At 33.5% G+C, this 72089-nt stretch overlaps 4 protein-coding genes across 5 annotated transcripts; 2 read left to right on the forward strand and 2 right to left on the reverse strand.

Moving 5' to 3' along the window:
* Positions 1-994: 994 nt before the first annotated feature.
* Positions 995-2625, reverse strand: LOC107910296 (high mobility group B protein 3). Its single transcript, XM_016838103.2, has 8 exons — positions 2416-2625; positions 2280-2329; positions 2050-2157; positions 1762-1819; positions 1615-1659; positions 1445-1525; positions 1275-1367; positions 995-1180 (listed from the first exon to the last, which is right to left on the reverse strand). Exons 2-8 carry the CDS (start codon positions 2318-2320, stop codon positions 1166-1168), a joined length of 441 nt encoding a protein of 146 aa, XP_016693592.1. The 5' UTR covers positions 2321-2329; positions 2416-2625; the 3' UTR covers positions 995-1165.
* Positions 2626-10176: 7551 nt separating this feature from the next.
* LOC107908002 (uncharacterized) lies at positions 10177-11238 on the forward strand. The gene has a single exon (XM_016835288.1). The coding sequence runs from the start codon at positions 10177-10179 to the stop codon at positions 11236-11238; it is 1062 nt and encodes a 353-aa protein (XP_016690777.1).
* A 7311-nt stretch (positions 11239-18549) lies between these two features.
* LOC107903039 (peptidyl-tRNA hydrolase, chloroplastic) lies at positions 18550-21138 on the forward strand. 2 transcript variants are annotated; one of them, XM_016829107.2, is made up of 5 exons: positions 18550-19016; positions 19127-19211; positions 20535-20593; positions 20710-20760; positions 20837-21138. In XM_016829107.2, exons 1-5 carry the CDS (start codon positions 18936-18938, stop codon positions 20852-20854), a joined length of 294 nt encoding a protein of 97 aa, XP_016684596.1. In that variant the 5' UTR covers positions 18550-18935; the 3' UTR covers positions 20855-21138. The 2 variants fall into 2 exon arrangements, with proteins under 2 accessions (XP_016684596.1, XP_016684593.2); XM_016829104.2 differs by having other exon boundaries at positions 20535-20585.
* Positions 21139-24276: 3138 nt separating this feature from the next.
* On the reverse strand, positions 24277-28454 carry LOC107910297 (probable protein phosphatase 2C 27). Its single transcript, XM_016838104.2, has 4 exons — positions 27351-28454; positions 26969-27163; positions 25618-25823; positions 24277-25146 (listed from the first exon to the last, which is right to left on the reverse strand). Exons 1-4 carry the CDS (start codon positions 27540-27542, stop codon positions 24591-24593), a joined length of 1149 nt encoding a protein of 382 aa, XP_016693593.1. The 5' UTR covers positions 27543-28454; the 3' UTR covers positions 24277-24590.
* Between the last annotated feature and the right edge of the window lie 43635 nt (positions 28455-72089).

Here is a 72089-nt window from a genome sequence, read left to right on the forward strand (position 1 = left end):
TTGGGGTGGTAACGACGGTAGAAATACCAAATTCGAGATGGCTATGATTTAAAAATTTTAAACACTGCTATTCTCAAAAAGTAATTATAAAAACTTCAACACTGCTACTCCACTTGTTTATTTTGACGCAATACATACGAATCGAATACTAATAGTCCGTATCATTAAACAAGTGTGTATTGACAAGCAAGAAACAGAGACTAAATAAAAGCTTTACAGTTCACAAAATTAATAAAATCAACTACACCCGAAGAATTACGGACGTTCAATTGCTAAATTATGGTTTTTTTTTCTACTAGGTAATCTAACAAAAGCCTAACCGAAAGGAAAATATAAAAAAAATTGGAGATTGAACGATAAATATATATTAAACAGAATCGATTACCATAAAATGAGATTAAAATTTAGGAGTAAAATTAGAATGTAGTAAAATGAGATTATTATCATAAAATACTATAATGAAGAAAAGCGTACGATAAATCCATCTTCATTTTTACATATTATTCAATATTAAACAATTATTAACAATACAAATCAATATTAGACTATATATGTAAATTATAAACCAATTAAAATTTAAATTTCAATACAGAAACAATTAAGGTTAATTTAGAAAATAAGAAAACTGGGCAATACAGAACCAAAACTCCAAGTGAAAACAGCATATCAGGCAACAATTAGAAGAAACACAAACAAAATGACCATTGAACCAAGAATTCAACGCAAAACCGAGGAATTGTCCCATAAAATGGTTGGTATCAAATCTTAAGTTCAATCTGTTAACATCTACCCCTACTGCCCCCGAATAAGAACCCAGGAATTATTTCAAATGAATTGTGTTAAAAAGCTGCCACGAGAATAAATGAACCAATAGAACAGCAGCAAAAAAGCAATAGAATATGGGCAGGCAACAAAGCCATACAAAGAGGGACCAAATTCTCTAGAAAAGGATTTACCTATCTTACGCCATTCAACTTCAAATGCAAAGTACATGTAGCAACAAATTACCCATCTACAACTATTAATTTCGAAACGTCAAAAGAAACCAACAGCATCCAGAGTTACATTTTTGCTTAAATGAAATTTGCATTTAAAAAGCATTAACATAAGATGATCAAACACTATCACAGCCTAGTTTGATTATGCTATCCTCCCTGGATTTTTCCTACTCATCATCTTCCTGCATTTACAAAAAAAAAGAGAAACCCGAATCAATAGGGTCCAAACTAAGCCAGAAGATCAGTGACACAAAACTGATACTAATTGCAACTCACGTCTCCACTGCCTTCATCATCATCTTCTTCTTCATCATTCACCTCAGATACAGACTTCTCAGATTCCTCCTCATCTTCTTGGGGACCCTCAGCCTGGAATTAATCCAAAAAGTTTATTAACTTTTAACTCATCAAATTATATGTATAAACAAAAGATAACAGCAAATTACCTGTCTCTTATTGTAGGCTTTCATGTTCTTTTCATACTCGACCTTTCGTTTCTCGGCCTTATCAACATAAGGTCGCTTTTCCTAAAATCATATATTTTACATTAATCAGGATGCATATTTGCATCTATGTTGAAGATTATTTTCAGTGCTGAACGTAGAAAAATACTTACAGCTTCAGAAAGGCTCTTCCATTTATCTCCACCGGCTTTGCCAACCTGAATTTGAATCCAAAAGAGAAATTAAGTAAACAAAATAAAAAAAGGAAAAGGAAAGAAACCTGTAAGAAAATCCAAAAAAAAAAAAATGGTCATACTTACAGCAGCAACGGACTTGTTTTTAGGGTGCTCCTTCTTGTATTGCTCGCGGAACTCCTCCCTTTTATCACGAAATCAACATTAAAAAAGTAGATGAAATATGAATGTAAATAGTAAAATCATACTCGAAGATCAACTTTGCTTTGACCATAACAAGAATCGTTCAATTCACCTCTTCGATTGTGGTTTTTACGAAGAATATAAACGCCAGAGTTTTCCACGAAGCAAACGGAACAAACCAAAAAATTTAAAGAAAACCGACAAATACAGGAGAGATTCATGAATGATTACATGAAAACGAAGAAGGCGCTAGCAGGCCTCTTTGGCTTGTTTGGATCCTTAGCTGCCTTCCCCGATTTCTTTCCAGCTTTCGTGGTTGATTTCTTATTCACGGAGAGCCTATAAACGAACCAAAAAATTAAAAAAAAAAATAAAAGTCAAATAATAGGAAACGTTAATACACATCACGATCTGAGGTCCTAGAACACGCGATCTGAAGAGCCGAAAGGAGAAAAGCTTACTTGGCGCTCTTGGCATCCGACTTGGATTTACCTCCTTTCATGTTTGAATCCTGCAAATGAAATCGCAGATGAGTGAAAAAGCAGATGAAATCGATAGAAAGAAGTGGAAATTCGATAAAAATCGACGGGGAAATACCTGATAGAGGGCTAGGGTTAGAGTTACGGATGAGAGAGGGAGAGAGGAATAGGGGAATAAAAGTGCGATAGAAATAGAGATGTGTTGAGAATAGAGGAGGGTTGAGTTGAGAGGCCGAAACTCGAAAGCGGAGATATTAAGTTTTGGGCAAATTGAAATTCAATTGCACGCGAAATGAGAATTGAGGGGGTTTAGGCGGGATTTGGAATTTTCATGCCACGTCATCGATCTGTGTGCTTTTATGTTATTGGCTGTGTCACTCCTAATCTTTTTGGCTTTCCAGATTCTCACCTCTTTCTTTTGTTGTGCTTCCTCTGTGCTTCTTCTCTCTCTCACCTGATTCGTGATTTAATGGGCCCTTCCCCTGATTCTAGCCCAATCCATTTATTTCAGGGCCTTCATACATGGACCTTAAAATGGCTCAAAAAATTTCCCCAAGTCCATTTTCAGCTCAACTTTACGCCACACCGCCACTCAAATTACTCTATTCATCCAAGATTAAAAACAAAACTTATACTAATCTTTTAATTGAATCGTACGGCTACGTTTACTGTTACTAGGGTTGTAAGCTAGGAATCTTTGAATTCCTTCTTCTTTCAATGCTTGTAATTGACTTGTTGGGCAGTGCAAAGAAGGGTTTCGAAAAGCAGCACTATAGTGGTATACCAGTCGCTATTTCATGGTAGTCGCATTGTCATAGCGATGTGAAAATATTTCACACTAATATTAGTTAAATTTTTCATCTTTTCTTCAAAGTCAAAGACAGCCTAATCAAAAAAATCATCGTATTTGGGATTGCAATCAACTAAAGTAAACTTGATAGAAACTAATGCTCAACTGTGACTTGTTGACAAGTCAAATATTTTGCAACATGCTCGGTAACCTTCCTTTTCATACCGAACCACCAATACAAACCTTTCAAATTACAACACATCTTGTTATCTCCAGGATGCATGGCATAGAAACTGTTGTGAGCCTCTTGAAGTATATCATGCTTCAACTCCTCATCACTAGCCACATAAATCCTCTCTTAGAACATCAAGTGACCATCATTATCGATATCACAGTCATTAGCTCTATTTTCCTCAAATTACCTTCTCATTGCTAACAACTTCACATCAACCAATTGTTTATCTCTAATTTGCTAACAACTTCTAATTTGCTTAACTTGCAATTCAGCCAAAAGACCACCATCATCCACCAACTATAACCGAGCAAACATAGGTCTCAAGTCCACCAACAACTTCTTACTCAAAGCATCAACACCACCGTTTGTCTTACCCAGATAATAATCAATAATATAATCATAATCCTTTAATAGTTCAATCCATCTTCACTATCTCAAGTTCAACTTATTCTGAGTTAAAAGATATTTGGGACTCTTGTAATTAATGTAAATATAACACTTCTTACCATATAGATGGTGTCATCATATCATTAATGCAAATACCACCATCACCAACTCTAAACCATGAGTCAAATAGTTCCACTCATGATTTTTCAATTGCCTTGAAGCATATGTCACTACCTTCCCCTTTTACATCATCATATATCCCAAACCAGTATATGAAGCATCATCGTAAATAATAGTATTTCCCTTAATTCTGGTTGATTCAAAACAAGAGCCTTAGTTAAAATAGCCTTTAATTACTCTAAACTCTCCTGATGCTTCTCATTCCACTCAAATGGCTTACCTTTTTACAACAATTTCTTCAACGGAGTGGCAATCATGGAAAAACCCTTAACAAAGTGACAATAAAATCTAGCTAAAACCTAAGAAACTATTAACCTTGGTAACATTCTTAGGTTCCTTCCACTCGAAGATAGTTCTATCTTCTTAATGTTAACTTTAACACCAACCGTCAAAATAAAATGACCAAGAAAAATCACTTTCGACAACTAGAAATCACATTTACTCAACTCCACAGATAACTTCTTTTCTTAGAGAATCTGTAGAACAACTCGGAGATGTCTATCATTATCATCCTCGGACCTCGAATACGTTGAAATATCATCAATGAACACCACCAAAAATTTATCAACATATTGTTGGAAGATACGATTAATCAAATCTATAAATGCAACTGGAGTTGGGATCTAGCGTCTTTAGTGTAGTGATTATGTCTATGTACTTGAAAATTTTCAAACAAATTAGTTTAATAAAACTCCATCATTATTATTAATATTTTTTTGTTTATTGTCCTCATTGGTTTTTGCACGCGAAACAAAATAAAAGAAAATATTGGCTCATTGATTGCCTAATGTTTAACTAATATTAAGTTGCATTATGTGGATGGATCATAATTCAAGAAGACAACTTGTATTAATAGATAATCTAACACGTACATAGTATAATGGAAATTCAGCAAGTTAATTGAAAGACTAATATGTCATCTATCAATTCCAAATAGGAACATACCTTGTATTTGGTATCGAAGTAGATGACTCCCAAAAGATAAATATATAGATGTGAATGTCTGGATTAGCAGTACATTGGACAGGACCCAAGTAGAGTAAATCCTAAATCTATTTATGGATTTATTCACTTGTGACGTTCATAGTGTAATTTACTTTAATCTTGAATAAGTGACGGACTATGTATGAGTGACTCGTATGATTTGATGTATTAATAGCCTAAGTTTAATTGGTAATAGATTCGAAAGTTGGTATGTTGGGTATTTGACTTCTGCATGACATAACTTCACTTATAATAGTGGAATTCATAGCCTAACAAAGGGTAAATGATATTCTCTCATTGGCATTATATGATAGATGAAAAGTAACGTCGCCACAAGTCATTTGTCTTAAAACGAATGATTTAATTACTACTTGTTCGTAATTGAATTTTCATGAAGGAGGATGTAATAGTTACCACGAGATAAAATAGGATCATATTGGGACAACAAATTTATCCCAAAAATATTAAGAATATCTTATGAGGGTAACACATATATGATAAGGTCATTAGACGGACACTTGATAAAGTAGCTTTTGTAATAGTATATAATAAGGAGATCTTAGTCATGGTACTTTAGTGGAATGACTTCATGACTAAATAATGTTGTAATTAATAGACGGACAGTCTGATTAAATGCCAAAGTTACATATTTTATGTCATTAAATTGGTTAATTTATGAGAGTGCACCACTAATTTTTCCATGTTTTTGTTGAATTTTGTGCAGGGGTGCAATTTGGGGCTAAATAGAAGAAAAAGGAAACAATTGGTCTAGATTGAAGAAAGAAGCAAAGAAGGAGGGCCAAAGCAGAATTTTTCCAAGAATAATTAGCTGAAATTGTTGACTTAGTGGGAGATTATTTTGGGATATTTTTTATATCATGGAATATTTTTCCTTGATTTTCTACACTAGTTGGCTCTTAATTTAGCAAGGCCACTAGTATAAATGATGGGCGTTGAATCCACCAATATAAACCTACACCTAATTTTGCAAATTTAAGCAGTATAGGGAGTAGGGTCGATCCCTCAGAGACTGGGTTTACTGCAAATTGTTGCTCTCTTGACCAGATTTATGTCGGGGCAATTGTCGTGCCCAAGAAATTTGGAGGGAAGGATAAAATCGAAAACCTGGAACCTGAAATAAATAAATAAAATGCGTAAAAAGTAAAAGTTGAAAATAAATAATAAAAAGTAGTTAAATAAATATGAAGAAAAATTAATTAAAATAAGCTCAGCTTTAGGCACTGATTTTTCCTCGTCTTTGAACCGATCCTCGAAATTAGATGAACTCCTCTTTTCCAATAAGCTAGTTATAGCTACCAAGGACGCCTCGGACACCAACTCTCCCTTGTGTAAATTAGTTATGGAACGTCCAATAACTAACCCTTACCGATCAAACAACCACGAAACGTTCGTGATTTAGAACTCCAGTAGCCTTGCGTTCTAGAAGAGCCTAGCTCGAACCAATGTCCTCAACCGCTTGGGACATTTAAATCCGGTTACTACTTCCCTTGACGGAACCAAACAGCTATCTCCACTTGGCACGCCAATGTGTTCACAGAAAACCGATTAGAAACGTTCCTTTTGGAATTCCAACTGTACGTCTAACCACACTAACTCAAACGACGTCTTTTTTGACTTAGTGTTGATCTGACTTTATGAGCTGGCAAAATCATACTCTTAATCCGGAGAAATAATAAGTACTGGAATTTTTAGGAGTTAAATGGCTCGGGTTTGTTACTCACGGGTTTTGACGAGGCTAATTTCGGCCTAAAGCTGAAAATGGGTTTAGTTGGCTAAGGTTTGGGACATGTTGGTATTTGATAAATCAATTAAGGTAAATGGGTGAAAAGGTGGGTGATGTGATTGAGTATGGGGGTTGGAATATATTAAAGTGGGGTGGTTGAAAAAGGGAATTTGAAAAAGGAGTTGTAAATGGTAAGTAGTAACACGCTGGAAGTTTTAGGAATTGAAAGTTAAAGAAACTAAAGTCAATAAATAAATTTGTGAAAAGTTGAAAATAAAGGTGAAATGGATTGTTGGCTACTGGAACTAATAAATTGAAGGAAAACAAACTAAAGAAATAACAAAGGCTACGTGAGAAAGGAGAGAATTGAAAGATAAAAGCTTAATATTTTTGATTGATCAATAAATGAACAATACATGCTCTATTTATACTAGAGGATTTACTAAATTAGGAGCCAACTAGTCATAGAAAATTAAGGAAAAAAAATATTCCATGACAAAAAATATCCCAAAATAATCTCCCCCACTAAGTCAACAAAATTTTTAGCTAATTAATATTGGAAAAATTCTACTTTGGCCCTCCTTCTTTGCTTCTTTCTTTAATTTGGCCCAATTGTTTCCTTTTTCTTCTATTTAGCCCCAAATTGCATTCCTGCACAAAATTCAATAAATATGGCAAAATTAGTGGTGCATTCTCATAAATTAACCAATTTAATTACATTAAATATGTAACTTTAGCATTTAATCAATAAATAGAGGCTACATTGTTCATTTTAATCATCAATCAATTCATAAATCAACTTTCATCTTTGAATTCAATCTTTTCTCCATTTTTTCTCATGTAGCATCTGTTGTTCATAGTTTCTTTTTCTTCAATTCATTAATTCCTAGTTAGCCACCTCCTTAAATCGTTTGCAATTTTTTTTTCAAATTCCCTTTTCATTTCCAGTAGCCAACCATCCATTTTAATATATTACTAAATTTCTAGCCTCCATATTTAATTACGCCACCCACCCTTTCCTCCTATTTTTTTACCTTATCCAATTATGCCCAATACCATCATATCCCAAACCTTAGCCAAATAAACCCATTTTCAACTTTAGGCCGAAATTAGCCTCGTCAAAACCCGTGAGTTACGAACCCGAGCAATTTAACTCCTAAAATTCCAGTACTTATTACTTATCCGGATTAAGAGTATGATTTTGTCAACTCATAAAGTCAGATCAACACTAAGTCAAAAAAGACGTCGTTTGAGTTAGTGTGGTTAGACGTACAGTTGGAATTCCGAAATGAACGTTTCTAATCGGTTTTCTGTGAACACATTGGTGTGCCAAGTGAAGATAGTTGTTTGGTTCCGTCAAGGGAAGTAGTAACCGGATTTAAATGTCCCACACAGTTGAGGACATTGGTTCGAGCTAGGCTCTTCTAGAATGCAAGGCTGCCGAAGTTCTAAATCACGAACGTTTCGTGATTGTTCAATCGGTAAGGGTTAGTTATTGGACGTTCCATAACTAATTTACACAAGGAAGAGTTGGTGTCCGAGGCGTCCTTGGTAGCTATAACTAGCTTATTGGAAAAGAGGAGTTCATCTAATTTCGAGGATCGGTTTAAAGACGAGGAAAAATCAGTGCCTAAAGCTGAGCTTATTCTAATTAATTTTTCTTCAAATTTATTTAACTATTTTTTATTATTATTTCATTTTCAACTTTTACTTTTTACGAGTTTTATTTATTTATTTCAGGTTTCAGGTTTTCGATTTTATCCTCCCCCTAATATCTTGGGCACTACAACTGCCCCGACATAAATATGGTCAAGAGAACAACAATTTGCAGTAAACTCAGTCTCTGAGGGATCGACCCTACTCTTTATACTGCTTAAATTACAAATTAAGCGTAATTTTATATTGGTGGATTTGACAACCATCAATTTTGGCGCCGTTGCTGGGGACTGACAACACTTACAAATGGTTTAAATCATCTTCATGACCAGATCTTTATCCGGAGATCTCGAATACAACTCAGAGATCGAGAAATCAGCACGAGTACGACGAAAAGAGACAGAAGCTCTTAAACGTGCAAGTAAAGCAGAAGTTGAGCTAGGACAAGGGATCTTAGAATCCGACGTCGAAAGGTTGAGCCAAGCAATTCATACAGAGGCAATTCGACATGGGAAACGAGTCGAAGTGGTCGAACCTGAGACCGAACCATTTTTTGAAACAAAAGAAGCAGAATTCGTTGAACTAGAAAAGATGGCGAACCGAACCATTCGTCAACTAGTAGCTGCTCCCAACGAGCAAACACCGTTATGCATCAACAATCCAGCTAGAAAAACCCTGTTCGAGTTGAAGTCAGGCCTTATTCACTTTTTGTCCACTTTTCGAGGCTTGAAAAACGAAAATCCACATACCCACTTGAGAGAATTCCACTTGGTCTGCTCAAGCATGAAACCACAGGGAGTAACCGAAGATGAAATCAAACTTCGGGCCTTTCCTTTTTCTTTAGTTGATACAGCAAGAGAATGATTATTTTACTTACCACTTGGTTCTATTACAACGTGGGATGACTTATCTCGTGTTTTTCTTGACAGATTTTTCCCAACATCGCGAACAGCTGAACTTAGGAGAGACATAGTGGGAATTCGCCAAATGGAGAGTGAATCTCTCTACAACTATTAGGAGCGATACAAAAAACTGTGTGCAAGTTGTCCCCAACACGGTTTGACCGAACAATCACTTCTTCAGTATTTCTACGAGGGTTTGCTCCTCATGGAAATGAAAATGATTGATGCAGCTAGTGGGGGCGCTTGTCAATATGACTCCTCAAAGGGCAAGAGAACTGATATCTACCATGGCGGCAAATTCTCAACAATATCGGCCGAATTCAGAACCCATAAGACGGGTTAATGGGGTAAACATTTTATCCTTAGAAGATAAGTTGGAGAAGCTTACTAATATTGTTCAATCTATGCTTACAGAAAAGAAGAATCTGACCCAACTGTGTGGAATTTGTACTACATCTGAACATCCGATGGATTTGTGCCCAATCCTTAATGAAAATTCAATGGCACATGTCGATGCTGTCGGAGGTTTTCCGGGGCCTCCACAAAGATGCTATGATCCTTTCTCCAACACCTACAATCCCAGGTAGAAGGATCATCCCAACTTGAATTACGGAGCTAATCCCCGATATAATCCGTCATACCAACCGAGACCTCTGCAACCACCACAACGGCCACCCAAGCCGAGCACATCTCTAGAAGCTATTATGGAGAGACTTGTTGTCGATGCTGCAAAATACCAATAAAGGACAAACGCATCAATACAAGAGTTAACTAATCAAGTTAGTAAACTCTCGATGACAGTTAATCGTTTGGAGTTTCAAGGTAAATTACCTTTCCAGACAAAGCTGAATCCTCGGCAGAATGCAAGTGCAATAACTCTTCATAGCGAAAAAGTTCTGGAAATAGTTCCAGACAAAAGTCATGGGCAAGACAACGAACGGGAAAAGTAGATCTTTGATCCAAAAGCCAAACCGAAATCAGAAATTTAGAAACCAGTTGTGATGCCACCTCTTTTTCCAGAGGGGCTCCTAAAGGATAAGAAAGAGAATGAGGAAAAAGAAATCCTCGAAACATTCAGGAAGGTGGAGGTAAATATCCCTTTGATCGACGCTATCAAAAAAATCCCTCGTTATGTAAAATTCCTCAAGGAACTATGTACTAGCAAAAGGAGGTTAATAGGTAACGAAAGAGTAAATGTAGGAGAAAATGTCTCCGCAGTACTGCAAAAGAAAGTTCCGCCCAAATGCAAGGACCAAGGTATGTTTGTTATTTCCTGTGAGATAGGTAATGTAGGCATTAAGAAAGCCATGTGTGATTTAGGGGCTTCCATTAATGTTATGCCTTATCCTATTTATAAGTTGATTAACGCGGGTCCTTTGAAAAAAACAGGAGTAATTATCCAGTTGGAGGACAGGTCAGTCATATATCCCAAAAGGTTACTTGAAGACGTCCTTGTTAAAGTTAACGAATTAGTTTTCCCTGTAGATTTCTACATTATTAATATGGAAGACGATAACTCAACTAATTCATTTGACATTTTGCTTGGAAGGCCATTTCTAAGTACCGCAAGCGCAAAAATTAACGTTCAGAGCGGAACACTGACAATGGAGTTTGACGGTGAAATCGTGAAATTCAATATCCACAAAGCTATGGGTCATCCTAACTCACTATCAAATATTTATAGCATTGATATTATAGATTGTTTAACTCAATCCTATCCTGAATATCATGACTTTAATGAGTTGGAAACTATCCTTTACAAAAGCATTGACATTGATGTTTTAAGTCATCTCGAGGAATTATCAATTATTGGAGATCCGTTGCGAGAATTTGTCAAACACTTGAAGACGCAACCATCGTTGACGAATCGAGGTAACCAATTTGAAATATTACCTTCCCAAACTAAAATCTTGCCTTCGATTTTGCAGCCATCAACCTTGGAGCTTGAAGCATTACCAGACCACATTAAGTACATCTTTTTGGGAAAGAAAGACACTTTACCAGTGATAGTGTCAAACATGAAACAAAGAGAGATGGTCAAAGACGTCTTAATCCACCCATGATGGAAGTAGTAAAGAAGGAGATCCAAAAACTATTAGATTCTGGAATGATATACCCGATCTTCGATAGTGATTGGGTTAGCCCGATTCATGTCGTGCCCAAGAAAACTGGCGTGACAGTGGTGAAAAACTCATCAGGAGAGCTAGATCCTACCTGAGTCCAGAATGGATGGAGGGTTTGCATCGATTATAGGAAGTTGAATGCAGCTACCCAAAAAGACCATTTTCCACTTCCCTTCATCGATCAAATGCTCAAGCGATTAGCTGTGGAAATTCAAAGCGAAAAAACCCGGAAGTGCTTTAAGGAGAATGGTCAACGACTGAAACCCTTTTACGAGAATTTTAAACACACAGTTGAGGAGATTATTCTCGAGGAGCCTAGAGCTTGAATAACAGGTCGTCGAGCTTAACGACGTTAAAGAAAGTGCTGTTGGGAGGCAACTCAAATTTTCTTTTCCTTTATGCAAATAAAATTTTTGGTAAAATGGAAAATGAAAATACATGTCAAGGATTAGTTCTGTCTAAGGAAAGACTTGGTACTTAAGAATGTCCATTGTGACTCACCTCTCTTTCCTGGGAACTTACTTGGTGCATTTATCACGACTGTTTTACCAAATCTCGTAATCTTGGTTTTTAATAATTTATTTCTCAAGTTTATAGCTTAGCTAATAAATTTGAAAAAAAAAACATTTTAATTTTCCTATTATTATTATTATTTATTTTTACTATTTTATTTTATTTTCATTTTTATTTTTGCAGGAAACATTCCAAGACAAAATTAAATTCCACTTGTCAACCCACAAAATTCTTTTTATTCAGCTAAGGCCCACTCTACCTACGAGACCACCCTCCACGACGTTGAAATGCATAGGGAGTTTCTTTTTCTCTCTTTCTCCTACTTATCTTTACTTTTATTCTTTAAATTACATTGGGACAATGTAAAATAAGTAGAGGGGAGGGAAATATAAATTGGTTCTAATTTGCTTATCTGTCATCGCTATTTTTGCATGTTTTCGGTAAAAGGTAAAATTTTTCTTTTGATGGTACACTTATGGTTTGACCTATTTAGCTATTTAATTTTTACACATGAAACTTTTTAATAACCTAGACTTAGTGGGTAAGAAATTTTTGGGAATTATGAGTTTGCTTGACTGCTTACCTTTTATCATATGTCAAATCTTTTCAACAACAAAAAGAACAAAAAAATAAAAAATAAAAAAAAATAAAAAAAATACTCCTCTGATACGAATGTTAAGAGTGAAAAATTGGGGCTGTACATCGGGCTGAGTAACCGGAACGTGGTGCTTGGGTTGTCATCACATCTCGCGTAAAAAGGTTCGTGTGGCTGTCCAATTTCTTTGCACTCACTCCGTTAACAAGTTATCATGAGTAGGGCGAAATAACCCGGTTAGAGACGTCAGAATTGAGTAACCGGAACATGGTGCTTGGGTTGTCATTATGTCTCGTGTAAAAAAATTCGAAAATGTCCTAAGTACAAATAATAAAATAAAATGAAGGGTAAGTCTATCTCTGAAATATATTTACTTACTCCTTAGGCTAGGTTATTTGAAATATTAATGTGCTAGGATTAAATTGCTGAATTGTGCAAACCATGGGGGTCAAGTCCTCTTTTGGAGAAAACTTTGCCTTTTGCAAATTCATACAAAATGCTCGAGGACTAGCATAAGCTAAGTAGGGGGGATTTGATTAAATGTCAAAGTTACATATTTTATGTCATTAAATTGGTTAATTTATGAGAGTGCACCACTAATTTTTCCATGTTTTTGTTGAATTTTGTGTAGGGGTGCAATTTGGCGCTAAATAGAAGAAAAAGAAAACAATTGGGCTAGATTGAAGAAAGAAGCAAAGAAGGAGGGCCAAAGCAGAATTTTTCCAAGAATAATTAGCTGAAATTGTTGACTTAGTGGGAGATTATTTTGAGATATTTTTTATATCATGGAATATTTTTCCTTGATTTTCTACACTAGTTGGCTCTTAATTTAGTAAGACCACTAGTAAAAAATGAGGCTATATTGTTCATTTTAATCATCAATCAATTCATAAATCAACTTTCATATTTGAATTCAATCTTTTCTCCATTTTTTCTCACGTAGCATCTGTTGTTCATAGTTTCTTTTTCTTCAATTCATTAATTCCTAGTTAGCCACCTCCTTAAATCGTTTGCAATTTTTTTTTTCAAATTCCCTTTTCATTTCCAGTAGCCAACCATCCATTTTAATATATTACTAAATTTCTAGCCTCCATATTTAATTATGCCACCCATCCTTTCCATCTATTTTTTTACCTTATCCAATTATGCCCAATACCATCATGTCCCAAACCTTAGCCAAATAAACCCATTTTCAGCTTTAGGCCGAAATTAGCCTCGTCAAAACCCGTGAGTTACGAACCCGAGCAATTTAACTCCTAGAATTCCAGTACTTATTACTTCTCCAGATTAAGAGTATGATTTTGTCAACTCATAAAGTCAGATCAACACTAAGTCAAAAAAGACGTCGTTTGAGTTAGTGTGGTTAGACGTATAGTTGGAATTCCGAAAGGAACGTTTCTAATCGGTTTTCTGTGAACACATTGGCATGCCAAGTGAAGATAGCTGTTTGGTTCCGTCAAGGGAAGTAGTAACCGGATTTAAATGCCCCACGCAGTTGAGGACATTGGTTCGAGCTAGGCTCTTATAGAACGCAAGACTGCCGGAGTTCTAAATCACGAACGTTTCGTGGTTGTTCGATCGGTAAGGGTTAGTTATTGGACGTTCCATAACTAATTTACACAAGGAAGAGTTGGTTTCCGAGGCGTCCTTGGTAGCTATAACTAGCTTATTGGAAAAGAGGAGTTCATCTAATTTCGAGGATCGGTTTAAAGATGAGGAAAAATCAGTGCCTAAAGTGAGCTTATTCTAATTAATTTTTCTTCAAATTTATTTAACTGTTTTTTATTATTATTTCATTTTCAACTTTTACTTTTTACGAGTTTTATTTATTTATTTCAGGTTTCAGGTTTTCGATTTTATCCTCCCCCTAATATCTTGGGCACGACAACTGCCCCGACATAAATCTGGTCAAGAGAACAACAATTTGCAGTAAACCCAGTCTCTGAGGGATCAACCCTACTCCCTATACTGCTTAAATTGCAAATTAGACGTAGGTTTATATTGGTGGATTCGACAATCATCACAGTCAGAACTTAATTGCAAACTATTTGAGTCCTAATTATATATATCCAATCGATCTCTCCGCTAGCTTGGCTTAACCTTGATGGTTTGCATTAATTGATGAAATGGAAAAAGTGAAACGACGAATTAGAGAAATAGATCTCATGTATCACTATCCGCAGTGAATGCTTTTTCTCACTATGGACAAGAGATGACTTGAGAATTAATTTATTTATTTGACTTATTATTTAATTAAATTATGATTAAATAAATAAAGTTTGAAGCGAAAATTAAATTAAGTCATCGAAGTTTCATAAGAACAAGTAAATTGAATTTATTTACTCATAGATAGTAATACAGTAAGTCATCATGATTATAATGAAATTTGAATTGGGTTGAAGGAATAGTTTCATCAATTTAATTAATTATTTTAATCAATTAATTAAATGAATAAATAAGATTTTGGGCATAGGAGATATATTAATCGGGATTGAATAAATTATATAAGTTAGTTTTAAGACTAGATAACACATATAATTAACCCGATACATGACAAGGCTCGATTTAAAGGGAGGGGTGGAAAACCCTAGTCTAAGAGAAGGTCATTCCGCCCCTTATAGTACACTCCATTTAGGAGTAGTGTTTCCTATTAAAATATAATTATTCATATATTTTTATTCTACTGATACTCTTGCTATTTCTCTATAAATAGAGACTAAAGGTTGGGTCAAACAGACTCCTCTTATATGTTGACATTCTGTCAAAATATAGAAAAGTTATTTATGAAATAAATTATGTGTTTTAACGGAATTCGTCTTTTAATTTTTAGCCCACGAAGTTTCACTCAAGTTTTCATCAATTTGCTAATAAAGCCCACACTCTAGCGAACCAAGGTCGAGGATAGCAAAGAAGATTGAATGATTGAAAGGTAAGAACAATTTAATCCGAAAACACAAGTATAGTTATTGTTATAAATATCACAACCAGTTAATTTTGAAGAAAATTTTAAAAAATTCCATTGTTATACATTCATTTGAAAACTCAGTTTTGTGGTCCATAGGCTAGAATGGTTGGAGCTTTCGGGTAAGAGTTTGTACTTAGGTGATTATGTTTAAAATGATAGTTACGATATTTTTTATTTACTCAAGCTAAGTTTTGGTTTTTAATTGACTTGGCATGCTTGTGAGATGAGTTTTGTTAATGAATTGAAGAGATTAAAGAATGACTTGATTTTGCATCTAAATTTTACTGAGTTGAGTGAAATTGATGTTTTGTTGAAAAAGAAATTGTTTACGTATCGGTTTGCGTGGATGTGGATTGTTGGATTAAGTAATGCGTGTTTCTTAATATATTTGCCACTCAAATTTTGATTTCCTTACGAATTAGCCCATCCTTCAAATTCTGCTTTTCTTAATACTATTAATGAATTATAAAATCAACCCAATACCTATTCTTTAAAGCCTCTCCATTTAATTTCCTAAAATCACTCAACTTTATTCATTTCGGTACAAAATTAACTTTTCCAGTACTAAAAAACTTTGTGTCCTTACAAATAATATTTAAATTATTATATTAATAGTAAATATCCAAAATGATAATATTTCGATATTTAAATTAATATAATCTATATTATTATTTAAGTTTTTAACTGAGTGATGTAACAAGTCAACTAGATACCAACCTGGTTGAAAGATAACTATTTTTTTTTTACAAAATAACAATTATAAATAGGATAATATTTTTATCTTTTTGTATTTATATATAAAATATTTTTTATAAAATATAATTATGGTGCAGTTTTAACTTGGGATATTATGAGCTCTAAAGCATCAACTTAATAATTTCCACTAAAATATCATTTTATCTTTATATTTTTTTTTACATATTTTTTAAGAAGTCATAATCTAGTATTACATTAATCATATATATATTATGAATCTTAAAATATTATACTAATCATGCAGTATTATTCGTATTAACGTTTTTATACTATTAGAATATCCATATTAATATAAAATTGTTTTCAATAAAATATTAATAATACCATTTAAAATAATTAGTAGTGTTAAAATTTATTATTAAAACAATAATATTGCAATATTAAATAATATTTTTATTAACATTAACAATCTATTATTTAAAATATGACTACTATATTTATAAATATATAAATATGTATTTTAATAATATTGAAAAATATTTTTAGAAACTAAGATTAAAAATATTAAAAATATAATAATATTAAATTAATTATTAATATAATAAAAATTGACTTAATTTAAATTAATTTTTATTTAAAAATCATTTTACTTATTTTTTTTTCAAAATTTGTCTTCCCTAAAGGCAGATTGGTTTCTGAAAATGTTTTTTTTCTTTTCTATTTTTACTTTTTTTTAAATAATATTCATTTTCTACTTTTTAAAAATTGAAAAACGCGTTTAGTTCTGAAAATAAAATAAAATAAAATAAAATAAAGTTTGGTACTTATCTCCCTATAGTAGAAACATGATAATTAAAATAAAAGGTAAATTGCACGGTTGGTCACCCAACTTTCATAAATTTTTATTTTAAGCATTAAAAATAAAAAAATTGTAATTTAGTCACCATCGTTACATACTTTTATCATTTTTAGTCACTATGGTTACATATAAGGGTGGAGCCAAGAAATCTAGATTGTGGAATCAAGTTTTTTTAAAAATTAAAATGTTTATAAACTAATCCGTAATATTAATCGTGGAAAAACTAATGTATTTGGTTAAATGTACGACTATTACAAAACTATTAAAACAATAATGGAAAGAAAATGTACATAAAATAAAATTGAATAACACGTACTTTTTTTATAATTATCCACAACACTTTCTAATATGTTAAAATCGTTGAATTATCTTCTCTTTGTTAATGTTGTTAAAAATATCTTTCTCAACATATGTAATCAAACAATTATTCATCCATTGATCTCCAATTTGATTCATCAAACGAGTTTTCACAAATTTCATTGTAAAGAAAAACACTCTTTCCACACTTGTTATAGTAACTAGCAAATTTAGTGCAAGCTAATATTTAGAACAAAAAATCTACGCTTTAAATTTAAAGGTTTTCATGAAGCCAACTTGTAACTAGTAATTTTCTTTCACAAAAATAAAAATCACTTAATCATGTGAATGCAACATGTCAATTTTCAAACACAAGATTCACAACTTTAGGAATAAAAAATGTTAAATTTATAATTAATATTCAATAAATTTAAGACTATAGATACAACCAGTCGTGATTTTTTCAATAATTTTTATTATTACCCAGTTAATATGTTTGAAAACTCATGCAAAATAAATATCTCAAAATCATTTAATAAATAAAAAAACTAAATATTACATAAAAAAATCCTAATTTATCTAAAGAAAACCCACGGTTCTAATTTTCTAAGGGTTAGCCACAATTCTAATTTTGTGGAGATTAATCAATAAAATTTGAAAAGAAAAGATGAGTTGTTACTAAATTAAGGAGTTCCAGTTAAAAGTATTGAGTGATTGATTACCTCTCTAGCTAAATTCAAGAGAGTGTGTGAGAAAAAAAAGTGGTAAGTGTTGAAGGAAAATAAAAAGGAATAGAGATTTTTAGGTTTTAGTAGTGGAGTGAAATTCATTTATCTATACTATTAATAAAACTCCTAATTAAATTGGTGTCACCTTCAACCGGGGTGCCAACTCAGTTAGCAAGTTATGGGAATGTCCTTCCGTGATTAAAATAAGTAATATTATTCAAGGGTATTTTAATCTTTTCACTTTAAAAAAATGCATTTAGTGGGATTTAAACCCACACCAATTATATTAGTAAAACCTCCAATTTACAATTGAACTAAAGCTTTATTTTGATATTTTGATATATTTTAAATTTATCATATACACTTTATTACCTCTATCAGTTGTATATCTATAAACTATGTTATTAATAAAACCCCTGACTGAGTTGGTTTCATGGGTTAATCGGGTACCAACTCAGTTAGGAAATTACAAAAATGCCATTCCGTAATAAAAATAAGTCATATTATTCGAGGGCATTTTACTCTTTTCATTTTAACAAAAATCGAAAAGCTATGCACACGGTGAGATTTAAACCTTTATCAATTGGATTAATAAAACTTTAACAGCATGTTTGGTTGGCATGAATAGCCATTCCATTCCTTGCCTATTCCGCGCGCTACAGTGATTACACCCCTATTACACTGTTTGGTTCACCGTTTACTATTCCACCGTTTTGCTATTACTTGTTTATTCCCTCAGCACCTGTAATAGGTATTCAGGGGTGGGGGTAAGGAATTGGTATTCACCGTTTACTGATTTCTTCTCCCTAAAATTTTGAGACCAAAATATCCTACTTTCTTCTACCCAAAAAGTTTGCTCCAGATTTCATATCCCCAGATCTCATCCTTCCTTCAAAATTTCTGCCGCTACCAAAAGAACCATGACTCAATTCCGTAATTTTTCCACGAAAATTTCAAATTCTTCTCTCGCCAATACGGCGGAAGATGCCCAGGTGTCGCTGCCCGAGCCCAGGCCGCAGTCTCTGCCTCGCAAGCCGTGGCTCATCGTCAGTCTCGGTAATCCCGGTAAGAAATTCAATGGCACCCGCCACAACGTATTAATACGTCCTCGTTTTAATTTTTTAACGAATTTAATGTTCTTTTAATGATTTTTTTGTTTCATTTTTTACCAACAGGTGGTTTTTATGATGGTAGACGCTATAGCTAAGGCTAAAGGGATTTCTATTAACACAGTTAACTTTAAAGCTCAGATTGGAAAAGGTACTTTTTAAAAAAAAAGTTCAATCTTCGAATGACTTTCACTATTGTTAAATTCAAGAACTTCAATATGCTTTGATGTATTGCATGCCTGTTGAAAATATAATAGCCATGGAACTTTGCTGGAATGGGTTATTGTTTCTTCATAAATTTATCATTTAGACATGATAGAGTCCCAAATTTCTAATTCTAGACTAGTATATTGCTTTGATATTAAGTTGATTCTACTTCTTCCAATTTTGAATAACTGTATGTAGTGTATTTGAAGGGTATATTTCGTAATGGGTACTTAATTATCTATCCATACTAATATAATGTCTTTGACTGAGTTGGTCTCACTTGTTAAACAGATTGTTTTATTGTTTTATTGTTTTATGGTTTTGGTGATTGAAGGGTATATTTTGCAATTGAAACTTCTAACTGATTGTTTTATGGTTTTGGTGATGAGATGTGCTGTAAAACACTAATAATTATATATTCTTTGATGTTCATAATCTACCACTAGCCTCCCACATGTCATTAACGAACCTAAGGGAGACATTACCTGCCTGAGGCATCTTGAGAGTGTTTGTAACTTGTATGCCACTCATACCTTAAAAAGTTTTAACTGCAATTGTTTGCAACTTTATTCTTGATTTTGAATGCTTTAGATGAAGATACTGTTTTACATTGTAACCTTGAAGAGTGCATTTAGATTACTCATTGGGAAAAGATCCTCCCTTCTACTACAAAAATAATGGAAGTTTCAACTACTTTGTTTAAAGGGAGTAATTTACCCTCAATTAAAATTATGGCCGAAATTTTAATGATTTTTAAGATATATAAAATTTAACTAAAAAATATCAACCTTAGATTTAGTTGAAAGTGGATTAGTGACCCTTGGATAATGGAAACTAATTAGATTAAACAGTAAAACAAACAAGAGTGTATTGGATAATGGAAACTGATTAGATTAGAATCCCACCTAAGTTTATCTTTGATTTGGATGATGGCAGACAATAGCAGCTGCAATTCTTAGTGACTTCACAATTTTCATATTTTTTGAGAAACTTATTTAATACGTGGCATAAACTATCCAAAACCTTCTATACTTCATCTTCTTCCATATTAGTTTAAGCATCAAGATTGGTATTTCCTTATGCATAAAGATAATAAAACATAAGTTCTAGCCTGATAGATGGAAAATAAAAAGTAAAAGTTTATTCATTTCAATGAAAATTGTAGGTAAATTACAAATGAATTCATGTTCTAAAATTTTCTTAGGCAACTCAGAATGTCCCATTATGCAATATTTAATTTGAGATAGTTACTTTTTCGGATTTATAGGAAATGTTCCTGTCATGCTTGCCAAACCGCAAACGTTTATGAACTCAAGTGGTGAGTCTGTAAGTGAGCTATCTCAAAGGGCCTATATAATGTTTTAGAGAGACTAAGATTCTCACCTGATTGAAATTACTATAGTTCTAATATCCATTGGATGGTTTCACTTTACATATTGAAGGTTGGGGCCATTGTATCATATTACAAGATTCCATTAAAGCAAGTTCTGGTGGTAATTTTCTTCCTTTATTATGACTTAATGGTAATCTTTTCCCTCCCCCCTCCGCACTTACAGTTCCCTTCTACAGATTTTTGTGCATCCTTGATCCCAACCCACCGCATGAAAAAGTTCCAGATTTGAAGCTTAGAGATTTCTATTTTGTACTTTATATAATTGTTTTTTGATTTGTTGTCTTGCATGAAGTGATCTACTACACTTTCAATGGAGAGAATATTTGCTTAAAGTGTAGGACACAAATGATTAAATTGTGTTGTTTAAGATTCGAGAATCAAGAGGTCTTAGTCTCCCAATTGACTTCCTTGAGCTAGTTTGATAAGCATGCAAGTCGTATTGTTTCTTGATGATTAATGTGTTGTTTTTTAAGGATAATTGAATTCTCAAACACTAGTAAACTGTTTTAATCGAGAATTATTATTTTTTCTGTTTTAACTATTATTTTTCATTTATTATTCAAGTTTTAATTTAATTTTTATGGATTGATGTAATAGATTTGTTTTAATTTAATTGTCTAAAATTCAGTACAATATTCAGAAGATAATAGTAATGGTTATTGAATTTATGTTTATTAAAAATTAATCAATAATTGAGTTGAAGTAAACCGGTGAAATGCTTACAAATAAATATTCTTTTAAGTTTGGATTCAATCTTTAAAATTGCATATAAAAATACCAAAAGATGAGAACACCGTTATATAAATATTTAATTATTTTATTAAAATAATTAACTTAGAAACAAATATTATATTTTGTTCATGTAAATAATTCTTAAATTTGAATCTAGATAATTATTTTAAATTTTATTAAATCATATATTTTAATTAAAATATATTTAATATTAATTATTTCAAATTATATTTTATAGTATCATATATTATGATTTTAGTAAATTCATATAAGAATATTGATTATTAGAATTTTATTAAATTATATATTTTAATTAAAATATATTTAATAATTATTATTTTAATTTATATTTTACAGTATCATATATTATGATTTGAGTAAATTCATATAAGAATATTAATTATTAAGAATTTTATTAAATTATATATTTTAATTAAAATATATTTAATAATAATTATGTTTAAATATGAGTAAATTATTTATTATTGATATTAATAATCTTATTAAAATTTAAATAAAATAATTTACCAAAACAAATTTCTGCTAATTATTAAGAATTTTATTAAATTATATATTTTAATTAAAATATATTAAATAATAATTATGTTTAAATATGATTAAATTATTTATTTTTGATAATAAATAATCTTATTAAAATTTAAATAACAATAACAATAATCATTTACCAAAACAAATTTATGCTAAGGGTATTCTGGTCATTTTAGTTTTCTCCATTATGCTATTACACCTCTATTACATTCAACCAAACACAGTTTTACTATTACGCCTCTATTCCATTACATTCAACCAAACAGTTGATTTGCTATTACACATCTATTCCATTACACCTCTAATCCAATACACCTCTAATCCAATACACCTCTAATCCAATACAGCGAACCAAACGTGCCCTAAATTGACCACTCAATCAAAACTTTATTTTGATTTTTTAAAAATATGCACAATTTATTACCTTCACCACTTGTATATATTAATAATGTTATTAATTGAGTGGTAACACAAGTTAACTTGACACTAACTCACAATTGGTGATAAAACCATGGTAAATAATTGTAGTGCATTTAGTATTGTTTATCCGATGTATTTATGTGTTTAAATTTTATTTTACTCATAATTTAATCTAATTTTTTTATTTTAATATCATCCATCTTTCATATGTTGTTATGATTAATTATTTTCAAACTATATGTTACATTGTTTATTATATGTTTTTAAACACATATCTATATTCTAAATTTGTGATTTCACACGCATACGCATGTGATAAGATTTCTAATTTTCATATAAAGTAATTTATTTTATAAAATAATTCATTTTCAAAAATTTCAATGAGCCATTTTCAAATTTTTTGTAGGTCAATTCACCAATTATATAAATTTTTTGGGGATCAATTGACCCCACAATCTTGTATGTGGCTCCGTCCATGGTTACATACTTTTATCATTTTAGTAATCCATCGTTAATTTGCCATTAAATATACTCATTTTTATCACCAAATTTTAGTAAGTTTTTGTTTTGGTCATTTATTTTCTTTTTTAGAATTAATTTTATTTTATTCTAAAAAACTTGGGTTTATAGGGAATTAAGTTATTCAACTGCGGAGATAAAACCCTAGTTTTTCACTTGTAACTCAATTTCATGTAAAAACTTAGGTTTTATCAAACTTTTAAGAATCGGATCGAGGTCAAATTGCTCAGACCTCGATTCGTCGATCTGACTAGTTTAAACAAATTCAATTAAATAAATTATTAAAAATTAATAAAGTAAAAAATATTAAAAATTGATTGAACTGATCTGATTCAGATAACCATGATTTTTTCTATATAAAAACTTAAACTCCATCTATTTTCCTATTAGTAAAAAACTAAAATTAATTTAAAAAAAGGTAAAATGGTTTTTACTAAAAATCCAAGTTTTGTCTACAAAAAGCTTTCCATCTTATTTTAAAAAGAAAAACTAAAATTAATTCTAAAATAGGAAAACGAAGAAAAGTAAATTAATTTTTCTAGTAAAAACTAAAGATTTTTCTTTCTTATAAAAGCTTGGTAATTTCTTGTAAAACTCTAGGTTTTTTCTTTTATTGAGAGAAAAACTAAAATTAATCTAAAAAGAGAAAAATAATAAAAAAAACCAAAAAGATAAAATGGTTTTTCTATCCTGAATTTCCTGTGTAAAATCTTGAGTTTTTCCCTTTATTGAAAACAAACTAAATTAATTCTTTAAAAGTTAAAAAGATAAAATGAGTGTCCAAAATGAAAATTTACTAAAATTGGGTAATTAAAATGAATTTATCTAATGACAAGTTAACGATGAGTGACTAAAATGATAAACATATATAACGACAGTGACTAAAATGATTAAAGTATGTAATGACAATGTCTAAATTACAAATTTTTTATTTTATTTTCGGTGCCTAAAATGAAAACTTAGGAAAATTGTGTGACTAATTGTGTAATTTAAACTAAAATAAAAATTATTGAAATAATTTTTTTTAAAAGTTTATACGAGTTTCAACCAAACGAGCACATCTAAAGTTAAAAATATTTGTTTTCCAAACTTTTTCAATTTTATAGAACATTTTTAATTAAAACAATAAAAAATATTTTCTATTTTAACATATTTTCGACTTCCAAGTACGTTACTTTAATGTTGTCCATTTTCAAAAGAAAACAAAAATAGCTTTTGTTTCCTAAAAACTGTTGACTAATAAATCATTTTTCATTCAGCAAAGTACTAAAAGTGAATCATTATTCGCTAAGAAAGAACCACACCCATAAAAAATCATATTCTTTTTGTTCACATTGCACATAATTTGCATTTGCTGCAGCGCTTCAATAACCAATAATATATATAAAACCAATGGTGAATTTATAGCAATTATTTGATTCACTGAAAACTGCTACGACATATCTCAAGGTTCAGTTTATCTACACAGGATAGGATAGGAGTAAGCAGATGAAGGAAAAAAAAAAGAAAAGAAAAGGAAAAACTGGTTGACCATCGACTCCTGCCAATCCGTACAACATGAGTTATCTCAGATGTACAGGATTTAGAAACTCATAAAGAATCACATGATAAGCATGTCCTTGAAGGAGGATTGAATGTTAGCCTGCAGCCTGCCAATTTTACCCTCCAATGCCTTCATGTACAACCTCTTTTCATCTATCCACTGTTTCATCAGTTACTATCCAGCACACCCTTTAGAAAATTCAGCCCTTCCGCTGATATGCTCCTCCGAACACGGAACTGTGGTATTTCTATTCGAGGTGGAGGGTCAGTGGAGAAACAAACCACAATTACTGTTAAATTATCACAAGTGTTGCGTTTCAGTGCCTCCCTCACAAGCTCTCTTGAACATCTTTCAGGATCATTATGAACCATCAGCTCCTTCCTTGCCATAGTCACTGCACACTGGCTACTCATAACATCCCACAGCCCATCACATCCCATTATCAAGAATTCATCCTCCTCACTTAACTCTGTCTCTTGCAGCTCTGGCTCTGCACTTAAAGGACAGGCAGATCCTTTTGGCCCCTTCATGTGCCAATCTCCAAGTGCTCGTGCCACAGACAGTTGACCATTCAGGTAACCATCATAAATGACACCCCCAAGTTTCTCAATTCTTCGTCTTTCACTTGTGCAGTTAGGTTTGTGGTCTTTGGACATTTCAATTGCTCTACCTCGCCTTCCCAACACAGCTCGACAATCCCCAGCATTTGCAATTATCAAGGTCCTACAAAGTGGATGTAAAATACTTTTGAGTTCAGATTTGACCATGCATAATGTCAAATACACCAGGGGACTAACATATCATGCTGATGCTAAAAGTAGAGACAGAAACATAAGTTGTCCTCTACCTCTATATTTTTTTTACTAAGCAATTACAATTTCATTATAAATGGCTTTCATACTTATCCTCAAATGATGAACTCTATATTAAGTTTCTAAGATGAATGAAAACCCCATTCAATTTAACATCGTACAAGTTTCAATTTACTTGAAAATCTTCTACAGAATTGCTCGCGATGTTAGAGAAGAAAACTCTTCAAATCATTAGCTTTCTGTCTTCCTGTTTCTATATTTTCCTTACATCTCACTTTTTGAACAAAATTAATAAACCATGTCCATAAAAAGGCTGCTAGAAGTGGGTTTAAGGAAACAATACCAACAAGGAATTACTATTGCAGATCTGTGGTTCACTTACCTTCCAAAAATAAGTGCAATTAATGCAGTGGTGCCGGAGGATATATCAAGAGAGCTGGCGTCTGCAAATGAATAATCAGCTTTCAGAAAAGCACTCTTGATTGCCTTCTCCACACAAATTGGAAAATGGGAGTCTTCAACTATGAACTTAAGGATATTCTTCCTGATAAATAAGGCTGCATCAGTTCCTCCATGACCATCAAAAACCTGTCCACATGCATTGGCAAGAATTAGTTGATGAGTAAGGCCAACTATGATTCCAAGGCCACCTTTCAGTTGTACATGTAATAGAACTGACATCTGCAGACACCTTAAACTTAGCCATGGTATAAGGAGGCAGAAGATCGAAGGAAGAAAAATACTATAAAGTAATATCCATTTGGGGAAAAGGATTGCGTATGTTAAAAAACTTATAGTATTGCTAATGGAAGATCTGGCTGCAGTTTACAATATCAGAGATGATAACTATATTATCCATACTCTTCATTTTCCCTATAGTCTGTGCCCAACACATTTGGACATGGAGGTATGATCCTCCAAATATATAGAAAAGCTTTAAAAAAAATAAGTATACCCATTCTGGACACATACCCATACGATATACTGACGAGTCTGGGTGACATAAGAAACTAATGAGCATGGTTCCTATGTCTCTCCTCCCCCCTCCCCCTCCTTTTGGCCTGCACAAAATCTCTAGATTCCCTTTCTCTGAATGGGATGCACTCCAAACACCATTGCTAAATCTCCTCAATACTAACAATGGTAAAAGTACCACAAAGGCCCTTACATTAGGAGTGAGATTGCATTTTGCCCCCTCTACTAAGAAAAATGAGCAAATTAGTCTTTGTACATTAGATGAAAGCGCAAATTTATCCTTTTCTGTTAAAAGTTTCATCTATTTGTACCATTAAAAACTGGCACGCCTGACGGAATAACTAGACACTGACATGTGAAGTGCCAAGTGTACATCATGCTGACGTACAAAAACCAATTTTTAACAGTAGAAATAGATGAAATTTTTTATAGAAGGACCAATTTACTATTTGATCTAACGTACAGAGACTAGTTTGCCCATTTTTTGAGTAGAGGCAAAATGCAATCTGACTCCTACTACAGGGGCCTCCATGGTGCTTTTACCTACTAACCACACAAAGGTAAAATAAGCATAAGCTACATCAATGAGGAAACAAGGTTTTCACTGACTAGCAACCATACGAGATGGACAAGCGGAAGGAAGTGCATAAATCAGATACTATATAAATTAAACAAAGTTATCTATTTGATACAATGACTAAGATGGTTCACTAAAAGATTAGTCAGGTCATAGATGGTAGACTGCAACATGATCATACCCCATAGAAAGCTCCAGGAGAAGGAAACTCGGCAGTTGTCCCCAAATGTCCGATAAGATCATCTATGCAAATGTGTTCATCCTCCATATACTGTTTGGGTCCTATTTCAGCACAACTTCCTGATCGCAATACTGGCAAAAACTCGTTCTTTTCATCAGAAGATGATTTGTGGACTATAATACCAATATCCAATTCCTGAAGAAAAAAGAAGTGTGTGAAAAATGGGAAAGGAAAGATCATCGAATCTAGCGGCTACATATTAAACTATTGGAGTGAAATTGCTAATATGATGTTATCTTCAGCTACTTCTGAATTAATGATCCAACAGCACATCAAATGAAATCAATTAAAAATCTTGCTCAAGATTAGAGATGAAACATACCAGATTAGCCTCGGCAATCAACTTGGCTGAGCCCATGGAATGGCGCATAACTGAGAGGTGGCGGGGAGGTTTACCAAGGGGGATTCGTTTTACATTATCCAAATTTTCATTGTCCATGTCTGATAAATTATCCTTACTATAACTATCTTCTACGATTTCACATGGAGTTGAAAAATCCATATCTGCTGCCATATTCCTTACTCAACCATAGATTAAAGATCTCAACAACCCTCTCTAAAATTCTTGGAGTAATATCTCAAAACACAACCAAATCCAGAAGCAACTTGTCAGAAATCTTCCAAACAAAGCTTGGAGCCAATCTTAAGTTATTACCAGACAGATAAAATTACTCAAAGCAATCAAATGCCTCGACGAAATTCCAACCTAAAGGAATCTTATACTTTGTGCATTAGGGTTCCTTGGCAACAATTCAAAAATCTGAGGAAACCAATTCGTTGGGTAAAGATGTAAAAATTCTAAAATATGTAGAACCGGGGTCAACTTCCAGATCAAACGAACCTAACCCAGACGGTATCAGAAAAAGAAAAACTCAAAACTTTATACGATGACTAAGTCTTCAATTACCTCCGAATCAAGCTATCCAACAGCCCATCTAAATTATGGGTTTTTTATAATCACTTGAAGCAATTGACGGAATCTCTCCAAAAAGAACCCCAGATCAGAACTCGATTAATTTACCAAAAATAGATGAAACCAACAACAGCATCACGATATTCATTGAAGGAGAAGAAGAAATGAAGAAGAATTGCACCAATAAAAGGAAAGAAACAATAAAGGTCCAACCAAGGATAGGGGAAAACTGTAAAGAAAATAAGCGAAATTCTCACAAATGGTAAATATGACGATTCTTTGTGCTTTGCCTTTGCCTTTGCCTTTGCCCTTTTTTTTAGTAATTTTTTCTGGGTGAGTTGATCCAAGAGAGAGAGAAAGAGAGAGAGAAGGCAATGGGCGTTGAAAAGAGAGAAATGGGGGAATGGAAAACAAAGGTAAAAACTTGGTGTAGCTGTTGGTTCTTTGTTGCTAATGCTATGTGGTTGGTCACCGGCGATTCCAGGTAATCCGGTGGATCTTCTAAGCTGTCGCGGGCCGAAGATGGCGTTTGTATTGTGGCTTTTAATAATTGGTGGTAACACTTGGTTGACCGGATGGTATTTTTATTTTCGTTAGTTGCGGCCCCAACTTCCTAGCCGTTGGATCTATCTGTCTTGCTTTTCTTATTTCCTTTTAACGGTTTGAGAGATGAGATGAGACGTTAGGCTCGTTAACGTCCGTTAAGAAGACGTGGCAGGTTGTGATTGGAAGGAAGTTTAGGGTAAGTAAGAAGCAGTAGAAGTAATACAACTACAACACTTCACTGCATCCATCTCTCTTTCGGTCTAAAATTGAACACTGTTCACTTCTGTCTAAAATAATAACACAAAATAAAAACAGTGTTCACTGTTCACATTCTTGCATCCATCACTTATCACCCCTTCATTTATTTTTACTAATATTTTTATAATATATTAATATTTTATTAAATTAAGCATTAATGATTATTTCAATTACAGATTATTTTAAGTTATTGTGACAGCCCAAAATTGACCCTAGTCGGGAAGTGGTTTCGGGACCACAAAACCGAGTCATAAAAATAATTGATTTCCATATTCTATGCTTATTATGTGTGTACATGAGTATGTGGAAGTTTCATTCTCCAATTTTGCCAATTGCATGAGAAATTATTAAATAGGGATCGATATGAGACATGGTGAAAATATGATAGGCTAATTTAAAATGGTCTATGAATGCATGTTGTGAAAATGATGGGTTTGCATGTCAAATTATCCAAAATTTGAGCTAGTGGTTGGCCATGCTATGGGTGGAAACATGTTGGGAACATGTTGGCCTAGTGAGGTATGTAGGAAAAAAATAAAATAAGGAGTATGGGTAATAAAGAAAGGAAAAACAAAAAATGAGTGGTTGTTTCCCCCCATTGCCGTGAGCTAAAGAAAAGAAAGGAGAAAATTTTGTTCATCCTTTTTCATCTTCATTTAGCCGAAACTAGAAAGAAAAACAAAGAAAAAAAATGCTCATCCTTTGGTTCATCCTTGGCCAAAAATTTTAAGGAGGAAGGAAGAAGAAAGGTTGAAGAGGTTCGGCCATGCATGTAGCTAGGCTAAGGTATGTTTGATGATGTTCCATGAGATGCATGCATGTTTTAGTTGTTAGCTTGAGTTCTACCTAGCCCATGGTCTAAATCTTGCTATGTGATGGAAATGACACTCGGCCATGGATGCATCATTCTTGGTTGATGTTTGATGTTGTGGTGATGAGGCATGAAGATGAGTTAAGATTCGGCCTAGGTGGATTTTGTGTTAATGCCATTGCATGCTAAATATGAAGCTTGTTAATGATGCATGTGATGGTGGATTGATGATTCTTGAACCTCCTTTTTAGCATTTTTGAGTGAGCACATATGTGCATTGGTTGCTAGATGGGGAAGAATCGGCTAGCAAGTTGTGTGCTAAGGCCGAATATAACTTTTGCATGTTAATGAGCAATGCATGTGTTAAATTGATGGAAAGGGAGAGGATGCTTTACTAGTGTGTATATGTGTGTATTAGCCAAGTTTTGAACTTGAAACAAAAGGGTGTTTAGTCAATACAAGTGACCATACTTGTAGAATGTATTAAGTGTTGAAATCGGCCCCAAAGTAGACATGCATATTCGGCCAAGGGGGAAAAAATTAGCAAAAAAAATGTTGAGTTTGATTCATGATTCCGTACATATGTGACCTTAATGTCTAATGTATAGATATGGGCTAAGTGCCTTGTGTTCCTCTTTTCGATGCTCAAATGATTAAATCAATTTATTTGTTTAATTAAGCTCAAGAGCAAAAGGGAACTAAATCCGATAAAGGAAAGGAAAAAGTGGTCGAATAGCTATCGGAATCGTTCGACAACACCCGAGGTAAGTTCTTGAGTAAGAGAGCTTAAATTAAGATTTGATTAGATCATGTTTTAAGCAAATCAAAATCATGCTATTTGTGTGTGGCTATTGAGCCGAAATCACAAGAATGATAAGTGTCTTGTGTTTGAGTTTTGCTAACGAAAATGAAACACGAATGTGCCATGATTTATTGTTAAATGTGCATGGTTATTTGAATGTTGTCCGGGCTAAGTCCCGAAGGCTTGTGCTAAGTGACAATACCCGGACTAAGATCCGAAGGCATTTGTGCGAGATACTAATTCCGGGCTAAGCCCGAAGGCATTTGTGCGAGTTACTAAATCTGGGTTAAGTCCCGAAGGCATTTGTGCGAATTACTATAACCGGGCTATGTCCCGAAGGCATTTGAACGAGGAGCTATATCCGGTTAAATTCCGAAGGTACGTGATTTGGGAATGAATGAACTTGCTGTAAAATTCCAGTTAATACTCTCGAAACATCCCAACATTGAGGTATGTTTCGTATGTGCTTGAATTTAGTTGAGCCCTTACAAATAAGTATTCGCTCAGTTGATAAACGAGCTACCGGCCTTTGGCTGAGTTGATCTTTTGTGTATGTACATAAGGGTTGGTAATGTGAAGCAAGTATGATATTGAAAATTTGTGCATATGAAATTATCCGTTTAGCCATATGAATGCTATACTTTTGTTGTGCTGGAATTCCTTGCTCAAAACTTACTAAGCATAAATTGCTTACTCCGTTTCATTGCTCCTCTGTTTTATAGATTGGTTCTCCAGCTATCGGACTCGGGATCTTGAGGTCAAAGTCGCCCACACTATCAAAGCCCCCTTTTTGGTACAATTTTGGTTGAACTTCGAAATGGCATGTATAGGACTACCCGTTTGTTGTGGGTCGTGGACCCTTTGGACTTGTATAAATTTTGGATAGCCATGCGAAAATGGCTTATATGTGTTTGAGTATATTGTTATAATCATTTGGTGTAGATATGCTTGACAAGGATTGGCCATGGGGATGGTTAATCACTTTCATAAATTGTGCTATTTATGCAAAAAGGGCTAGTTGAATCATGGAAACCATGAAATAGGTAAAGTCTACCTTAAAGGCAGATGCTGACAGCAGCAGTGATGTAGATTTGGAAAATCACTAAAAATAGTAGGAAGGGAATTAAATAGTGAATAAATTATGTAAACAAACCTTGATGAATCTACTTTCATAGGAAAGTAACAAAACAATCATACGGATAGTATGTTAAGAGATATTCAGGTTCTCGTGAGACAGGGCCAGAACGGTTTCTGGATTTCCTGTTCCGACTTTGGAAATTCATTACAAATTAACCAGAGATAATTAGGAGTCATACCATATATGGATAGATTCCTCTCTGAGTCTAGTTTCTATAGAAACAAACGGCATCAGTATTGGAGCCCTGTACAAGGAGATATCCAAGTCGTAATGCGCAAAGGTCAGGGTAGTCGACCCCTGTAACATGGGAGACTTTGACTAATAAACTGTACTAATTGGCCCGACCAAAAATTCTAGAAAAAAATATGTAGATGGGCATATGAGTCTAGTTTCGGGGAAAAATCACGAAACTGATTTTCGAGTTGTGAAACTCAAGATATGATTTTTAAAGCGACTAGTACGCAGATTGGCAGCGTCTGGGAAATATTTTTATAAGGGGTTTAAAGTCTGTTAACACCTCGTGTTCGACTCCGGTGTCGGTCTCGGGTTCGGGGTGTTACAGTTATGATCCCTCTACTATCTTTAAATTTAAACTTAAAATTTACATATTCTTAGTATAATCAAAATATCTTTTAGATTTATTTTAAATTGATTCATATCATTCTACTAATAATTGATACCTTTAATTATTTTAATTAAAATATTAATATTGAACTTTTTTTCCTTAAAAAATACACATATCAAATTTGCAAAAAAAAAGAAAAAAAAAAGAAAAATGAATTGGTCATACTTAAAATATTTTTAAGTTTTATAAAACTAAAAAATAAGTCTCCAAAATGCCTTAGACAAATGTTTTTAAGGACCCCAAGACCTTTCAAAAATGTTTCTAAGTATTCCTCGTGCACATTTTAGGTTATGTATTGATACTTGTCGGGTAAGTATTGATACCCCCTCAACGAGTATCTAACAACACTATGGATTTCGAAATTGAATCGAATCATCTGGTTGGTTTGAGAATCAGTTGAGCTACCGATTTGGAACAAAAGGTTGGGTCGGTTGACTTGTGACTTGATGATCGATTCAATTTTTTAATATTTTTATGAATTTTTAATGAATTTTAATCAATTCGGTTGGATTAATGGAACTTGTGGTTGGTTCGATTTGACCATCGTTGTAACACCCCGAAAATTTTAATATGACACGTGGCATAATTCCAAGTTTAAATAACGAAAAAATTATGAGGAAAATTTATGGAATGGATCAGATAAGAAATTTTATAAAACGCATTGGATATTGGTGATGGAAATATGTGAAAAGAGTTGTAAAAGTGAAAATATGACAAAAAGGACCAAATTGTAAAATTTGACAAGTATGAGGACTTATGTGCAAAATTACCCAAAAAATGGAAAACATCAATTTTTATGGATTATTTGAAATGAAATGGATTGTGATGTGGTTTGGTGCGATGAAAATCACTTTTGGGACTAAAATTGGAAATTTTAATAATATAGAAACTGAATTGCAATTTTCTCATTTTTATCGAAAAAAGGGTCAAAGTGCAATTTTTACCACTCATAAGGTTATATTAAATATTTATGATGAATTATGACCTTGAATTTGGTCTAAGTATCAATTCTGAGAATAAAATTGTGAAAAAAGGGCAAAAAGAAAATTTTGTCACAAAAGGGTAATTTGGTCAATTTTTGAGACTTTTATGATGGAAGTGATATTTATATATGATATTTGATATCTGAAATTATTTTGGATCATTGGAACCTCGTATTAAGGAAATGATCTCCAAACAGACAAATTCAGACTTAAGTTGTCGGACATGGGCCCAATACCCCACATGTTGATATTTTTGTAGAGGATGAGAACCCCTTTTAGCCCAATTTCCCCCTAAAATAGCAACAACCATTGTTGCCATTTTGTTATTTATTCAATTTCTCTCAAAATTTCCACTACCCACCTTAAGATTTTGTTAAAATCTTCATGTAAACAACCTCCTAAGCTCAATTCCTCAATCAATTTAATCATTTTTAACTTAGGGTTTATGGAGTTTTAGCCAATGAAGTTAAAGCTAGAGTGAGAAAGCTTAATAAGGAAAAAATAACTTCCTATGCCCTTATTAGCTTGATATTTGTTAAAAAATGTTATGAGAAAGCTTGGAAGGAATTTTTATTAATTTTTGAATGTATTTTTATTGTATGGAAATAGGGAAATGTTGATTTATGGAGTTCCAAGCTTGATTGAGGATGAGTTGCAGTTCATGGAAGCATAATTTAGTATTGTAGAGCATTCATTGAGGTAAGTATTATGGATACTCACCTTTCTCCTAAGCTAGTAAGCTTAGGGTTTATGAAATTAATATTATAATTAAGCGTATAATGGTGTTAATATTAGTGTGAAATTCCATGGCATTAAGATATGAAATAAGTCATCAAAATGTAAAGTTCTAATTATGTAGCCATGAAGTGCTTCATTAATTAAAATTATGACATAAGAACTTTGGGATGCCATGAAAGTATTAGTAGACATGTATGAACCATGTCACTAATATGGAAAGATTAAATAAGACTACCATGGAAAACAAAAATGTCAAAATGCAAAGTTTTACCTTAAGTTGACAAGTGTCAATACAAGCTTAAAGTATCAAAATGGTCGTAAGATTTATGGAAATCTCTTAATATACTTATTTTATTTTTAAGTTGATTTATTTAAGATGCACTAAGTATAATTTTGGATCAAAATATTTAAATGTTGGTTAAAATGTGTTATTGAAAATGTCTATGAAGGTTTAATGGTAATTACCCTAGATTTGGTAATTACAATGGCATTGTCGAGACAACACCTTTCTTGTTGTCGCGACAACAAAGGGTTCTCTGCTCCTTTTCTTTCAATAGTGATAGCGTTGTCGCGACAAGGGTTGGAAACAAGAACTTCATAACTGAATCAACAACCTTTTTGTCGTGATAAGGACTGGAAAACATAAACTTCTTAGCTGTATAGTAACATTCTTGTCGCAACAAGGCCTTTCTCATTGTTGCTCCCAGGACTTTTCTTGTATAATTTTCCAAATTCCTTGAGTGTGAAAATGGTCTAATCTACCTTATCAATCTACAACACATCATTCAAATATGTCGAACAATGGTAAAATTGGTTAATGGCATAAAAACTACTATTCAAATGATTTCCAAATGAGGTCTCTATATGGAGATGTAAGTGAAGGCTTTGAATTTCAATAAAACGACATAATGCCATGATTGAAACTACTATTTTATGTTATAGCGGTTGCTAGCACAGTTATTGTTTTTGAACTATAACTAAATTTGAAATATTTCTGAAAACACTAACAAGGCCCTAGTAGCTTAGATAAATAGTTTAGGATATGATTAGCAGACCAATAGGGAATGTTTATTTCTAATTAATAGGAGATGCAGTTTCTGTTGGATCTAGTGCCCTAAGTGTAGCATATTCATTTTTAAATTTATAATTTTTTCAAATAGATTGGTTAATAAAATAATTCATGGATTACAATAATATACTTTGTATAATGTCTTTTATGTGGTTTTTACATACAAAGAAAAATAGAAGCAATATTGGCTCATTGGTTGTTTAATGTTTAAACTACTACTAAACGATATTACGTGGTTGGATTGTAATACAATTTAACATCCTGCCCGATGAAGACCTAGTATTCGGGTGTTGTTTTAGAAGTAAGAATTTTGGATTGAGTTCTGAATAAGTAAAGTGATGGACTCATTTGAGAAACAAAAGTTCAAGAGTACGCCTTTGGGCGAAGTCCTGAAAGTTTGAAATATAGTCCATAGGAATAAGGCTTAAGAGGAAAGTTTTAAGTGTCCAACGTTAGGATTGATTAAGTATAAGTTGCTTTCCAAGCGCGTCTGTGACGCCTTAGTCTGGCGTATTCTGGAGGAATGAAACTTATGGCTAAGTTAAGTACGACGATTCAAAGAATAATGGTAAGAGTGTATAACTCTCTAAATTAGATGTATAGTTATATAGAAAAACGACATGTGAAGAAGTGTTCGCCTAAAAAGGTTGATCTTGGTGTATAGAATAGGCGAACCAAGAATGTTTTGTTTATATAGCCCTCTATAATAGGAATAATTAAAGAATCATAGGGAGGAATCTTTGACTAAGTAGCAGTACTCGCCCAAATGCATTTTTGATGTATAGAATTGGCATACTCTAATATGAAAATAAGTAGACTAGGATTCTTAGTCAGATTAGGATGATAGGTGAAACGAAAGTGATGGTTACGAAAAGGATGATTATGAGGTATGAGGCCACGCTAGAAGGCATAATGCCTCCAGTGACCAATGTGGTCCTATACTAATTGATTTGTTATGAGGTATGAGGTATGACGAAAGTGATGGTTACGAAAGGGATGGTTATGAGGTATGAGGCCACGCCAGAAGGCATAATAACTCCAATAACCAATGTGATGGTTACGAAAAAGGATGGTTAATGAGCTTTTTCTCAAGCAAAATAGAGTTTTTAGCGTGGTTTTTCGTTATTTTTTTATTTTAATATTTTCAAGTAATAAGTGAAAGTATCTCATTTTTGTCTCATTTTTGACCTAAATTGACCAATAGCACCATTGGTAGGCCTAATGTGTGTTTGAGTGCTGTATGGACGTGTTGGAGGTCGAAAATGAGTGAGAACGGCATCTAGGACAAGGGTATTAAGATATCCAACCCCTGGAAACGTGATACCTCCGACAATATAAAAGACCAAGGAGACCCTTAGTGGTATCGCGATATCCACCTTTCAAGGAAGATCCTAAGTTCAACACTACTCGAGATATTGCGATATCCTCTTCTGGGTATCACGATATCACCTTCATCCGGGGGACAAACTTGGACAAAAAGGGCAACCTCTGTCTACCCGGTCTACCAATCACACAAGACCTTGATCTACTATGATTCAGTGTAGCAGATTAAACTAATCATCATATTTTAGGAGCTTGAAAACAAGCATTTTCAGTTGGTTTGAATTATGTTTTCTTAAGTTTTTAATAATATAATAAAATGTGCAAATTGAGTCTTTTATTGACCCTAGGGGCCGAATGAGGCCTAAGGGTGAGCTAACGCACTTTGTAAGTGTACATGAGACCTTTAGAAGGCATATTAAACTGATACTAGTCGCTATATCAAAACACAGGATGACCGATGTCGTAACATAGTGAGTAGAATGGAGAAACCTCAAGACTGCCTTAAATGTTGCGACACAGCCTAAGGGTGTCGCGACATACCCCTGAAGATATCCCAAAAGAAGTATACTTACTACTATGTCACGACACAGGTTTTGGTGTGTCGGGACATCGAATCTGGGACAAAAATCAAATACGAAACAAGGGCATTTTGGTCTGCACAATCAAACTTAAAGCTCGAGAACTTGAGCTAACCTAGGGTTAAGGACAACGACCACCTGAACTCTATAAATAGGCTTCTTTGGCACCTGTTATAAACAACATTCACTTAGCCTAGATTTTATTTAGTAAATTTAGTTTATTTTTTCTTTCTTTTTTAGGTTTTAGAATTTATTTCAGTTGTTCTTCGTGTTCTCAAGAGATCTGAATTGTGGAAAGCATTCAAACTTTGTGGATTTGAGATTAATCTTGATACAATCAGGCTCTTTCATATACTTTATAATCGATTTAATTAGTATGCTTTCTCTTTATATTGATTCTATATTGTCTATGAAAACCATGAGGAACTAATCCCTCTATGGGGGATTAGCGAGTGGAGGTATGATCTATTAACTGTTTTGTAGGGTTACCTAACGGATCAATTGTTTGGGAAAGGAAGAACGTGAACCAAACCCTGGGCCTGACAACCTTGAGAAGTCATCAAGGTGGGAATTAATCCAAAATTGGTATGACCCATCCGTGAACACCTTCACCCCAAGCCAGTTTGGACTGTGAGGTCAGAAAATAAGTAGTCATTGTCGACTCGTTGTGTTAGTGGAAGATCGAAAGATCCTGCTGGGGTAGCGACTAGTTCATTGACGAGGAGCTTGAAATGACAGTTGATGGGGATTACCTATAACACTCCTAACCCCTATCCATCATCGGATTAGGGTCACGGGCATTACTAACACGTCATACAATTAATCAGTCATAATTACACATATATATACTATGCAATGCTAAACTTGGTCTTCCACTGTTTACACTCTTATCACTATTTATCCCTTCTTGAATGTCAAAATTCGAAAACATACAAGACTATTCCAATTATTAACATCAGAGTATTAGTCCATACTCCATTTACGATTATCTTTTTAATTTATCTTCGATGATGTTAGTGGAATGCTCTTAATTTAGGTTTGCTAATCCACCCCAATTCAGAGTAAAAGTTACTCTTACAGCCCCTATTATGAGACCCTAAAAGTAGTTTAAAAATAGGCAGGGACTAATTTGAAACAATTCTGGAAGTTTAGGAAATAATTACAAAAATTTTGATTTCAGAGGTCACACACCCATGTGGCCAGGTCGTGTAACTCTCTAACTTGGGTCACATGCCCATGTGTGTTGCCCGTGTGTGACACTCGCCTGTGTGGCTAGGTCGTGTGCACCTAAAAATACCTTAAAACTCAAGTTTACCATTTCCTACTTACTTGGGCACTAAGCAACTTAATTACCAATCGTTTAACCTATTCAAAACATGATTAGACATGCCCAAAATACACTAAATTCATCACCTAATATGCCTAACCAATGTACCCTCATTGGTACCACATTTTATATGTTCAAATACATCACAACACATCAAACATTCAAGACTTTCATTCATATCACATTTACCATAATTGAACTATCACTTCGCTATTTAAGCTACCAAACTTTAACCTAACACATACCAAATATAAACTAGGCTAACATACCAACATAGCCTCAACCACAATCATATACACATTTAAGCATCATTTCACTAGCAACTAAGATAACCACACCTTATAAACAATATCAACCAAAGACTTCCTAGGTACATGCCATTACAAAGTGAAATATCACCACACTTGAGCTCGGGATTTGTGATTTGATGCTGAGTCGATAATAATTTGAATAGTACTTAGCCTGCGCAAGGAAAACAAAACCGCATGCTGAGTAAAACTCAGTGGTATTTCTATAATCCGAATAACATAAACTTGATATAAGCATTTAAAATGAAAATGCAACAAGTAAGCTATGTTCATTTGTTTCAATTTAATAGTATAATTTTTTCTCATTCCTTATTCACATCTACTAAGATTTTCACATATTCAAATATATAAGTATATATCAATGGCATTTTATTTAACATTGTAATACATCATCTCATGCAATGGCATGATTTATATACTTGATCAATACTTGAATTCATTCAAGTTTCACATCTCAATTCATCATTTCATATCTCATTTGTCATATCATAATCATTTATCATATTTGCCATTTCAATATTTTCTCATCTCATATTCATTTCTCATCTTTTTCATTTCAATATCAATCACATAAATTTTTATTTTACTTTCCCCCTATTAACATGACAAGGACTCGGACGGATACATGGATCCAGCCAACACACCAATTTGGCATCTAGTGCCCTATCGGATAAATCCAAAGTAATAACTGCACCCAGCGCTATATAAATTGACACCTAGTGTCTCATCGGTTAAACTAAAGTATATTGGCACTCAGTGCCTCATCGACTTGAGGTTGAAGTAATCCTTGAACTCTTTCTATTCTATGGCATGCTATCTATATCTGACTCAGCCCGATACAGTTAATAGGGATTCATTTCACTTTTCAATACAACCAATGCCTCAATTTCATGAATGTTTATCATCACATAAAAACATATATTCAATTTGATAATAATCACAATTTTCTTAATACACATATATTCATAATATACAAAATCAATCCATTTCATTTCAATTATGAATTTAATTCAATCCCAAAGTACCAAAGTACTCACCTCAAATGCTTACCATATGCAAACAATTATCTATGCAATAATCTACTATTTAATTTGGATTATAGAAACACAAACCATGATTTCTGAGCTATTCGACGTCGATTTTATCCTTTCCCTTTTTACTCTAGGATTTCGGTACGACGTTAGCTACGGAATAAAAAAATTAAATCACATTAATATTAGCATTTCAATTTCACATTAATTTTAAAATTTCACACTATATTTTGCTTATTCTTCAATTTAGTCCCTAAATCGAGACAAATTTTAGCCTTCACATTTAACTTCATATTTTTATACTAATTTCACTCTAGACCACATTTAGCTTCCTCTTTTCCAATTTGACCCCTAAATTTTAAATTTTTCACAATTTAGTCCTTATTGCTTAAAATCAACAATTAATCCCATAATTTAGTATTTTTCCATTTCTAACTTAAAAAATCTATCAATATAATCCCTAATAAACTATTAAACAATGTCAACATCTAAAATCTTGAACAATACTAAAAATTACAATATGGGTCGGGTAGCCCTAAATACCGGGATTCCAAAAATATAAAAATTACAAAGATAAGGACTAAATTGCACTAATCAATTTGGGTTTGAATTTCAAAACCCCTAGCCGTGCGTTCTCTTCTTTTGTTTCTATCTTTCCTTCGCTTAATTTGCATGCATCCACTTTCCTTTCTTTTATTACAACTTTCATTTTAATTATTATTATAATATATATACATTGATGTTAACATATACATATAATATATACATGCATTTTACTTAGCTCATGGCCGGCCACTTATTTAAAAACATTAATTAAGTGGCATAGTTGTTACTTTAGCCCCTTAAGTGTATTTCAATTTATAATTCAACTTTTAACCCTTACACAATTTAGTCATTGTACCTTAAAAACTCCTAAATTCACAAAATTTACTAATCCAAAAATTAATTAGCTACTAAGCTAGCCTCGTAAATATTCCAGTTTATGGTTACGGAGTCCCGAGAATACAGTTTTGACACCCTTGACTATCGGGTCGTTACATTACCGAAGTAAGCTAATCACCCATAATCAATATTTGATTCATTCTCCTTTTTTATCTCTTGAAGTTTATTTTTTTATGATATTTTGTTTTATTATTTTAAAAACCTTAAAAATCCTTTATTTTATGTTTTCATACTATAACTAATTTAAAGTACTAATTAGATATTTTAATGTTTAGGTTAGAATTGATCTAGCACTCGCCTCACTTGGGTATGATCCTTGGAGTACTCACCTACTCCATTGTAAAACTATATTATAATTTGACCCGTATACTTGCGGATACCGCCTCGTACTTCTATATTTTATTGTAGTATTCACACTCTGGACGTTAGTACGTCCAGAGGCGGTCCCACACTTAAGTCATTGTTTGTTCTTAAGCAACATGGACAAAAACAAGAAATAAAAATGACAACCATTGACCAAATATGATACAAATATTGAATTCGGAGCAAATGACTTAGGCATTTTACATTCACTTACAAATTTAACATGATGAATAATTGATTTACCACTTTTGACCACAAACATCTAAGTTCAGTATGTTACAAAGTATACAAGCATAAAAGGTCTTACCTGTAGGGATCCATCAATAAATCATATGAGTACTTTGATTATCCGAGCAGAATACAAATAGCCGTTTATGCGTAAGTTTAGTATGATGTCCATTCATGTATAAGGATATTTAGGTCACATAAGTATTTTTGACTTGTAACATTCTGAGGCTTAGGACAGTTATGGAATTCAAAGATAGTAAGCATCAGGAGGGTTCCAAACACGAAAATAGTTTGGCACATGATATTGGTCCCTATTCTTCTCCTTTAGTGACCCTGACCCTCTCACCTTCGTTGTCTCTCTATATATAAGAAGTCATAACATGACATAGTAACTACGACTAGCCTTACGAGTTTTTGTGCACTAATGAACAAGTTTTTCTTTCTTTTTTGGCTTTGTGACTTTTCTCATTTTTAATACATCTCACTCATGAATGCTTTTTTGCTGGTACAATTGATTGCTTAATACCTATTTACAATGTAACATATATAACTTAGTAGTCTAATAAAAAAAATTAAAATCACCTACCATTATGCCAAATTTATTTGTAAACACAGGCAACCTATGTACATGCTCTTAAAAATCACTTTTATTTCTACAAGCTCAAGCACGCAAAATACAAGAAAAATCAAAGAAAAATGTAGAAACAAATAAACAAGTTTTCTATGTTACCCCTCACAGTTTAGTTGACACATTGTCTTCAATGTGTAGCCCATAAATATAAGAAAAGAAGTTACTCGATTGATCATTACCACTCTTATTGCTAATGGTGGGTGCTTCTTCCTTTGATCGTGTTAAGCTCGAATTGTTTGTGTCTCCTTCGTGTTGGGTTCCTAAATAAAAAACCTAAACAAGACATAACTAAAAATATACTATTAATCCTAATCTTATAGTGTTTGAATCAAAATTATCCAATAATTAATACAAGTCTTTGAAAACGAAAATAAAAATGTTCAATCCTCCTCCTCATCCCACTGTGGTGCTCGCATAATTTACATCGTAGCTTTTCCCTTTCCTTTAACATGTGTTTGGTGAGAGCTCCCACCCATTGAAGGCGTATGGCTAGTTGGGCTTTGTATGACAGACCCGTTTAATATAGGAAATTGTGGCTGGAATGCCACTTCATATTCGTCCTCTATTCCAGGGTACTCTTGAGCACCACCTTCCTCCTCAAGGTTATCCCCTTCATCCTGATGAGTCAGAGTCGACCTAAACATGTTTGGAGGATAATTCAGAGTGTGTAACCCATTCATTTTTATAAATTCTTAGAGTATTGAGCCTGTTTTCTGCATCCATCTTATCATTCTGTCGAGTTTTGCTTTTATGTTTTCGTGAGCTCCCTTCCTATCCTTCAATTGATCTTTCTGTTTGAGCAATGCCGGCACATCCATTTTCTCCTTCCTCATTTGATTCCATTCTTTAATTTGCTTTCGCTGAAACTCAATGTACTGGGTATATATTTGTCTCTAATGATACTTCTTGTTGGCTTTATAAATTGTTTGTTTTCACTCATTGGCACTTTTTCCTGGTGATATAGTAGTGTTACAAGATGGGGGAAGAAGAGTCCGGCTTTCTAGCTTTTGACACACTATTTCATTTCTCGAAAGATCCGGTGCTCTACACAGATCTGTTTACGCTACAGAATACTATATAACAAAACATCTCGAAAGGAGTTAACGTTAGAAACATTCAACGCGGGTACAATTCTAGTGCCAATGAATTGCATCCACATCTTAGCAACAAGAAACATAATGACTTGATTGAAATTCGTTGGAAGCTATGTGTTTGGCGTGTAGTTCCAACTACTCCAGCCTTGTGTTAAATATTTTATAACATCTTCCATGTTAATATTTTGAAATTTGTCTAAATTAATACTATCAATAAAATCTTTTTCATAAAATGGGATGTTATAAAATTTGCAAATATCATTAAGGGAGTTTGGAACGTCTTCCTTTTGTACTTCAACATCAGTTATGACTGCATTATAACCTCGTTTAATCACTTGATCCTTAAGGGACACATAAAATTCTTGAACCACATGTATGATTGCATTATTCATGGGAGTAACACAGAAATGCTCCCATTATTAATGAACCAAAGTCTAGATTTCTTTACAGTGGACCATGAAGAGTTCAAACCCTCATTCCTAGATTATTAATGGTTTCCCTTATGACTCAATAAAATATTTTTCCATGTTAATATTATGAAATCGAGATGAGTTCAAAATCCTCAATGTTTTTTGAACCATAGTTCTGTTGTTCTTTCTAGGAGGCATTTTATAACCGAAATTTCTAACAAGGATGTAAACAAATAGTGAATAATATATCATTAATATGAAGAAAGGATTACTTAACCTCAGTGTCTTGTTAAATACTTTCATTGCTCCTCCAAGGACTTGATGAAGACTCCAAATAAAGCTTTAAAAATTATAATGAGAGGTTGGTGTGTTTTAGGGTTTAAGAGGGAAATGGGTTTTAAGGTTTATAGAAGAGGTTAATGGTTTAAAAGGGTTTAGAGTATAAGTTTCATGTGTTTTTAGGTTTTACAAAAAGGTTTTAAGTGTTAAAAGTTGGGTAAATTAAGGGTTAAAATTGTGGGTTGCGCAATAGGGCTGGGTTGACTTTGCATAAAATTGCAGGGATGTCACGACATTGGGATTCCGTGTCGTGACATCCCTAGCAAATTGCTCATGTCGCCACATCGGGGTTCGATGTCGTGACACACTCTGCAATTTTGAAATTCTAAGAAATTGTCTTATATGTCACGACACAAGTTAGTGATGTTGTGATATCAGGTTGATTTTTGAAATGCTTCGTTACTGCCTACGATGTTGTGACATGGAATTGTCTGTTTCGCAATATTGATCTTGTTTTCCAAAATTGTTGACCTTCAGAGTGCTTCAAGTGTTTGTCAAAACTATCTTTGATCTACCTATATTGTTTTAATGAATTAATTAGCGAAATATACAATATGTAGAATTAGTAAGAGTCATACGTAAGGATGTTCGGTTTTACTGCTTGACTCGTCTGTCACCTCAGTCAATATACGTCAATGGGCTCCTTGTAGTTTGATTATATCTGTATTGGTTCAACACCCATCATTCCATTTGACTCGTCTATGATTGTCTCTTTCTCTAAACTCGCCTTTCTGGCCTACTTGGACAACTAATAGTTCTTTTCGCAAATCATAGCTGTTACTTTTTTAAGAAGCTACGTAACCACTCAACCACTTTAGCCTGCGCTTAGCATTCTTGCTTCGTAAAAAGGTTGGAAAATCTAGTTCATACTTTTCGTTTATTATATCTTTGCTCATCTCATCGATCCAGAATAGGTTTTCAGGTTTACTTAAGGTGATGATTGGCACAGATGTTGGCAAAGGGGTTAGCCAGGGATTTTGCACTAAGTCTCCTAGATTCCAACTCTGCAGACTTTTAAATTAATCCATTTATGGCCTTTTGAATTCCTCTATTTTTTTACAGATAGCTTTCTTGCATAGCTCCTGTAGTGTCCAAACATTCCGCGATGCCTTTAGCTCAAGGCCTATGCTCATTAGTTGTCCAACTTGATCGAGTGTTGCTATATGATTATAGGTCCTTTGTATATATATACTTTTCCAATTCTGTTCAGCACCTGGAAAATTCCTAGGCTGCCAAATCTCTTGGGTGCCTAGTTTAGGACTAAGGTCATGCAATGGGTAGTCAATTCAAGTTCATCAGCTGGGACTACTAGTATCTCTTTATTTTGCTCTGGGAATTCTTGAATCGATAGACACTCTTCTACTAGATCAACCATAATTACTATTGTCTCTATTGGTTGGTTTGTGGTATACTATTCTTGTGTTTCGGCTTTATTGGCAAAACCTAAGGTTTTTGGGACAATGAGTTCCATTCTAATCTAATTCTTCGGTTCACTGACCATTTTCTCCACTAGCTCTATATCTTCTTTTTCTGTAGTTGTGTTTAATTTTTCTGGATATTCTTCTATCTGTTGAGATGGATAATAGTCTGGGAGTTCTCATTTTTCATAAGCGTATATAGTGACATTCTCTTCTTTGCTCAACTATAGACATAGCACCTCTTGGTACCTTTCTGATGGTATATCGATGTGGTCATTATCGTCTTAGAAAAGAACTGGGGTTTCTCCCTAGAGTTGACTTAATTCAAGCATTAGTAGTCGTTGGTTCTCATGTATCTTTCAATCTTCTTAGACTCATTCGTAAATGTCTTCGTCATAATTGAAGTCTTCATTGAACCACAGATAATCAAAGTTATCCATGGCTTTGTACTAACTGATTATTTGGTTGATGGTGTCTAGGGTTCCTAAAAAAATGTTATAAATGTTAATTAAAAAAACAAATTGAAATTCGTAGTTATAACCTACAAATTTCCTAACTATTCTTTTTAAAGTGAAAAAATTAAAATCGATCTAGTGACATTGCCTCCCCGGCAATGGCGCGAACAATTTGACCGCCTCTGGATGTACTAACATCTAGAGTATGGATACTATAATAAAATATAGAAGTACAAGGCAGTATCTGCAAGCATACGGGTCGAGTTGTAATATAGTTTTACAACGGAGTAGGTGAGTACTCCATGTATCTTACCCAAGGGAGGCGAGTGCTAAATCAATTCTAACCTAAACATTAAAAGATCTAATTTGTACTTTATATTAGTTATAGTACGAAAACATAAAATAAATAATTTTTAGGGTTTTTATAATAATAAAACAAAATATCATAAGAGAAATAAACTGTAAGAGATAGAAAAGGAGAATGAATCAATTCTTGATTATGGGTGATTAGCTTGCTTCGGTAATCCCCATCAACTGCCGTTTTGGGTTCCTCGTCAATCAACTAGGTTTTAACTGGTAGGATCTTTCGATTTTCCACTAAAATAATGAGTCAGCAAAGACTACTTATCTTTTGATCTTCCACTGGCTTGGGGTAAAGGTGTTCACGGATGGGTCATAAAAATTTTGGGGTAATTCCCACATTGATGACTTTTCGGGGTTGTCAGGCCTAGGGTTCATTTCACGTTCTCCCTTTTCCAAATAGCTGATCCGTTGGGTAATCTTACAAAGCAGTTAATAGATCATATCTTCACTCGCTAATTCCCTGTAGAGGGATTAATTATTCATGGTTTTCATAGACAATATAAAATCAATATAAAGAGAAAGCATACTAATTAAATCAATAGTATAGAGTATATGAAAAAGCCTAATTGTATTGAGATTAATCACAAATCCACAATGTTTGAATGCTTTCCATAATTCAGATCTCTTGAGAACAACGAAGAACAAATGATATAAATTCTAAAACCTAAAAATGAAAGAAAAACTAAACTAAATTTACTAAATAAAATTTAGGCTAAGTGAACACTATCTATAACATGTGCTAAATGAGCCTATTTATAGAGTTCAAGTGGTCGTCGTCCTCAACCCTAGGTTAGTTGACGTTCTCGAGCTTTAAGTTTGATTGTGTAGACCAAAACGCCCCTATTTTGTATTTGATGTCCGTCCCAGAGTCGATGTCGTAACACACCAGGACTTGTGTCGTGACATAGCAATTAGTATACTCCTTTTGGGATATCTTCAGGGGTATGTCACGAGACCCTCAGGCTGTGTCGCGACATTGAAGGCAGTCTTGAAGGTTCTCTATTCTGTTCTCTATGTTGTGACATTAGTCATCTCGTGTTTTGACGTAGTGACTAGTATCAATTTAATATGTCTTCTATAGGTCTCTTGTACACTCACATAGTGCCTTAGCTCACCCTTAGGCCTCATTCGGCTTTTAGTTTCAATAAAAGACTCAATTTGCAAATTTTATTAACTTATTAAAAACTTAAGAAAACATAATTCAAACCTACTAAAAATGCTTGTTTCAAGCTCCTAATGTGTGATAATTAGTTTAATCTGCTACACTGAATCACGGTAGATCAGGCCCGTGTAGGGGAATTTTTGGCATCGAAAAGTCATCAGAATACCCTTCAAAATAACCAAAAATTACTGAGGAGGAAAAAGACACATTTAAATTTGTTTTAAGTTTAGTTTTCTCTAATTTTCTCTGCACCTTTTCTAGGGTTTTTATCTTTTCTCTTCTTCTAACTTAGATTAGACTTTACTTTTTGCATTTACTTCTTATTTTTGTTGTTAGTTAACACTGTAGACATGGTATTTGCATTTCTAGTCCCTGTACTTTGCTTTCAAAACTCCCTAAGCTTTAGTTTAATGTATTTCAATTTATTTTACTTTAAATCTATTAAAGATTGTTCCTTTTATGTTTCTTGCATTAGATTTTCTTGTTAGATGCTTTTGGTTTCATGATATGACCTTTACAGGGGTTGGTTGATAGAGATATGAATAAACTAAAATCTTTGGAACAAGGACTAAATCATAACAAATTGGACTAATTTGAATTGAACTAAGAACTTAGGTAGTGACGCCCTAAGGGAATTTGAAGATTAAGTGAGACCAATAGGTAGTCTTGTCGCGCACCTGTTTGTTAGTCCTGGATTAATCGACGGGATCGAGAGATAAACTGGACCAAATTCATTTAAGTCGGTAAAATTAAGATTGAGAGATAAAATGGAGTGACTTAGTAATTTAAGTGATTTATGTCTCGAGCCTGAGATTTGGTGAACCACATCGAAGTCAACCAACCCTATTAGATATTTGCTAGATAGTCTCTTAGTTTTACATTTCTTGCAATTTAGTCCTTAGGATAGTTAATTTAGAAATTAGTGTTATAAATCTTTGTTTATGCTTTGTCGTACTATAGAAATTAGTGAGTAGCTAGCTAGACTCCTTTCTTGCATGTATTTTTGAATAGAAATCATGAAATAGCTGACTCCTTTGGGTTTGATTCTTAGAATATTTCAGTGTTTCATTGTAACACTATAATTACAACTGACACTGTACGCTTGTAGTAAAACCAGACTTTAAAAATAGTTTCATAAATTTAGTGTTTTGATGTGCTTGTATGCGCTGTTTTTGGGGAAGACGATGTAAGATTGAGTCGTTTTTAGTGTGCACTTGTAGGTAGAGATAAGCAACCAAAGTAAGGTTTATAGATACAACCTTATTTTTTTGTGTTTATTTTATTTTAAGAGTTAATTGACTTTCTTGAATCTCTCGTGCTTGTAGGAACATTGTATGACTCGAATTGGTAACGGTGTCTTGCCATTTGAGCTAGAACTGGAATGTATCATCACACACACAAGAAGGGCGCAACATTTGAGAGAAGTACCATTTGCACCAAGGGAGAAACCTTTCGAAAATGCACAAGAAGAAACTTGACAACCACTATATCCACCTATGGAGAAAAGAACTTTGTGCGACTATGCAATGCCTAATTTAGATGCTGTTCGAGGTAGCATTAATCGGCTGATTATTAATTCTAATAATTCAAAATTAAATAAAAAAAATCTAAATGATCCAATTGAACCTTCAATTTTGAGGGTCAATGAATGAGGATCAACATCTTAAGCGATTTTTAACCATTTATGATACTTTCAAGTATAACGGGGTATCCGGTGACGCTATTTGTCTTCGGTTATTCCCTTTTTCTAGATTTGCAGCTGGTAGATTCAATCAACACTTCAGTTGAGCTAGCGAGCAAATTTTTGGCAAAATATTTCCCACCAAGCAAGACCATGAAACTTCAGATGGGAATTACAAATTTTCAACAATTGGAAGGAGAGTTATTATACGAGGCTTGTGGGTGCTTCAAATTGATGTTGCGCAAGTGTTCATACAATGGTTTACAAGATTTGTTGCAACTTAAAGTCTTCTATAATGGAATTGACGAGAATTTATGCTCTAGCCTTGATGAAGCATCTGCCGGAGCCTTCATGTCATCTCATTGAAGATATAGCGATGAACTCTTATTTGTGGTCAGCTAAGCGGTTCACATATTGAGCTAAACAAGTGACACCAAATGCTGTTAATGACGAGGATAAGTATCAACAAGTTTAGAGATGAGTGCGACTAAGACGCAAGTTCAACACCAGCACAATCTAACACATTTTAATGTAGGGCAAAACATGGAAAGCAACCATATAGAGGTGAATTATATGGGGAATAGAGGATATAACCCTTACTCCAATACCTATAACCTTGAGTGGCATGACCACCCTAACCTTAGGTGGGGAGGAAACCAAGTCGGTTCGTCAAATCAAGTGAACCAAAACGTTAACCCTCTAAAACCTAATGCACCATATTAACCTCAAATACCTTTTAAGGCACCCCAAGATCAAGTAGGAAAACCAACCTATAGTAGTGATCCTCCATTGTCGATTAGGGTGAGTAAAGTAGAGGAAGGTTTGCATGTAGTGCGAGCTGATGTGCCTAAATCTATAGCCAAGTGGACCAAGTTTTGCAACTGTTACAAAACAATTTAGCCTCTAGCATACCCAAAAATACCGAACCTAATCCAAAAAGAGAATGAAATGAGCACGCCAATGCGATTAACCTTAGATATGTAGTTGTGGTTAAGGAACCTATTCGACTAAATTGTGGGGAGAGGAAAGTGAGTGAGAAGGATGAGAACATCCATACTCCTAGTGTTGGAGATGAGATTTTAGAGAAAGAAAGACTAGAGAGTGAACCTACACAAGTCGAAACCGAGGATAGGCCTGTTCCACCACTTAGCCCAAGGCCCATACCTTTCCCGAGCGGGTTAGAAGATAAGAAGAAGGACAATGAAGAGTTTATAAACTTTCTCAATATGTTTAAAACCTTGAATGTGAACCTCCTATTATTATAACTTCTTGAGAAAATGACTAAATATGCCAAGTTCCTTAGGAAAGCTATGTCCCATCGGAGGAAAATGGGGAGAGGAGAACAAATTACACTTAAAAAAGTATGTAGCACGGTAGTGTCTAGAAGAGTTCCCCCTAAAATAAAGGATCCCAATAGCTTTACCATTCCCATTGAGATAGGTAGAGTGAGCTTCAGAAAGACCTTGTGTAACCTAGAAGCCAGTATTAACCTCATGCCATTTTTAATTTATAGGAGGTTAGATTTGGGAGAGCTTAAGGACACATAAGTCACTTTACAATTAGATGATCGTTCCTTAGAGTCCCAAGGGAGTCCTTGACGATGTGTTAGTGAGGGTTAGGCAATTCATTTTTCCCGTTGACTTTATTGTGCTTGACTTCAGAGAGATCTAGAAATTTTGATACTCTTAGGGAGAATATTATTAGCCACATCTAGGGCCACCATAAACGTTGGATGGGGTGAATTGATTATGGATATCGAAGGAGAAATTGATGTTCTCAAGTGTGTCAAGCCCGAGTCTAGGTCTAAGGAAGTGCAACCATCACAAGAGTATAAGTGCCAAGTGATTGAGATGAAAGGTTATCATGTTAAAAAATTTGCAACTTTCATGGAATGGTGTGAATTTTCAGGTGTTTATATGCCACATAAAAGGATCAGGAAACGAATGAGGATAAGAAAGAAGATACGACTTTCAAGAGGACTTGAATGTGTGCTGAAAAAAAGATAAGTTCTAGTGTCGAGGACACTAATGAAACACCATTTCAGTGGTGTTATTAACCGTCCAAAGTTTGATTTTTGATTCACCGTCTATGGTGATTGAACAAATTTTATAAATAATTAGATGTTTTGAGCTTAGACTCCATTTATTTCTTTAATTTAGATTAGGACTTTAAATTATGTTAGTTTAATTTGAGACTTAATAGGTTGGATTTTTGAGGTTTGAGATAAAAATTGATGATTTTATCGTGTTTTTGGGAATTAGTTCAGTGAAATCACGATACCTAAGGGGGATATTGTAATTTCTTGAACAGTTTGGTGAGGGACTAAAAATCCTTTGGGTATCGCGATATCGGGTCTCTAGTATCATGATACCTTTGGAATTTTAAAACTAAAAACTTTTGCTTTACACAGTGGTATCGCGATACCCAACCCTCGATATCGCGATACCTCAAACAGAGTCGAATGAGAGGGGTTTAAGAATAGGGGATATCGTGATATCGAACATTGGGTATCGCGATATTCAAGTTGGGTAAGGCAATACCTGAGTCAGGTATCACGGTCCGCGCATTTTGGGAGTCTTTTTAAGTCTTCCAACCCTGTAAATATTCATTATTTTCAAAATCTTTAAACCCCAAACCCCCAATACATCCCCACTGTCTTTTTATTTTCTTTTAAAGTCTCTCAAACCTCCCCTGAATTCTCTTAAACTGTTGTTCGATCTTTTATTTTTCTTGTAGGTTTAATTACCTCCTTACGTTGGATCAGCAGAGAAACGTCGCCTCAATCCTCTTTGACAACAACCAATCACTTCGGTTCAAATTTTCTTTCCCTTAGTATTTTTGAAATTTTTTTATTTTCATTTTGTTTTAATTATCGATTATAGTTGTTGTTTGATTGTTGGTTAGTAGTTAGTTTCAATTATCTGTATTTCAATTGCTTTTTAAGGGAAAGAGAATTTTCAAAATGCCACCAAGAGCCTCTAAATGGATTCGCACACAATTTGAACCTTTTCATTTATCGTGATATGATGAGGAAAAATTTTTTCTGAACAAGTGGAAAAATATTTTCAATCGATCCAAAGTCGATCGTTCATTTATGAACGTGGTTTCGACTTAGTCGCCTCAGATTGTCACGAAATTTGAGACCTGGTTCGCCACCATTGGTGGAATCAATTCGTAGTTCTACCAACTATACCTGTAGTAATACTCGTAGTTCTAGATTTTTAGCTAATTTATAATGTGCAAAAGATGATCGAGTATACGTAAGCATAAGTGGATAGACATTGCCTTGAACGTATTTGCGACCATTATGGCATTCATTTTTATCAAAGGGACAATATTCAAAACATGGATCTCGATCGTTTAGATATGGATACTATTTTTAAATTTTTAACCAAGGACCTAGGTGTATGGAAACGTGGTAGAGGTACTGAATTTTCACTTTCCTTTATACAAGAAATTATGCTCCCCATATCTAAGATGTGGATGCAATTCATTTGCACACGTATTAGCCTTTTTCTCAACACTAACATTATTAACGTTTTTTGTCCTATACTTCTTTCTCCATTTTGTAGTGTAAGCTTATTTTCTTAAGACACTGGATTAATCAAGAGATGAAAAAGTGTGCGGCAGGAGGTAAAGTGGGATCTATTTTCCTCACCTGATTACGGATCTATGCTATAAGACGAAGGTGATTATGGACCCAATGGAGTAATCACACCAACTGGTTCGTAGCATACTTGGTGACTCGATGCTTCATCAGTTCCAAGCTCTTCACCGAGAATAAATCAAAGATTGGAACCAATAATAGAAGCATAAGACGAACATGCCACCTATTCGTCCAAAAAAAACATTTATTAGATCCGCATTTGATAGTATTGAAAAAACTTGAAAGGTTGTTTAGGGAGATCTGATACACTAACCGCAGACTAGATGCAATGCAAATTTTCACTGATGTATTCATGGAGAGCCAAAGGAAAGACCCTGTTCAGTGGTCGATGAGGTCCAATGACAAAAATATGGAGGAGGAAGCCGACAAGCAAGGGAACGAAGAGGAAAAATGTGATGATGACGAAGCTACGAAAGATGATGATGCAACACCATACCATGATGACTTCTAGGATTTATTTGCATCTGAGCAACCAGCCACGGGAGGCCCCGTCATCAGGGAATCGACCGACCAACCTGAACTACCTTACAAGAAGTTACTCGTGCAAGGCAAAGGTAAAGGAATTGCGAGACCGAGCGAGGGTCTATAAGGATGATTTAGATTAATTACATGCATTTGCATTGTCCCAAGCCCGAGATTTGGTGAACCATATCAGATTCACTTAGTAATTTATCTAAGTCGGTAAAATTGAGATCGAGAGATAAAATGAAGCCACTTTGTAATTTAAGCGATTTCTGTCCCAAGCCCGAGATTTGGTGAACCACATCAAAGTTAACCAACCCCTATTAGTTATTTACTGGATAGTCCCTTAGTTTTATATTTTTTCAATTTAGTCTTTAGGATAGTTAATTTAGAAAGTAGTGTTGAAAATCTCTATTTATGCTTTTTCATATTATAGAAAATAGTGAGTAGCTTGCTAGACTCCTTTCTTGCATGTATTTTTGAATAGAAATCATTAAATCGTCGACTGCTTTGGGTTCAATTCTTGGAATACTTTGGTGTTTCATTGTAACACTATAAATATTACAACCGACATTGTACACTTGCAGTAAAACCAAACTTTAAAAATTGTTTCATAAATTCAGTGTTTTAATACGCACTCGTGCAGTCGGTCACCAGGGCTACGCCAAAGGGAGCTGCGCATTGGCTATTATGCATAGAGAGGAAAGGAAAATGGCGTGTCTGAGTCTGTGCTGAAGTTCATTGAGTAGTATCCCAAAGTATATCCTCTCATTGGCATTACATGATAGATGAAAAGTAAACATGACCACGAGTCGTTCGTCTTTGTGATGGATGACTTAATTTCTATTTGATAGTAATTGAGTTTTCATGAAGGATATATAATGATTACCATGAGATAAAATAGACTAATATTGGGAGAGAGAATTTATCCCAAAGAGATTAAGGATATCTTATGACCGTAACATACTTATGACAAGGTCATTGGATGAATACTGATCGAGTTGCTTTAGTAATGATATGTCGTTAGGGAGAGCTTAGTGAAAATATTATAGTGGAATGACTTCGTGACTAAATGAGGCTATAATTAAGTGGCGGTATGCTAAAACTTAATTATAAATCATTTGAGCCCTTGTTACACATGTCCAATTGATCCCTCCGCTAGCTCGTTGAAACTGGAAATAAATTGTTTGTTGAATTAAATGAACAAAAATAGATAGAAATGGTAAAGTGAGAGAAATGAAAAACATTAAAAAATGAACGTGATTTTCTCACTAAATGAAAATGACTTGGAAAATTAATTTATGGTTTTTCGAACTATTATTTAATTAAATAATTAAAGTTAGAAAATTGAATTAAAATAATCCATTGAATGTAGAAATATTTAATATGTTTTCTCATAGATTCTTTTACAGTAAAGATGCCATGATTTTAACGAAATTAGAATTGGGTTGAGAAAAATATTTAATTGGGAAATTCATTAATTAATTTAAATTAACTTATGATGTTTAATTTGGATAATATAAAAATATGTATTGCGTTGGATCAAATTATAAAGTGTTGGGTTAAAAATCTAGGGAGCACTTATAATTGGAGCCGATGCGAGAGAAGCCCAAAAACCCCTCATGTTAATACTTTGGATGAAAAACCCTAATATATTTAACTAGGGTTCTACCCCTCTCTTTCCTAGTTTAACTAAGATTTTATTTTTTATTGAAATAGACTTATACTAATTCAACAAGAGTTTCACTTTTTCTCCCTATAAGTAGATGGCATTGGTAGGGCTAAACATAAAACTTTGAGATATTGTTGCTAATAGCCTAAAATTAGTAAGAATTTATTTTCTAAGTATAAATTTTATTTTTGGGAATAACAATTTTACAAATTTTTATTGAAGAGAGATTTGTTTTCCTACTAAAAGTTAAGTAAATAATTTTTGGTTCTATGTTTTATTAGAATTCGTTTGGGCCCACACTTGAAGCAGTTCATGGTATGAGAGTAGCTTAGAAGGCCGTTCGGTTGAAAATCGTAAACGACAAGTATTTGTCTAGACAAAAACACAATTGTGATTTCGGTAAAGGGTTTATTGTTATAAATATCACAAACCGGCTAAATTTTCAAAATTTTAATTTTTTGTTGTGCAAGAAAATTATTTTTGAACCAAATTTTTTTCAATAATTGGTATCAGTGCCAGGTTATTCTATGTTTATAGTATGCACTGATGCCGTAAATTCTCTCTTCTTCATATGTGATTAATTTTCATAAGATGTGACATTTTTTTAATTATCAACATGTTTAGGGATATGTATGTGAATGAATGTATGCTATTATTTTATTATATATGAGAAAGTAATTCTTGCAAAGTTATGATTCCTAGAAAATTGAAGTAATTATTATTAATTATCGGGTATGTATAATTAGATCGTGGACTATCCTCTCAAGCAAGATTTATTTTATTATTTTAGAATAAATTATGTAAGCTGAAAACGGACATAGAACCTATGTAACTTATATTTTTCAGCAGAACATGGAGAATCGTGATGTATCCAGCTTGATTGAGATGACGCAAACTCATTCCAACTAAACTGACAGTAGACCAATGGTGGTCTATGATTTGCCACATTTTGTTGTGGCAAATTAGGTATTTTTCGATACTGAATGAGCTTTTTTTTTTCTTTTTAGAAAGTAAGTAATGCTTTTGTTAAGTTTATATTCCAAGCATTTAGTTTGTAAATTGAGTAATTAGGAGTGTTTTATGATCTTTTAAGCTTATTCGGGCTTAAGGGAGGACTAACATTTTCATTGAGTGTGCAGGATGTCGATTTAGGCCAAAGAGTTAGTGGATTTCTCCTTATGTTGCAATAAACTACTTGGATGTCGCAACAAGCTACTTGGATGTCGCAACACGGCTTCTAGAATACCTTAGGAGCATACTTCCGACCATGTCGCGACACACACCAGGGGATTTTGTGACACACTCTTGAATGAGCACCAAAGGAACATGCAGCCGTGATACAACTATGACAAGGCCACTAAAGACAACAAGGATGTTTTGGTCTGTATAGCTCTAATTAATGATGTTTAGTCACTTGTATAAGGTCTAAGTGAGTCATCTAACATGACTTTTGTAAAAAAGACTACTCAGAACTCAAAAAGGAACTTCTTCCCTTTCGTTTAAGTTTTCAATTCGTAGATTAAGGTTTTTACTTTGGAAATTTTGTTTTTAGTATTTTTTAGTTCTTGTTTAGTTTTTTATTTTCTTAATTTGGATTATGAATCTCTTAACTGTTGCTACGAATTTCCAGTTGCAAACTTCATCAATATTCAGAATATTTTTTCTTTTCTCTCTATTTTATCTTGTAGTATTTTATTCATGTTTCAATTCAAGTTCAATATTATTTTAATTAGATTAATGAGTAACTAAAATATGAGGGAGAGTAACGAGCGAATGTGGGAATAGTTAACAATTGTTTAGGGTTTCTTGTTGAATCAGTTGACCCAGGTTGAGAGAGATTAAACCCTAGGCCTAACAACCCTAGAAAGTCATTTAGGTAGATGAGGTCGAGGGAGTAGTCTACCGAGCATAGCTTGTCCCAGTCTAAACTATGAGGTTGAGAGATAAATAGTTCTTGTCGACTAGTTAGGCTAGTTAGAGGCCGAGAGGTAATAACTAGGTTAACTACTAGTTGATTGCATAGAACCCTAAGTCAGAAGTTATCAATGAAAATTGAAGCGAGTTAGTCTACTATTTTTATCCTTGAGAGATTTACAATCACTTATTTCTATTATTTAATGTTCTTTACATGTTTTATTTTCATTCATATATTCATATGATTTATCGAAATATGGTATTAATTCATCATTGTTTAGACTTGTTATTGTAGGGATTAATCACTAGTTTAATCAAGGCTCCATTGGGTATGATCTTAGGAATACTTCCCTGTTCGTTGTAACTTCTATATTACAACCTGACTCGTATATTTATGGACACTACCTAATTCCACATCTTTAGTTGTAGTATTCACACTCTCGATGTTAGCACGTTGGGCATCAGTCAAGTTGTTGGCGCTGTTGCTGGAGAGGTTGCGACATTAGATTAGTCTTTAGTTTCTGTATCTTAATAGGAGAAGTAGGAAGTCTTAGAACTATAGATACGATTTCAATTTTCATTAAGTTATTGTCATATTTACTGACTTATTTTTCTTTTTCTCTATGGATTGCAGTGTATGACTCGGAGTAAGGCACCCTTATAGAGCCAACATCAGATCCTAAGAAAATCATCAATCATAAAAGTAGACAGTAACAACAACAATAAAAAATGCAAAATTACCCACCTGTTGTAACTAACTCACACATGATTACCCATTATACGAATAACCACTAGAGAAACAACCACCACCACAACCACCTTTGTCGATAGAGCCACCCATGGCTCGCGAAGAACTTACACTATGAGATTATGCGTTACCAAAATTAGATATTGTGCGAGGTAGTATCGAAAGGTCGAAAATAAATGTGAACAACTTTGAGATTAAGCTGACCATGACAAAGATGATTCAAAATAATCTGCAGTTCAAAGGGACAATGATAGAGGATCCCAACCAGCATTTAAAACGATTGCTTCAGCTTTGAGATACTTTTAAATTTAATGGGGTCACCGATGACGCTATTCATCTTCGGTTGCTCCCCTTATCCTTTGTTGATAATGCTTTTTCTTGGCTAGATTCGCAGGCTCTAGGTTGAATTACAACATGGGACGAGTTTGTGGAAATTTTTTTTGTACAAAATTATCCCTATCAGTAAAACTATTCACTTAAGGTGATATATCGAAAACTTTAAGCAAATTGAAGGAGAAAATGTACACAAGACTTAGGAACGCTTTAAACTGCTATTGCGAAAATGTCCTCATGATGGTATGCAAGAATGGTTGAAAATGCAGATATTCTACAATAGCTGTAAGATCCCGTTTTTAGTAGTGTCGAAAATAGTGGTTTTGGGACCATAAATCTTACACGTGACTTCATAAATATTATTATCTAATATTTACAAGTCAAATATAGTTTTATATTAAATTTTGATTTGATAATTTTTGCTAATTGAGCTAATAGTCCCTAAACTTAAGTGGTTTTTAAAAAATGAGATTTTGAGACCTCATTTCTGCAAATTGAGCCCATAAATATTTTTATTAAATATTTAGAAGTTACTGATTAAGTGGTATATTAAAGTTTGGTCCATAACGTTTTTATAGTTAAATTAGTAAAAATGGTCTAAATCATAGAGTTTGTAAAAGTTAATCGATACTGATTATTATTTAAAACACATGATTAATGGTTGTTTAAGTGTTTAAATAGAAAATTCACCATTTTTTAATTATAATTGGTGGTAGATGAGTAATTTTAAATGTTTAAGTTAAAATTTTTAATTAAAATAATATTAAAAATAAACTAAGCATAAAATAAGAAAAGAAAAACCTTACCGTCTTTTTAATTTCTTCTCTCCCACCGAATAAGCCACCATTGAAGAAGAATTTGAAATCTTCAAACAACTTTTATATTCTTCCTTTGCATGGTATGTATATTTTAATCCGTTTTTAGTAATTTTATATTTTTGAGATAGTTGTAACTTAACTAGCTAGCCTAGAGACTAATTTTTAAAATTGTTAAATGTTTAAAATTTTACCATGGATGAATTTTTGATGTTTTTGATGTTTAATGATAAATTATTAATCTTGATAGTTAGATAAGACTATTTTGTAAAGTGATATTGGTTAGTTTTAAGTTTAAGGACTAAATTAATAAAATAATAACTTTAGGATCAAATTCTTGTGAAATTTAAATAATTATGGGCTGTATTTGAATAAATAAAAATTCGACTAGCTGGGTTTTGGGCTTAATTGTGATAATTGTGTAAGTTTTGGGTTTAGGGACTAGAATGAATAAAAGTTAAAAGTTTAGGGTAAAAGTGTAAAAGTTTAATAAAGGGTCAAATATGTGAATATAAATGTTTTAAGGTATTTGAATTGGGTAATTGAACTATATTATTATATTAGATCAAGAAACAGATCAGTAGGTTAACAATCACGGGAAAGGAAAAGTCTTTGAATAGTTGTCATCGAAGTGTTGAGAACTACTGCTTTTTGGTAAGTTCGTATTAGAGGATCTTATGTTTATTAATGTTGAAATCATAGTTGTATATAATTTTTTGTGTATATGTGTTTGATAAACATGGTTGATAAAGGTAAGTTGAAAGATGTGATGGTGAATGAATGATCTTGTATCTAAATGCACTTTTAATTGTTGTTTTGGTATGTTTATGTTAATAGGCAACTTGGAATGTTTTGTGCTTTGTTGAAATGGTCAATTTAGTTGTGGTAAGTTATGACTTAGGATTAGATATATGTGCATTACATAATTTGTCATTTGGTGTCTAGAATTTGGATGATAATTGAATGAGTTTACCTTGTGGTATTTGTTATTGGCTAAATGGTTGTTGTTTATGTTTGAAATTTTGGTGCCAATGAGGGCAAATTGGTCAGGCAAATAGGTTGATTGTGAATTGGTATATTTTTTTCTTGTTTTGGTACATTTTGAATAAGTTTGATAGTTGGTTAATGTATAGCTTGGAGTCTAAGTTTTCGAAAGTGAAATGACTTGTGTTTGAATGTGTTTTTTGGCACACATGGCCTGGACACGGTCTTCATGGTCGTGTCATGCTACCGTGTGGGACACACGGCCTGGGACATGATCTGCTACACAACCATTTGGCATTTTTTATTTTTGGTGCAGGTTTGTCTACACGGTCTTAGAGAGTTACAAGGCCTGGAGACATGGCTGTGTGAGCCTAAGTTACATGGCCATAAGCTTTTACACAGTTTGGCCACACAACCATGTTCTTAAGCCACACGGGCTGAGGTTTGTCACATGACCATGTGACCCATGTTGTCACTTTTTACTTAAAATATTTTAAAAGTTCCATTTTAATTTAGAATTGTTTTTAGTTTGTTTTAAATATTCCGTAAGCTCGATTTAGTCCCTGATTTGATTGAATAGCATGGAAATGATTACATATGAATTATTTTGGTTATGCTTGATTAAATTATGAATAATGTTAAAGTTTTATAGCTATAATACCTTATAGCTTGGACCGGTTACCGGGCTAGACCGACGGTGTCCACAGGTGCACGGGTTAATTTGTAATATAATTAGTACAATGAAACACTTGGAAGTATTCTGAGGATCGTGCCCAAGGGAGGATGGAATAAATCTATGAAAATCTTTTTTTTTACACTAATAAGTCTAATTAGTAGTAAGTAATTCCTATATTACGATAAACCATAAAATATATTAAGGGAAGAATTTAAATGACTAAAATAAATAATCAAGAAAGAAAATAACAAACTACTAAAATCAATAAGCCAATCAGAAAGATTAACTCGTTTTAGGGTTTCTAAGTAACTTTGAATTAAGGTTTTAGGGTGGATTAGCTACCGATTAACTAATTATTACCTCTTGGCCTTTAATTAACATATCGATTGATTGATACTCGCTTATCTCCTGACCTCACTTTCTTAACCAGGATAAATTATGATTTACTCGATTCAACTTATCTCTCGATCTCGTCTAGCCTATTATAACTTTCTAGGGTTGTCAATCCTAGTGGTTTAAGAACACATAATTTATACCAACTAACCCTATTGGGAAAACCCTAAATCCTCTGTTAACCACATCCCATCCACTTGTTAATCTCCCCTAAAAGATTTAGCCACTCATGTTATTTATAATCTTAACCTCAATTGAACAAATCATGTGAAGAACACAATTGAATCAGAAGAGAAGAGAGATTTTAATAATCGTGGATTTGATATAAAATGGAGAATAAAGTAGAAAATCATTTGATTGAAATAAATAAATAAATCGAATGCAAAGAAAAGATAATCTGAAATACTTCGATTGAAATAAATAAACTCTTGGATTGAAACTGATTCTAAGATGAAAAACAACTAAATTATGAAAAGCTGAAAGAAAATTAATCTAATCCTGCTCCTAAACTACTAAGGTTTTTTAGTGCATGTAGGACGACTTCGTTACATCAAACCCCTAATGTCTTAATTATAGAAGTGTTGGTAGCCTAAATTAGGTCATCAATATGTCCTAGGTCTTTGTATAAGGTTGATTGCTTGAACAAAAATAACCTCAATATTCTTGGGTATCACGTTGACCTGTGGCATTGTAACACCCTAGCCAACCCGATCACTGAATCCGGATGTGAAGTGCTACAAATGGGTTTTTTTGGACTAAATATCAAATTGTAAGCTTGAAAATTTCAAGTTAGACTTTATTAAATAATGACTAATTCTTTACAACCGCACCCTTAAATTTTAAAAAATAAGTTTACTATTCCAACTTAAACTCTATGGGGTCTTATATAACTACAACATGGACATCTCGAGGTGAAGTTTAAAAAGGTACTCCATTTCTATATGCATGACACCTTACTAACATTGTTTCTTATTTCAACACTATCTAGCTTGGCCCCTCCCCGAGTCCCTTATCCTATGAATCCTGTAAACACAAGCCAAAACTTTGTTAAGTTCAAAGAACTTAGTTAGTTCCTTTACTGTAGTATACTAAAATTGTCCCCATCTTGTAAGGGTTTCAAATAGAAAAAAACTAAACAAAAAAAATCCTTGTTTTGTGTTGGTGACCCTAGTTTGCTTAAGGTGTTAGACTTTAGTTCCACGTCCACCTATCTTTACTGGTGGTGTGATCACTAGACGAATTTTACCAAGTCGACTTATAACCCTTTTGACTACCTATGATGGGTCTTAGCTGATTTAACATTCATGCGGATTCCCACACTGTTTTTCTCAATTTGCTTTTTGTATTCTTTCTCCTCTCAACTTCTTCAATGGTTAACTTTTTTGATTTCATCCTAGCTTGTTAACATGCCATAGTTTCAGTGCACACACTGATATTCTACCCATGAGGTCTATCCACTCTTAAGGTCCACTAAAAAGGTCCACGCGCATTGGTGTCCTTATATGGGTTCTTCTTTATTGTTTTTTCCCAACCCTAAGGTTACAATGTTTGGATTACTTTCTTGTACTCTGCCCTAATCACGGTATCTTTCTTTGAGGGGAAACATGCTTGTTTACTCTGGATTGCTTTTGCTTGCATTACCCAATGAGCCGTCATCTGGGTAACCATTTGAGTTCATGATTCCTCTCGCTTTCCAGTTCCCTACGGAACTAGCCATTTGGCTAATACTTCCACACTAATTTTCCCTTAAAGAGGAATAATCTTGACAGACATATTTGTCTCTTGATGTTTCATTTTTTGGTAACTCTCTCTAGTATTGGGTTCTAACTAAGCCCTCATTTCCTTGTTGACTATTCGACGTACTTTCTATCAACCACTAACATATAGGGTTCCTTTAGCACCCTTTGGAGATTGTGATGGCGGATCCTTATCTGCGATCTTCAGCTAAACCTTATTTCATTTGCTTGTACACTAGACACCACTAGTGTGTTAACTCCCGTAGCGACTTCTTGCTGGGTTACCACCCATATGCCCTATTGGCTTTCACCATTATTCTTATAACAATATTTTCTCGCTTTTATTATGTTTCTCATTCATTGGTGGATTCCTTCAGCCCGGTTGGCTAACTATTTTTTGTCTATAATTCCATTTTGCCTCTAACTCTTCTTCCTTGTTTTCAAAAGTTCCCACTATTGCCGTCCTAATTTACCACTTGTGTTTATAGTCCCAATAGACCCCACAAGCTACCATAGCTGAGCTATGATCTTACTCGTTAGGTTCCATGTTTAATGTCCTAACGGACTCTAATGGATACCATAGCCGAGCTATGGACTTACACCTTGTAATCCCCATGTTTATTGTCCTAATGAATTACCCTATTTTTACTGTCCCGATGGACTATATCGGTTGCCATAACCGAGCTATGGTCTTACACCTTAAACTTCTGTTAGGTGTCACCTTAGAGGACCTTACTGCCATTGCGGTGTCCCCCTATAGAGTTTGGTGACTGCTATCGTGGTGTTATCCTATGGAACCTAGTAACCGTCAATATCGTTTTATCATATATCCACCTTGAAGCTTGAACACTGAAGTGTCCCCCCTACAAGGCCCAAAGCTTCACACATCGTGACTTGTTCCTAGTAATCCCGGATGACAGAATCTTAACAGAATTCCATTTTCCTTTTTCCCTATTCCTTCATCCATTCCTCCATACACTATCCTAACCTTGATTCTTGAACACTGCAATGTCCCCTTGGCGAGGCGCGGAGCTTCGCACATCACTGTTACACTCAGCACCCCAGGGAGATACACTCGATCGAATAAAACCTTTGGCTAACAATTCTTGCAACTGTGCTTTAAGTTCTTTCAACTTAGCTGGTGCCATTCGATACGGTACTGTTGATATTGGAGCAGACTCAGGCATCATATCAATTACAAATTCAACTTTACATTCTGGCGGGAAACCCAGTAACTCTTCTAGAAACACATCTGTAAACTCATTCACAATCAGTACCTGATCAGGTTTCGACCCTGAATCTTGAGTATCAAGTAGATAGTCCAAAAAAGCCTTACAACCTTTACGAATCAATTTCTGTGCCAAAATAGTTGAAATAACTCCGGTAACACTGTTTTAGCTATTTGACTCAATTGAAATCATTTCACTCGTCTGACATTTCAAATCAATTTGTTCCAGTCTACAATTTACCACAGCTTTATGTAACGTCAACCAATCCATTCCCAAAATGATATCAAATTTGCGAAAGGGTAACAACATCCAATTAGCAGGAAAGTCACAGCTTTAAATTCTCAACTGACATTTATGACATATTAAATTAACTAACTCACTTTGACCTAGTGGATTAGTAACTCGAACATCAAACTTGGTTAACTTAATAGGTAAATTCTTATCCATTACTGATGTCATGCAAATATACGAGTGATTTGGCCCAGGTCAATTGGTGCATACACAGTAACATCAAAGAGATAGAATGTACCAGCAATAACATCTAGTGTGGTAGCTTCCTTTCTAGCTCGGATAGCATATGCTCGTGCAGGTGCAATAGCTTCAGACCTAATAGCTATATCTTTAGTCCCATTGCGATTTGCTATCGTATTACTACTCTGGCTAGGACGTCTACTATTTTGAGGTGTAGACAACTATTTATCTTTCTTTTATTCATTATCTACCACTAGTCTAGGGCAATTTTGCACAAAGTGATCTGTCAAACCACATTTGTAGCATGCACCTGTTCTAGTCCTAAATTCACCAGCATGTGGTTTTCCACAATGTTCAGACACTAGCTTTGGAGTATTATGAACACTCCCAACACTATCAACAGGCTTACCCTAAAATTTTAAATCATGTCGTATCGATTTACTTTAACCTGAAAACCGAGATGGTGAAGTGGGACGATTAAAATCTTCTTTTGTTTTCTTTGACAGTGGTGAAAAAAATGACTTAGAAAAGCTTCTTTTACTAAATTCCCGACCCTTCATTTCTCTCTGTTTCTTGTGATTATAAACTTCTACCATCTTTAGAGCTCGATCAGATAAAATAATAAACTCTCCTATTTCTATCCCTTCAATCATCATTTTAATTTCATCATTTAATCCATCTTTGAAATGAATGAACATTTCTTCCTCATTTGGCACAATTTCACGAGCATACTTGCTGAGATGTACAAAATCTCTTTCATAGCTATTGATTTGTTTCTCTACTTTAACTCAAGAAATTCTTTCTTTTTTCAATCCAGGTATCGTTTACTAACATACGTATTTTTAAATTGCTGTTAACGTTGACCACCAACTGCAAGCTTCGTCTTTAAGTAAAGATACAACACATCTAAGATAATTATTAGGAGAACAAGCCATTTCGTCGAAAACTCGCTGAATATTTTCGAGCCAATACTCAGCTTTAGCCGGATCATCTTCTGTTCTACCCTGAAACTCTTCAGCACCATATTTTCTGACTTTATCAATGGGAATACTTCGACTCGTTTTAGTTGTTTGAGGAGGTGGAGGTAACATAGGAAGTGCAGTAGGGGGTAGAGGTTGTTGTGCCACAGGAGTGGTTCGTAGAAATTTCGTGAACCACTGATTCATTAAACCGAAGAAAACATTTTTGACTTCATTTTCAGACATTTGTGGAATCAATAAACTACGACTTGCTTCTTGTTCATTAGTCAGAACATTACTATTTACTTCATCAGTGTTAGCACAACCATATTCTACCGACATCTTTTAAATCTATAAGAAAAATAGGGGTTAGATCGGATCAATTATTATCACACTATCACATGTTTAAATGACATGTAATTTTTAGACTTTAAGACGCTACATTCAGTCCGAGAATCGACTAAACTGTAGCTATAATACCACTAAATGTAACACCCTGAACCTGTCTTTGCTATCAGATTAAGGTTACGGAGTATTACGACACATATTGAAACATTTAACATCATTAAACCATTCATATATTAATTTAAATATCAATAATCAAAACTAAGTATTATTCATAGCATAAATACATTTATGGGCCTAAAATCAAGTTTAAGGGGCCCTAAAAATAGTTTAAAAACAACCAGGGACTAATTTGAATCAAAACGAAAAAATATGAAAAATTTTGAAAATTTTGGATATAGGGGTCACATAGCTGTGAGAAAAAGACCAGCCTGTGTGGCCTTAAACATGGCCATGTGGCTACCCCACACGCCTGTGTGGCTACTCCGCACGCTCGTGTGCTTAGGCCATGTAACTAACTGTGACCATGTGAAAAATCATGCACCTAAAATTAATAAGGCACATGGCTGTGTGGCAGCTTGTGTCCCAGGCCGTGTGCACCTTAAAAAGCTTCCAAAACAGGGTAAACTTTCATCCAAAATTTAGGTACCAAGCCAAATCAAAATCAACCATTTCCAAACTTTAAAAACACATTCAAACAAGACTAAACATTCCAAAACATTCAACCTAAGTGTCTAACCAATGTGTCCTCATTGACACCACAATTCAATTATCAACCTCAATTCACACGTCACACAAAACTAATTTGCATTCAAGTTCATATATAAAACTCATGCCAAACTTACAATTTCTTTTTATTCATTCAAATTTATTCATACCATGATTCAAACACTTACATAAGGTTTATATCAAATGAACAAAACAACTTTATATGAACATATTCACACCAAGATTAAAGGCACGTACACCTGTAAGCTAATACCAAACTTAAAAAATAACATTTGTAATAAGTATCCAAACATATACAAACACACCTATTACATGCTATATAGCCCAAAATAAATGTATTAAAATGTAAGAGCCCAATTCTAGGCCTAGTCGGAATAGTGGTTTCGAGACCATAAATCCGACGAGGAAAAATATTATTATCATTATATTTTAATGGTCTACAATTTCACGAAAAAATTTTGTAAAAATTTTGTTCGAAAATTTCGACGTTTGGGCACTCAATTTTGTCGGAATAGTGCCGATTCCACCATATCTTAAATGTGAAAGGGGTTGCTAAGTGCTGATTCCTCGAATCATTGGTGCTTGCTAAGTGCTGATCCCACCGTATCTTAAATGTGAAAGGGGTTGCTAGGTGCTGATTCCCCTAATCATTGGTGGTTTCTAAGTGCTAATTCCACCATATCTTTGAATGTGAAAGGGGTTGCTAAGTGCTGATTCCCTGAATCACTGGTGGTTGCTATGTGCTGAATCCATCGATAATGGGTAACATTCAGAGTGTTCAACAGGGTAATTGGAAAGGTGAATATATATATAAGGTGGACAAGATTACGTGAGGAATATTGGTTTTGATACTAAATCAACCCATGTGTAAGATGGAAGGAAATATCAAATCTACAAAAGAGCAAATTTAAATACAAAACAGTTTTGAACAACAGCAGTTGGAAAAATTTTAAAAATCACCATAAATGGTGGAAAATGAACCAGAGGTTGAATAATATATGAAATTTAAGCTAAAGGAGTCTATTTTGATATGAAAGAAACTAAGAAAACAAAAGAGTTTTATATTTTGGGATATTTTAATTTTATTGAGACAGAGTTGAATTGATTTTGAAATCCCCTGTTCCAAATTTGGAAAATCACCAAAAATTGTAAAAAAACAATTATGGATTGAAATTTACATGATTAAATTCATTAATAAGTCTATTTTCAAGAGAAGCAAACAAAAACATTTTTTGAATTTTTTACAGAGAGTTAAGTAAATTTTAGTAAGGAGAGGTCAGAACTATCGGGCAGTGAAACAGGGGAAAGTTTAAAGAATAAACTGTACTAATTGACTAAACCAAAAATTATGAAAATTTTATGGTAGAAATACATACAAGTATAGTTTTGGAGAAAATTTATGGAACTTAATTTGGAGCCCTGTAGATCCAGATAAAAATAAATTAGTTACCATGATGCAGACAAATAGCTTGCTGGAAATTGAACAAACAATGAAATTTATGTGTGATTAAAATTATGTTACTAGGTAATCATGTGAGAAATTTATTTATTTGTGATATGTTTACTTACTAAGCTATATGATTACTCTTCTTTATTTTCCCTTGAATATAGTGACATCAATCAGCTCGAAAATTGGACGAAGTCAAAACATCATCCACACTATCATTATCTTTTGGGTATTTTGCAACCAACACTTTTGAAACATGGCATGTATAGATGACTTAATGTAATGTGGTATAAGTATGTATATAAAATATTGTTCAGTTTAAAATGTTGGTGTTTATCATTGGATAAATTGTGTTTGAACATATAAATGTATTTGGTTGAAATATTGAAGTCGTTTGAAATTGTGTTTGAAAATTTGCAGGGGGTTTTATGTAAAAATAAGCAGAGATGCTGCCGAAATTTATAAAAAAAAATATTTAGTGACAATGTATCGCAATTAGAACAATTACAAGTGTCTGAGTTCTAGTAATACCTCGTACTCTGTTCCGGCAAGGAACACGGGTAAGGGGTGTTACATAAAATCTACCAAAATGTATTTGGATAGTGTGATCTTCAAGTTGATTCGATTGCCCGACTCTACAAAACGTTATCTTCAAAGAACGGGAAAGAACGCGAGTAAGCTTCACTAGAGCTTAGTAAGTTTAACAGTTGAAACAATAAACTTACCGTATAAATATATTAATCATAATAATTGTTTGCAAATGATAATCTTGTAAACGAGAATCATTCAACAGGTGAGTCTTTATGTCTATAGACATATTGTATAGTTTGATCGATCATACTAGATCATTCAATATCAACTCACTTTATACCTTCAAAGGATATAAATGAACGATATAAATGAACTACCTGATGAACAATATAAATGAAAACGGATACATGGTTAACCATCTAGAACACACCAGAACGCTCAAAAGAGCTTAACCAACCGAGAACACACCTGGGCACCAAGTGCCAAGCCCGTAGGTTGTACATCTGCCCTCAATAACACACCAGAATCATTGTAAATATAACACGATAGTCCACAACAAATGCTAGACTTTGTTATATTCAGTGAATAGAAACATGTCAACAATCATCATCTCATCACAAGTCAAAAACCGTACTGCGTGCATTAAAACCTATTGGCATGCCAATTGTATCCTATCCTATATTCATCCAGACTCGATAAATCATTGTATTAATAATAAATAAATCATTTACTATCTCAACTCACAAAAATTATAACAGTTCAGTTATATCTAAAATATCCAATAAACACAACACGACATTTCAAATTAATTAAACTAAATCGTACGAACTTACCCGGGCTAAACTGTAGTGATAGTAAAAGTTCAGAGACTAATCAACAACTTTCCCTTTTCCTCGGTTATCTACTTGTTCTTGATCTATTAATAGTTTATTTCAACTTATTAGCCTCAATTTCGCATAATATTCAATTTAATGCATAAGATTTCCTATTAATAAATTTTCACATTTACCCTAAATTTTTACATTTTATTCAATTTAATCTCAACTATTAAAACGAGCTTATTTTCGCAATTACTTCATATACCCGACTTTGTCAAACCTTTAACCATACATAATCAACCCCTAAATTCTAAAGTTTCACAATAAAATCCTTCCTAATTTCACATTTTATCTATTTAGTCCCTAAACTCAAAACTATTCAAATTTACTTTACAAAAGAGTTCAAATTCATCATTAAGCTTCAAGTTCAAGCATAAAGATTAAGAAAGCTTCAAAAACAACAATGGATAATTTTTAAAACTTTGAATATTTCACAAAATAGTCCCTAAACCATGTAAATATCATTACAATGATCTCAAAAATGTAAAATTCATGAAAAACGAATGACAAACAGACTTACACGCAAAGGCAAATAGCAAACCAAAGCTTCCTTCCTCTCCAAGAATGCAGTCAGTCTCAGGCCAAAATAAAATGAAGATGATGGCAATTTCTTACATTTTCTGTTGTTTTAATTTTACATCAACTACAAAAATGTCATTACTAACATATTTTTAATCAATTTCTATTTACCTACCGTCCACTAAATTATGAAATGGCTTAATTGTCATATTAAACCAACCTATTTTATTTAAATGCCGAATTGGCACTAAAAAACTAATAATAATTAACTTTTATACTTTTTACGATCTAATCCTTTTTTCTTTAATTAACTATCTAAACATTAAAATTTCTTAACCAAATTTTAAAACGATATTAATGACCTCGTAAATATTAAATAATTAATATTTATGGACTTAAATGTCAGAATTGGGGCCTCAAATCCACTGTTTTTGATAGCATTGAGAAAATGGTTGTTATAGAATAACTAAAAATTGAAATTAAATTATGAAATTCCGTCTCTATCTCAATCTGAATATCGTACTTGTGGTTATAAAGTGAATTATATAGTGTAAACTTGAAGTACTAAGATGCCTTTTTGATTAATATTGCAATTAGGGTTTTTAAACCCTAAATTACCCTTTTGACGCACAGCTATCGCAACCCAAGAATCGTCATGATGTCGCGACGTGGAGCACTTGCTTGTCATGATGTCACATCTTGTTTATGGGTTTTTCTTGCTTCAAAATTTTGTGTCGCGATGTCATAGCTTGGTGTTGTAACATTCATTCCTGTGTGTGGGTTTTTTGTTGGATCTGGTGCCGTAATTGTAATATTTTCGCCTAAGTACACTTGTAATTTCTTGAACAAATTGGTTAATAAAGTTATTAATGAATTACATTAATACTTTTTATATTGTCTTCACATGCCAAGCAAAATGGAAGCAAATATTGCTTATTAATTATCTAGTGTTTAACTAATATTAAGCGGTATTACGTGGTCGGATCGTACTATACAAAGACAAGTTGTATTAGTAGACGAACTTAAACATGTCTTTAGTTTAATCAGAAATAAGAACCGAATGAAAGAATAATATGTTTTCTATAAAGTTCAATTAGGGAGATGCTTTGTCTTGGGCATCGGAGCAGATGACTCCCAGAGGATAGAGACATAAATGTGACTGAATAGACTGATAGTACATCAAACAGGACCCAAAATGAATATATCTTAGATTCGTTTATGGATTTATTCACTTGTGACGTTCATAATGTGACATTCCTAAATCTTGAGTGGATGACGAACTATGTATGTGTGACTCGTACACTTTGATGTAAGTAAAAGCCTGAGTTTGAATTTATAAGGAACCGAAATGTGGTGCATTGGGTGTTGTACGTGGAATCATTTAATTTTTCGGTGAATAAATTGATTACTATTTAATAGTAATTGACTTTTCATGAAGAAAGATATAATACTATTTAATATCATGGGTAAAATAAGATCATATTGGGAGAACGGATATTGTCCTACAGAGATCAAGGATATCCTATGATGGTAACACACTTATGACAAGATCATTGGACGAGCACTAAGTAGATGCTTTTGTAATGGTATTCTATTGAGGAGAGCTTAGTCATGAAAATAAACCATTCGATCATAGTGAACAAGTTGAGTTGTGAAATATTACATATATTTTTTAGAAATTTTACTAGGGGTAAAATTATCATAATTTTATTGGGGGTAAAATTGGGATGAGAAAATTATTTAATATATAAATATTGAAGTTTAATTTGGGAAATAGAAATACAAAATCAGGTTGGATCAAATTACAAAGTATTGGGTCAAAAAGTTTGGGAAGTACTCATAATTAGACCCGATGTGAGAGAGGCCCAAAATCCCCTTATGGATATGAGGGGGCGGAAACCTTAGTAGGAATACTAGGGGATTCTATCCACCCTAATTCTACCCTAAGTAGGAAGTAGTTTTTTGATTTGAAAAAACTTTTAGAATTCAATAAGGGTTTTACCTTCTCTTGCTATAAATAGATGACATTGTAGGATTATAATAACAACTTTAAAATATTGTTACTCTCCCAAAAAATAGAGAGAATTTTATTCTCAACTATTAATTATATTTTTCTAGAATAACAATTCTACAAGTTTCTATTTGAGAAGAGATAATTTTTGTTTTCACCTTAAAAAGAAAAGAAAACTTTTTCTAGTTTTGTGTTTTGATTTAATTGATTTGGACCCACACTCGAAGTAGTTCGTGGTACGAGAATAGCAGAGAAGATCGTTTGGTTGAAAGTCAGAAAACATCAAGGATCCGCTTATTCGAAAACACAAGTACGATTTTAGTTTAAGGTTTATTGTTATCAATATCACAAATTAGGTCGATTTTCAAAATTTTGAATTTTCTATTATGCAAGAAAACCATTTTTAAATCAGATTTTTTCCAACATTTTCTTTGTTTTGATGTTTGGTGTCGTGAATCAACAACCTGGTGTTGCGACATTCACTCCTGAGTCATTTCCACGGCTGTTTTCAGCTCTATCTTTGATGTCATGACTTCCATGCTTCCTTGTCACGACATTGGTAGCAAATTCAGTCCTAAGTTACATCTTGAGCTCCCAAATCAACCTACATAACCACATAATCTTATTAAGTATCAAAACATCATAGAAACTATATTTAAAAGCACAGAATACGACTTGAACTATAAGACGTAAATAAATACTTAAAAGGACTTAAAGATTCAACTATTAAACAAGCTCAAATTATGTGAAAAAGGATGTAAATAATAGTGTAATTCGGGGAAGATCAACATCACAAGTGAATGCATCCATAAATAGATTTAAGATTTATTCTACTTGGATCTTGCGATATACTGTTAGCCTAGACAAACACATCCATGTCTCTATCTTTTGGGAGTCATCCACTTGGATATGCAAGACAATGTATCTTCCATTTGGACTTGATAGACAACATAATAGTTTTTTAATCGACTTGGTCAATTTTTTATTAGACTATGGACCATTCAGA

This window comes from Gossypium hirsutum, chromosome D02 (genome assembly GCF_007990345.1).
Source record: "Gossypium hirsutum isolate 1008001.06 chromosome D02, Gossypium_hirsutum_v2.1, whole genome shotgun sequence".
NCBI classification, from domain to species: Eukaryota; Viridiplantae; Streptophyta; class Magnoliopsida; order Malvales; family Malvaceae; genus Gossypium; species Gossypium hirsutum.

Bases quoted from the DNA above. Each gene is read 5' to 3' on its own strand.
- LOC107910297 (XM_016838104.2), bottom strand. From the start codon at position 27,542: ATGGCAGCAGATATGGATTTTTCAACTCCATGTGAAATCGTAGAAGAT. The intron at 25,824-26,968 runs GTATGATCATGT...GCATGTGGACAG, and splicing joins CTCCTGGAGCTTTCTATGGG to GTTTTTGATGGTCATGGAGG. The intron at 25,147-25,617 runs GTAAGTGAACCA...TCCACTTTGTAG, and splicing joins ATTGCACTTATTTTTGGAAG to GACCTTGATAATTGCAAATG.
- LOC107908002 (XM_016835288.1), top strand. From the start codon at position 10,177: ATGCCACCTCTTTTTCCAGAGGGGCTCCTAAAGGATAAGAAAGAGAAT.
- LOC107903039 (XM_016829104.2), top strand. From the start codon at position 18,936: ATGCCCAGGTGTCGCTGCCCGAGCCCAGGCCGCAGTCTCTGCCTCGCA. The intron at 19,017-19,126 runs GTAAGAAATTCA...TTTTACCAACAG, and splicing joins CGTCAGTCTCGGTAATCCCG to GTGGTTTTTATGATGGTAGA. The intron at 19,212-20,534 runs GTACTTTTTAAA...TCGGATTTATAG, and splicing joins TAAAGCTCAGATTGGAAAAG to GAAATGTTCCTGTCATGCTT.
- LOC107910296 (XM_016838103.2), bottom strand. From the start codon at position 2,320: ATGAAAGGAGGTAAATCCAAGTCGGATGCCAAGAGCGCCAA. The intron at 1,660-1,761 runs GTAAGTATGACC...ATTCAAATTCAG, and splicing joins AAAACAAGTCCGTTGCTGCT to GTTGGCAAAGCCGGTGGAGA. The intron at 1,368-1,444 runs GTAATTTGCTGT...GATTAATTCCAG, and splicing joins AAGCCTACAATAAGAGACAG to GCTGAGGGTCCCCAAGAAGA.